The sequence below is a fragment of the Typopeltis vanoorti genome, chromosome 1 (assembly GCF_054136105.1).
Source record: "Typopeltis vanoorti isolate ZY-2024b chromosome 1, IOZ_Tvanoo_1.0, whole genome shotgun sequence".
NCBI lineage: Eukaryota > Metazoa > Arthropoda > Arachnida > Uropygi > Thelyphonidae > Typopeltis > Typopeltis vanoorti.
Window position 1 is genome coordinate 10,292,063 of NC_143549.1, and position 60,948 is coordinate 10,353,010.

A 60,948-nucleotide genomic window follows, 5' to 3' on the forward strand; every position below is an offset into this window, starting at 1 on the left:
GAAAGACACAAGACTCAAAACCAATCGAAATGAAATCCGTAGATGACCTCAACAGGCTGTCACATTGAAAGGAATATTGACAACTCGTAAAGAAGGACCAGCACCCCAACCAACATGAATCAACACCATCAAGCAGACGTAATCACTCCGGAACATGATAATTGCCACATTCTGAAATCAATATCAGAATGGAAACAACTGACAATCCCCCAAAAAGGACTATCTATTCTCCGCATCAACATTAGAAGCATTCAAAAATACTGGCTGACCCTGCAAGCTTATTTGAAGGAAGATATAGACGAAATAGACATTTTAATACTGACTGAAGTATCTACGACAAACGAAGAGGCATCCTCCTACCAAATGCCACACTTCCAACAACACGAACACTGCAGACAAACAAAACGAGGCGGTGGTATAATAATATTTACCAAACATAAACTAGTAGTAAGAGAAATAAACTATAAATTAGAATACGCAGAAAACATATGCATCGAAATTAAAAACATCAAACAAGAAAACTCCCTGATATTAAACGCAATATACAGACCACCCAACTTAAGCACCACAAAATTCCTAGAACTAAACAGATGGCTTTCAGCCACGAAAGTAGGCACCTCAAAATACTTGATAATAATAGGAGACATTAACATAAACATTAGGAACATAAATAACAACACAGAACAATACCTAGACCTATTATCGGCATACAACATAACCCCATCCATACAGTCGTATACGAAAAGAGATAGTCGGAAACACAACAACTTCAACCTGCATTGATCATATAAATATAAGGGCCCCTCCAAACAGCCACACAGCAGCCGTCATAACATGCAAACTAGCAGACCATTATTTCACAGCATTGCAGTTACACACTGAACCAGAACCCTTAAAAGTCACTGAGACTACAAAACAGTATCATAGCATTGTAAACGAAGCAAGAGTGAACGATGAAATCAGAAAAACAGACTGGATGCAGATAGCATCTTTAGACTCTGGTGAAGCTGTATATAATAATCTTAAACTTGCATTTAACAAAATATACAACAAAGCATTAACAAAAATAAAAATACGCCCCCAAACGAAACAAAATCCATGGATAACAGACAACATACTAACAGACATACCAAGAAAAGATGCCCTATGAAAACAACTTAAGAAGTCACCGAACAATATCGCTTTAAAAGCTGAATACAAATGAAAACGGAATCTCCTAACAACCCAGATTCGAACGGCAAAAAGAAACTATTACAGCAACAAATTAACAACAGCACAGAATGACATAAAGGAAACCTGACACCTGATTAATGAAATGCTGGACAATATACACAGAACCACTGCCACAGAAACAATAAAACACAGCTTTGCCTGCGACCCCAAATCCCTTAAAAAGTTGGCAAACAACTTTAATCAGCACTTCGTGAACTCTGTACAAAACGTACAAGAAACAACCTTTCCTCACACATACGAACATCCTCCACCAGGTCCATGAGCAACCGAGTCGATGTGGTTCCCCACAGTAATAAAAGAAGAACTATCACTGGCAATTCAACAAATTAATCCTAACAAAGGACCGGGGATAGACGGAATCAGACCAAAAGATATCAAGAAACACTCAACCGACCTACTTCCAGTTATACAAAAACTGTTAAATAAAATCTTCGAAACGGGACACATACCTGAAACACTGAAGACTGCATTAATCACACCCATACACAAACAGGGAAAAAGAAACATAATAAATAATTACAGACCTATCGCCACGCTGCCTGTAATCAACCAAATCATGGAGCGCATTGTACATCAGAAACTCTCCACATAGGTTGAAAAATTTCAAATCATACCCAAAACACAATATGGCTTTCAAAAAAATAAAGGAACAGCAACACTCCTGGAAGATTTCACAGATCTAATAAACGCTGCATTGGATAAAAACAGAATAACATTAGTGGTATTTTTTGACCTAACAAAAGCATTTGACACACTAACACATAAAACCTTGTTAACGAAACTTACCCATATCGGAATTGGAGGTCGTCTACTCCAGTGGTTTAAAGCATACACGAAAAACAGAAAGCACATCACACGTATAGGATCAGCACACAGCAAAGAGATACATGTAACCTGTGGAGTACCGCAAGGAGCTCTCCTATCTCACATTCTATTTAACATATACACACACGACATAAGCCAACTCCCCCTAAAAAGTAAAATCTTCCAGTATGTAGACGACACTGCCATAGTATCCATTCACAACACTGCAAAAATCGCTTACAAAAATATGCAACACGGCATCAATCAAATCACTAACTGGTTAACCGAAAACGGCATATATATAAACCCTGGAAAAACAAAGCTAATGATATTAAAAAACCCCAAACCCTGCCCATAGAAACTAAATATCTCACTATCAAACATTCATCCTCCTATACACAATGTGCAGAACCTAAAATCACAACCATCACACAGGTGAAAACAACACGCTACCTTGGACTTCACTTCGATGCAGATCAAAGTTGGAATAGCCATACAAACTACGTACATACCAAGCTTAGGATAATAGCAAGCAAACTATACAGATTAAAAGATATTGCCCCAACCCACATAAAAATACTAATCTATAAAGCATTATGTGAAAACATTTTAAGATATGCAATCACATCATACGCATTCTGCGCAGACTACAGACTTAACAGGCTACAATGGTTGCAAGATAAAATGATAAAACTGATATTCTGGGAACAACCCACTCTTATGCAGGAAGCATGGACAAAACACAAAATATTTAAGGTGAAACACTTACGCCACTACACAGTCATGTTAAAACACTACTACAGCCCAACCTATAGAGTAACCAGAACAACATATCAAATAACAAGACCACAGTCAACAAACTACATAACATATAAGTACAACAATCAGCACGGCAACGCCACCCGAAACTTCTACGTACCTGTCATGATAAACAAACTGCCGTTCGACAACAGAAACCTAGGAACATACAGAGAGCTGAAACAGGCACTATATAAATATTATAGCGAGAATGAAAATTAGAGCAATTCCTGTTTCTCTCTCCCCCACCACACACACACACACACACACACACACACACACACACACACACACACACACACACACACACACACACACAAACCACGACAATCCACCCTCTCAAAAAACCACCACTACAAGAACACAAAGAAACAAACACACCATGTCTAAATCCAACCCTATTTGCACAAAAAAAAAAAAGTGAAACTGTAATAGCAGTCGAAGTCTTTCAAGCACGTACCAACAAAAGTAAAATCAACACCTCGCTTGTGACCACTATAGGAACACAACCATGAAACCACCACCCTCTGTCATCTATTAACTTCCTCAGATAAGCTCTGCTAAGCTTCGAGGAAGGAAATTACTAACTTGCAAGTATCTGCTATACACACTTGTAATGCGTTATAAATATTATATACATATAATTACTACAGCAACTATGTATGCAATTCATCTGAGACATAAAAAAAAAAAATTAAAAAAATAAAAAAAAAAATTCTGTATAATCCTTATTGTAAATATTGTAAATATTATTATTGTATGTAACTTAAACTGAGACATAATAAAATGTAAAAAAAAAAAATTATTATTATTATTATTGATCTGTGTGTGTATGCTGCATTACTGCATTGTATCGTAAATTGTGTGTACATTGGTGCCAATCCATATTTAGCTAGTTTAAAAAAATGTATATTCATATTTATAAAATGTACTCTGCATTTTGTATATCGAATTTTCGTACTGTGCAGAAAAGATAATATGTTTTTCATTGTGTGTGTGCAGATACTCTGTGTGATAGTAAACATTATCATTTTCATTGTAAAAACAAATAAGTCGTTTATAAAAAAAAATTATTATTATTATTATTATTATTATTATTATTATTATTATTATTATTATTATTATTATATTCTAAATTCAAAAATTCTGTATCAACCTTATTGTAAATATTGTAAATATTATTGTTGTATGTAATTTATACTGAGACATAATAAAATGTTTAAAATAAAAAAAAATAAAAAATAATAATTATTATTATTATTATTATTATTATTATTATTATTATTATTATTATTATTTTATTCACGCAATTGTTACATAGACAAAACAAGATACCTTTCAAACAAAAATTTGAGTGATCACAGAGAGCAATTCAAATTCTGGAGAAGAATCAAAGAATAGTCTGTTAGGTAGCGTCGTAAAATATGGACTGTTCCTAGTAATGCTGTTTATTTGTAGATCACATGGGGTCACTTCGTTGATGTTTAATTCTTGTAAATAGCTGGATAGATTCTTTGAAGTTGCACGATATGCACCGATAACTATTTCGATGATTTTGGTGTGTTTAAACCACAGCCAGCAAGCAAACTTCGATTTCCAGATCTCTATATTTAGTAATTTTTTCCAGTTCTTAGTTCTTGCTGATGTTGTTATCGATGGGATTACAACGTCAGTAATTCAAACTTTTCTATGTTCAATAATTCTGATGTCAGGTCTATTGTGTTCCAAATGAATATCAGTTTGTATTCTAAAGTCACAGAAAACTTTTTCTGCTTCGTTTTTCAATGCAGTCTCTATTTTATGCTGCCACCAGTTATCAGATGTAGGAAGGCCATATTTTTTGCATACATGCCAATGAATTATTTTGGCCACTTGATCATGGAGGTATTTATAATCAGTTTTAACTATCTTGCTACAGGTACCTGTATCTCTAGTGCTGTAGGACATGTAATCTGCTAACTTGCTGATTAGATGTTCTACAGTCTCATCTTAATTATCGCACAATCTGCATTTGCTGTTATTATTGATATTCAAAATTTTTGCTTTGATTGCATTAGTTTATAATTCCTGTTCTTGAGCTGCTAGAATAAATCCTTCTATTTCTTTTTTTTTTAATATATCCATATTGTAGCCGTTGCCACGTCTTGGTCACTTCAGTGTTTTTTCTCAGTATCTCGATGAAACTGACCACGCAAGGGTTTATTTTTCCAGCGTCCGCATAAAGGTTAGTTTGCTTTTCCTTTTTGTGATCTGATTGGTTTCTTGTTGCTTTTAGAAGGTCCTCTTGAAGCGTTTGTTCAGAGCTATTGTTCATGTAACTTTTTAAAAAATTTCTTCTTCATGCACAGCCTTTCTTATTGCAGAGACCCCTTCCACCTATTCTCCTTGGTAGGTACAGTTCAACATCATTTAGTGGATGTAATGCATAATACATAGTTATTAATTTTCTGTGAATTGCCCTAGTTTGTACTACGTACTTGAACTACGTGCTTTCGCTTGCGCTAGTAGTCCCCGCTACTTTTATATAGTTACTATATTCGGCATGAAACTCTTTCATTCCGATCTTTGAGTTTCTTATTCGGTTTTAAAACAATGTGGGATTTAATATCCCCTTAATTTAAATAATGTTTACATCGCCGAAATGAAGCCTATTGGCTCTTTATTTTAAATAATTTATGGTGCACCTTTTTGACAACTCGTATAGCACAGTACATAAGTCTTTTCGCTATACCCTTAGATCAAAATACATGGATTTAAAGTCCTTTTTAGGACTCCAGAGTAACAAATGGCAATGCTGTAGCCAATGAAGGTTTAACTGAGGCTAGGCTATTGCCGTTACCCAGCCATGACTAGAGCTTTTTAGCTCAACAACACTCCATCCACACAGATTTTCTTCATTCAGATGACGGGATAAAGAGTCAAGGACTCAGTCCATCGCCCAGTTCTTTTAAGAACTTAAGAACTTAGTATTATATATTATATTTGGCCTAGCTACTCACTGATGAGATCGCAATAAAGATCGAAACCTGTCTGGGTAGTGACTCCCACCATAATGTATAACATCATACATCTCCTAGGAGATGAATTTTACATTATGGAAAATACTAAGAATAGCGATCAGAACTTTCCCCACCTTTGCTACGAGTTGCTCTATGTATTTATAATGTTCGTCAGTTGAAATTGCTTTTATATATTTCTGTTGATCAAAATTAAATTTGCTAGTTTTGTTCATTTTCCTCGTTTAAGAGATGAAATTGCGCATTTATCTAAACCAAATTCCGAAATCCGAATTCTAAAAATACGAACTGTGTTCAGCATCATCATCAAATTCCTTCCATGTACCCTCAAGGAGTGTACAGAATATGATAGTACTACATGAAAAAAATTACATCATTACTAACTTCCTATCTACAATTTTCCTCCAAATCAGTCTGCTACTTGTCAAGACTCCAACATTATCAGATCTTATATTTCTATCGTCTAAGGTACTTTGTACCGTATCAATCCACCTATATCTTGGTCTTCCTCTGGGTCGTTTACCTGCCAACCTGGCAGAGAACACTTGTTTTGCTAATCTTTCCTCTCCCATTCTATTTAAGTGACCATACCACCTGAGATTAGTTCTGCTAACGCATTCCTGGATGCTGACAATGTCAAGTTCTTTCATAATGGCCTCGTTTTTAATACGATATTGCCATTGATCCCATCTGTTCACGCCTCTAATCTTTCTCAGGACTCTCGTATCTGCGGTCTCTAGTCTTTGGTCAAGTGTTTTACTTCTGACCCAGCTCTCAGATCCATAAGTTAAAACTGGTTTGAACACTGTCTTGTATACAGCTAATTTAATGTTCCGAGTAATTTCTCTCTTATTCCATATGAATTTATGCAATTGACTTCCCACTAGACCAGCTTTGCTGATTCTATTTGTATATATGAAGCTTTGCTGATATATGAAGTTATATGGTCCGATTTTCCATATAACTTCAAATCTTCCTGATACAGCAGATGGGAAATTTTAATATTTAGGAATTTCATATCCAATTTTTTTTCTTAATCTTAAACAAAGTTGTCAAAGAGATGGTGATAAGGAATGACTTGCCGAGTGGTTAGAGTATCCGCTCTCCAGCCAAGAGGCTGCGGGTTCCAATTCCGCTTTGGGTATGGTTGTTTGTGATTGTCTGTGAAAAATACTTCTTCTTCTTCTTCTTCTTCTTCTTCTTCTTCTTCTTCTTCTTCTTCTGCAGCTTCTCCCACTTAAGTGGGGTCACTGTTTATAATGAGTCTCCTCCACACCTTACTGTCTTGAGCTGTCACCACATCTAAGTTCTTCATTCTCAAGTCCTCTTCTACCAGCTACCTCCATCTCTTCTTTGGCCGCCCACGCTTCCGCCTTCCTTGCACATCCATCTGCATGACCCTTCTTCCCACATATTCGTCCTCCATCCTCATCACATGACCAAACTATCTCAACCTTGGCTCCTGTATTTTCGCTCCTAAGTTCGTAACTTTCACTGTTCCCCTGACATAGTCATTTCTCAGACGATCCTTTCTGGTCACACCGCACATCCACCTAAGCATTCTCATCTCTGTTACTTCCATCCTGCTGATGTTATTTTTCCTCAGGGCCACAGTTTCTATAGCATATGTCATAGCTGGCCTCACTACTGCCCTATAGATTTTGCCTTTCAGATTGATCGGCACCCTCTTATCGCATAACACTCCAGCCATCTCCCTCCAGTTCCTCCAACCCGCTTGTATCCTGCATCCCACTTCCTTCTCAGCTCCTCCATCTTCTTCCACTGTTGAACCTAAGTATCTAAAGTCTCTCACCTTCCTGATGACATTTCCTTCAGCTCCAGATCTGTTTCCTGTCCGCCGCCCACTGTGCAACACATATACTCTGTCTTACTTCTGCTCAGTCTCATACCTCTCTCTTCCAGTACTTTTCTCCATCTTTCCAGTTTAGTTCCCGCTTCTTCTCTTGAATCTGCGCACAGAAAGATGTCATCTGCATACAACATTGTCCAAGGCGCATCTTCTCTCACCTCCTCTGTTACCACCTCCATCACAATATTAAACAGAAACGGACTTAATGCTGACCCTTGATGCAAGCCAACTGTTACTTGAAAACTTTCTGTCTGCCCCAGACAGGTCCGAACACTTGTCTTCACATTTATGTACATTTCCCGCAACAACCTGACATATTTTTCCGGCACCTTCTTCTCCCTCAAACACCTCCAGACTTCTTGCCCTTGCACTCTATCGTATTCTTTCTCCAGATCAATAAAAGCCAGATGTAGCTCCCTTTGTTTCTCTCAATACTTTTCCATCATCTGTTGTAACCCAAAGATAGCATCTGTTGTTGATCTACCAGGCCTGAAGCCAAATTGTTCCTTTGCAATCTCCACCTCCTCCCTCAATCTACCATCAAGAACCCTTTCTAGGATTTTCATTGTGTGGGACATCAACTTTATTCCTCTGTAATTTTTACAGTCTTGTGCATCCCCTTTACCCTTGTAGATGGGAACAAGAGTACTCTCCCGCCATTCCTCGGGTATATTTTCCTGTTGGCAAACTTTCATGAACAGGTCCCACAGCAGGTCAATTCTCTCTTCCCCCAGTGCCTTCCATGCCTCCACTGGAATTCTGTCGGGGCCCACTGATTTTCCATTCCTCATCCTCTTCATGGCCTCCGTCACTTCCACTCTACTGATGTTCTGCACCATCCCCTTAGAAGGCTGCCCATATCCTCTGTGAGTCCTTGCATTTTCCTCATTCAAAAGTCCCTCAAAGTATATCTTCCATCTGTTTCTTATGTCCACATCCCTCCATAATACTCTTCCTTCAGCGTCTTTGATCTGCCTCACATGTAAGATGTCCTTTGCTGCTTTATTTCTACATTTCGCTAGTTGGTAAATTTTTCTCTGTCCTTCCTTTGTTTCTAATTGATCATACAGATCTTGATATGCCATGGCCTTCGCTTGTGCCACAACTCTCTTGGTTTCTTGCTTTCTCTCTCTGTACACCTCTCTCGTCCTCTTCCACTCTTGATTCATCCCACTTCTGCTTTGCTTTCCTCTTAGCTGTCACTGCCACTTGTACATTATTATTCCACCACCAACCCTCCTTCTGCTCTCTAATCTTTCCAGATGTCTCACCAAGCACCTCGATTGCACAGCTCAGGATTACTTTTGAATTATGTTTCTACCAATCTTGTACACTTTCCAGTCCATCCGATATCCTCTCTAACACCCTCTCTCTAAAACGATTCCTCACACTCTCCTCTTTTAACCGAAACCACTTAATTGTCTTCATCCCATGGCATCCAGAGGTTCTTATCTTCGATCTTATTTTAAAGTCTGCGCACAGCAGTCGGTGTTGCTGTGCTACTTGATCTGTTGGAATTACTTTACAATTTTTCACAACCTTAAGATGTTTTCTTCTAGTCAAAATGTAGTCAATTTGTGAAGTGTTGTTACCACTCCTAAATGTTATCAAATGTTCTTCCCTCTTGTAGAAAAACGAGTTCACAATTGCCAGATCAAACGCTACTGCAAAGTCCACAACCCTCTCTCCTTCCTGGTTTATCATTCCCACTCCGTTGCCACCATGCACCCTTTCACAGTCTCTATTCTGTCTTCCTATGTGTCCGTTCAAGTCTCCTCCGACAATCACTATCTCATTTTCTTCCAATTCCCTCATTTCTTCATCTAACACGTTCCAGAGCTCATCTTTCTCCTCTGCTGTACAACCAATGATGATGGTAATTGCAGGTTGGTGGATTGAGTGGTTCAGACGGAGAGTTGTGCGGTGAGTGCCTTCTCTCGATGACTCTTTGGACTTCTTGGAGGTGCACATAATAATAATAATAAGGAATCACCTTGGAAAATTCCACTTTTAATGCTGATATCTTCGAATCGTTCATTAAAGTTGACTCTTAAAGTTTAATAGTCTCATTGAATAGTAAAGTTGCTTTCCATAATTTCAGAGCAGCAGCCAGAAACGAATATATGTTTTTTTTAATATGTTTCTTTCTAATTCCATATATTTTTAGAGATTTTAGGATCCAGGAGTGAGGGAGGGATCGAAAGCTTTCCGATAGTCTATACATGGCATGCTTAATTTAGTATTTCTTCTTTCTGAGTTTCTGGGGATAATTTTATCCTTAGTACATCCAGAAAGTGATGTTCAACGGCTGTATCTGCTAAGAATAAGGTCTGCTGCAAGTGAGACAGACAGTTGGAGAAGAAGAAATTAGTTCCAAAAAAGTTACATCAAAAAAAAAAAAAAAAAAAATATATATATATATATATATATATATATATATTATTTAAAACGAATGTAATCAGTAATTTATCTAGTAAATTTCTGTAGTAATAAAAAAATAAAAAAGTAACAATAATGTTTTTAAATATATATATGTAAATAAGCAGTATACTAATGTATTATATGCTGTATAATAAATTTCTAGAAAACCTTTATGATACTGAAAAAAAATTGTTATTATAATAAATATTGTGTCCGCGCAGTTAGCCTACTGGCTATGCATTTCGCAACCATATGGCTGGGAAAGGAATGTGTTGGGTTCGATTCCTGTCCCCAATGTGAGAAGCGTAAGGATCTTTCTCAACCATAGCCAAGTTAGCCGGTCTTCGGCGTGGACAGCAGGGTTTTTCCCCAGTTTGTCTGAGTTTTTTCTCCCGGAAGCAGGCAAACCGGCCACGTGGACATAGAGGCTACAGTAATAGGACATACCGGGAGGTATACTGGCTAGTCACCTTATCATCGAAACAGGTAAGACTTAGAATAGCTTAAGCTGACTCTGTAACAGATCAATAGGCCTAATACGTAGAAGGAAGAAGAAGAAGATATATTTTAATAATTTCAAAAGCGAGTCTGTGTAACACTTCCAACGTGCATGGCACTAGACCGCCCAAAGAAAGAGTGTCGTAAGTTTTGCTCTAATCAATGATTAGAGAAAATTTTATTAAGCCTTTTTTTTTTCGACCGGTTCCAGAGTGAATCCAACTCTGACATGGGAAAGCAGAGTTTTTTTTTCGGAAACTAGGGTGCTTCGTCCGGTAAATTCAAGAAAAAATCGACCGTAGAACCCACATTATTTTCAGATAGTAAAAGCAAAGCGTTAAGATTAGGGACACGAGATGGCGGCACTTTTCGTCAGCACCAGACACCATTATAATCAGTGATAGTCTTGAACCAGGTATCTCTGATTTAACTTCTCTCTCATTGTCCAAAATTTAGATAGGGCTAAAAGGGTCCTTATAAGGGAATAAAAGGTGTTATCTGATTTCTTTTCTAATAACTTCAGTAGCGGTATCTAAATTATGTTTCTACGGAACTGACCGTTCTCTTGATACAAGACAATGCACCAAGAGAACGGTCAGTTCTCTGGTGTCATAAGGCTGCTGCTGCTGCTGCTGCAACTGCGTGGTTTGTGGACATAAATATCATCATACTTGACTGGAATCTACAGATCCCTGTGGATTCCAGTCAAGTGTGAAGTTATATGTAATATCCACAGTTTATTACATATAACTTCGATAGTTATTTATTTTATGTAGAGAATTAATTAGAAAAGCATGCACATACTAGTAATATAAAATTATTTAAAAATTTTATGTTATGCGCCTTTGATTCCCTTACAGGGAATAGACGAGGCCGTTTAGTCCTATGTAACTTTTGGAGTGAGGGCAAAGTTCAGTCTCCACCGGAAACCAATTAGAGAAAGCAGCCTTGTCAGCCGTCTCTCTTCGGGTGAGGAGAGACGGCTGACAAGTGCCGCCATCTCGTGGTCCCTAAACTTAAACGTTTATTTTCTGAGATAGTGTGGGTTCTGTTGTCGATTTTCTTGAGTTTACTGGGAAAAAAAACTATTTTCCCTTGCCAGAGAGCGACTAACTCCGGAACTAGTCGAATAAAAAAAGTGTTAGAAAATGTACCTCTAGTCAGCGACTGATTTGAACCTGGGTCTCGGGCTGTCACGCACCGTGGAATGCAAACGTTACATCCAGTTAACTACACAGGCTTTTATAAAACTGCATACATAATTTATTTACGGATATAAAATTTTCTAGGTTTAGTTTAAGTTCTAGGTTTAATAATAATAATTAATTAACACATGCCACTTTTACATATTGGAGTGTCTAAAACTGCTGTGCGAAATAGTCATGCAAACTGAACTGATTCTTTAAAAAATTTCCTTCTTCTTCTTCTTATTATTATTATTACTTTATTTATACAATTAATACACAGTCGAAACAAGATATCTTTCAAACAATAATTTGACTTGTGATACAGAGCAATTTAGATTCCGCCTAAGAATTTGAGAATAGTCCGTCAGGTAGCGACGTAAAATATGGACTGTTCCAAGTAATGCTGTTTTTTTTTTCTTTGTTCATGTGGGGGTCACTTCATTGATGTTCAATTGATGTAAATAGTTGGATTGCTTCTTTGAAATTGCACGAAGTGCACCTATAACTATTGGAATGACTTTGCTCTACAGACAGCAGAAACTATACACGGACACCACAGTCTGAGGAACAAACAGCTTTGGGGCCCACCTTAATAAACGATAGGACTTCCTGTCTCTGCGATGACTGCAACAATCCTACGGAACGTACTTTCAAAAGCATATGAGAGCGATCAATGGAAATTTTGGAGCATTCTTCTTGTAGGCATGTAGTGAGGCGCTGGACTGCAGTGAAGCGAACGTCCCTTGACCTTAACCGATGATTCAGTTTATTCCACAGATGTTTCGTAAAGGTGAGATCAGGGATCTGTGGATTCCAGTCAAGTGTGGTGACATTCATGTCCACAAATCATGAAGTTGCAGCAGCAACCTTATGACACGGTGCATTGTCTTATATCAAGAGAATGGTCAGTCAGTCCCGTAGAAACACAGGATCATTGCATTGTCCAGAATATTCATATATCTCTCGGGGTTCAATATTCGTGCCACCACAAACAGTTGTTCACTGCGGATAACGCCGGCATGTGACTTCCTACTTTTCCATCTCAGTATGGCAATTTGCCGAATAGATAGGCCTGCAACACTGCATCCTCTCACAATCCCCTCTTTCAAATCCCGTCCGTTCCCTTCTCACAGCCATTCACTGCGCTGACTTCGGCGCATCGCATTACTCCAATTTATTCCACACACACACACACACACATGTATATTCCAGTCAAGTGTGGTGATATTCATGTCCACAATGACGAAGTATATATATATATGAGCTAGCATACGCATCTCACAAGGTCTATAAGTAGAAATGGAGTATGTTCTTAGGGATTATGTTCTACTGTAGTTTGTGAGGTTTCTTTATTCAGAAGGTAGTTTGTTTGGCATATGTAGATTATAGAGCTTCGAGTCGCCTTTTCGTGTTGATTATTATATTTATATGTGATTTGATTAGTTGGCAGAGGTCTTTTTACATGATATGTATTTCTGGTTTTCTTGTAGTATATATATGTATGTATGTGTGTGTGTGTGTGTGTGTGTGTGTGTGTGTGTGTGTGTGTGTGTGTGTGTGTGTGTGTGTGTGTGTGTGTGTGTGTATATATATATATATATATATATATATATATAATAAGCTAGGTTTTAATCCCTTTTTTTCCAAGTAAGCAAACAGACAAGCAAGTCAAATTTGCGCCTGCACGTAGTGCAAGTCTGAGGCAACTCGTGGTAAAGGTAGAGTAAGTTCCGATTACTTTCCTTATTTTCCTAATGCAAAGCACATCCCCTTGCGGAGATGTACGATGCTATGCATTAAAGGCAAGGGTCACTACCCAGACCGGTTTCGACCTTCATTGAGGTCTCAGAAGTGGGAGTCAGACCACAACAATGCCAAGGGTGAAGTAATGCAGAGCTTATAAATTTTACCTAAACAAGTTGCCACAAGCTGCTTTGACCTTATTAATAAAAATCTCCGGATGAGAGTAAGATATAGAAAGTTTTTTAACTTGGGTATACTATGTTGAGATACCAAACATTGGGGAAAAATACTAAGGAAAGTGATCGGTTCTTACTCCACCTTTACCACGGGTTGCCTCAGACTTACACTACTTGCAGGCGCAAACTTGAATTACTTGTCTGTTTGCTTATTTGAAAAAAAAGAGGATTAAAACCTAGCCTTATAAAATTGCTTGGTATCTTTAACATAGTATATCGAAGTTAAAAAACTTTCTCTCTCTCTCTCTCTCTCTCCCTATATATATATATATATTTTTTTTTTCTCTATTGTTTTTATGTAAGGAAGCTTATATTATGTCTATAAAATCTTCTAAAAGAGATGCTGTTTTCTTATTCTTCTGAAAACAGTATTGTGTTTTTGGGACCCCCCCCCCACCCCCCCCCCCCCCCACCCCCCCCCCCCCCCACCCCCCCCCCCCCCCACCCCCCCCCCCCCCCACCCCCCCCCCCCCCCACCCCCCCCCCCCCCCACCCCCCCCCCCCCCCACCCCCCCCCCCCCCCACCCCCCCCCCCCCCCACCCCCCCCCCCCCCCACCCCCCCCCCCCCCCACCCCCCCCCCCCCCCACCCCCCCCCCCCCCCACCCCCCCCCCCCCCCACCCCCCCCCCCCCCCACCCCCCCCCCCCCCCACCCCCCCCCCCCCCCACCCCCCCCCCCCCCCACCCCCCCCCCCCCCCACCCCCCCCCCCCCCCACCCCCCCCCCCCCCCACCCCCCCCCCCCCCCACCCCCCCCCCCCCCCACCCCCCCCCCCCCCCACCCCCCCCCCCCCCCACCCCCCCCCCCCCCCACCCCCCCCCCCCCCCACCCCCCCCCCCCCCCACCCCCCCCCCCCCCCACCCCCCCCCCCCCCCACCCCCCCCCAAACATATATAAGTACAACATAATATATAAGTACAACATAACATATAAGTACAACAATCATCACGGCAAAGCCACCCGAAACTTCTACGTACCTGACATGATAAACAAACTGCCGTTCGACAACAGAAACCTAGGAACATACAGAGAGCTGAAACAGGCACTATATAAATATTATAGCGAGAATGAAAATTAGAGCAATTCCTGTTTCTCTCTCCCCCACCACACATACACACACACACAAACCTACGACAACCCCCCCTCTCAAAAAACTATCACAACAAGAAAACAAAGAAACAAACACACCATGTCTAAATCCAACCCTATTTGCACAAAAAAAAAAAAAAACAGTTAAACTGTAATAGCAGTCGAAGTCTTTCAAGCACGTACCAACAAACAGTAAAATCAACACCTGGCTTGTGACCACTATAGGAACACAACCATGAAACCACCACCCTCTGTCATCTATTATCTTCCTCAGATAAGCTCTGCTAAGCTTCGAGGAAGAAAATTACTAACATGCAAGTATCTGTTATACACACTTGTAATGCGTTATAAATATTATATACATATAATTACTACAGCAACTATGTATGCAATTCATCTGAGACATAAAAAAAAAAAAAAAAAATTCTGTATAATCCTTATTGTAAATACTGTAAATATTATTATTGTATGTAACTTATACTGAGACATAATAAAATGTATAAAAAAAATTATTATTATTATTATTATTGAATTGTGTGTGTATGTTGCATTACTGCATTGTATCGTGAATTGTGTGCACATTGGTGCCAATCCATATTTAGCTAGTTTAAAAAAATGTATATTCATATTTATAAAATGTACTCTGCATTTTGTATATCGAATTTTCGTACTGTACAGAAAAGATAATATGTTTTTTATTGTGTGTGTGCAGATACTCTGTGAGATAGTAAACCTTATCATTTTCATTGTAAAAATAAATAAGTCGTTTATAAAAAAAAAAAAAAAAAAAAATTATTATTATTATTATTATTATTATATTCTAAATTCAAAAATTCTGTATAAACCTTATTGTAAATATTGTAAATATTATTATTGTATATAATTTATACTGAGACATAATAAAATGTTTAAAAAAAAAAATATTATTAAAAGCGCCTCCTAAAAAAATTATTATTATTATTATTAGATAGAGTGAGTCTTATAATTATAAATATAGAGTGAGTCTTATAATTATAAATATAGAGTGAGTCTTATAATTATAAATATAGAGTGAGTCTTATAATTTGAGTTCCGTTAATTTATTACTAGAAAAAGGTTTAGAAAATATAAAAACCAGCTTGGTAGATCTTGTCCAAGAACTATTTGATAAACAGAATAAAGATATAACAAAAAATTAGCGAATACGAAGAGTTTGTTAAATTTAATAATTCAAAAGTCGAAGAAGTCTTACAAACCGTAAAAGACATTAAAACCAGCATTAACGCATTAACTGAGAGGCAGCACAAATTGATAAAAGACACATCGGAACTCCGTCAAGAATTTAATTCCCTCAAACAACAATATGAAGTTTTAAACCTGCAAAACATAAAGAAGACCTTGTCATAAACGGCCTTCCAGAAACCGAATCCACAGAAAATCTCAGAGACGTAGGTTTTAGAGTTAGGCCATGCAATTGACATCCCCTTACAGCAGAATCATATTCAGACCATAAATCGGTTTTCCAGGAAGAACAGAAAACAAGGCTCGCCACGACCGGCACCAGTCATAGTTCGCCTGACAAGCAAGGCTACAACAGACAATCTCATAAAAGCCAGCAGACTGAAAAAACCAGTAGTCAAGGATTTAAATGCATCGCAAGACAATACGCCAATCTTTCTATCTGAATATTTAACACCTTTCAATCAGAATCTTTTGTACCAAGCAAGAAAGGAAAAAACAGAAAAAAAGTATAAATTTTTATGGATCAAAGATGGGAAAATATTCTTGAGAAATTCACAGACTTCAAAGTCTATACAAATAAAAAGCTCGGAAGATATAAACAGGTTGCCAGAGTGAAACAAAAGACTCTAACTTAGTTCAATAAGACGATCTCAACATAACAAAAATGAATGTAAACCATCAGATAGATGTAATTACACCAGAATACATCAGTAATTGTACTTTCGAATCTCTTGATGCATGGAAACAAAACACAATACAAGCGAGAGAACTCTCAATCTTGCATATTAACATCAGAAGCATCCGAAAACATTGGTTATTATTACAGGCTTATCTGAGGAATTACACTGATATTATTGATATATTAATTCTTACAGAAGTATCCATAACCAATGACGAAGTGACTGCTTTCCAAATTCCAGGCTTCCAACAACATAGATTATACCGCCAAACAAGAAGAGGGGGTGGAGTACTAATATTTATGAAACAAAAATTAATAGCAAAAGAAATGGCCTATCAGTTTGAGCATGCTGAAACCCTTAGCATCGAAATCACTAATACCACTAACACACAGCATCCCATAATACTAAATGCTATTTAAAGGCCACCAAACCTAAACATGATAAAATTCGTACACGAACTCAATTGCTGGCTTTCAAGCCAAGAAATATCCTCAACCGAACACCTAATGGTAATTGGCGACATAAACATAAATATTGCAAATGAAAACCAGAACAATACTGTACAATACCTAGACACGTCATCCATGTATAATCTAATACCAACAATAACATCATGTACTAGAGAAGAAATATTCGGAAATATTATCACTGCCTCCTGTCTAGATCATATAAACATCGGAGCACCCACCAAATAGTTAAACTGCATCAGTCATAAAGTGCAAAGTAGCAGACCATTACTTCACCGCTCTAAACCTGCACACCAAGACAATACCCATGCAATGTCCCACAGAAGAAAAACGACAGAAAACAATAATAGACGAAGAAATAGTCAACCACGAAATAAGAAAAACAGACCGGGAACACCTGGCATCAGGTTCAGCAGATATCTTATACAACAACATTAAACTCACACTGGAGGAAATATATAAGAAAGCTACAAAGAAAGTCCGAATTCGATCAAAAACAACACAAAATCCTTGGATAACACAAAACTTAATCCTAGAAATACACAGAAAGGACGCTTTATGGAAAGAATTAAAGCGAGATCCAAATAACACAGCTTTAAAAACTGAATATAAGATAACAAGGAATCGCCTTACAACACAAATTAGAAATGCAAAAAGAAGCTACTACAGAGACAAACTAACCTCCGCACAAAACAACATGAAACAAACCTGGCATCTGATTAATGAGATGCTAGATTCTGTTCCGAACACCACTGCCTCCGAAACCATAAAACACAGCTTCATGAAAGACGCAAAACCTATCCAACAACTAGCAAATGACTTTAACCAATACTTTGCAGACTCCATCCAAGAACTTCACAGAAATATTCTCCCAATCACAAAACGAGACCCTCCACTTGGACCACGATCAAAACAGACATTATGGTTCCCAACCATAAAAGAAGCAGAACTTCTCTCAGCAATACATCAAATCAAACCAAACAAAGGCCCAGGATTAGATGGTATCAGACCTAAAGATATAAAGCAACATGCAACTAGTTTAAGTCCAATCCTAGTAAAACTAATAAATAAAATATTTAAAACAGGACAGATACCAAGTATGCTAAAGACCGCGTAATTACACCCATATACAAACAAGGAAAAAGAAATTTAATCAGCAATTACAGACCCATAGCAACATTACCAAGTATCAATCAAATTATGGAGCGGATCGTACTGAAGAAACTCACACCATACACTGAGATATTTAATATTATCTACGAAACACAATATGGTTTTAAGAAAAATAAGGGAACAACATCTCTCTTGGAAGACTTTACAGACGTAATTAATACCGCCTTAGACAAAAACAAAATAGCCATGGTAGTCTTTATAGATCTCACCAAAGCATTCGATACACTTACACATCAAACCTTGTTAGAAAAGCTGAGGCATGTTGGAATAGACGGGCCTCTTCACAGGTGGTTTACAAACTACCTCCAAAATAGAAAGCATATCACACGTATAGGATCAAACCGAAGCAGAGAGCTACCAGTAACCTGTGGAGTGCCACAGGAAGTAGTACTCTCCCCAACTCTATTCAACATTTACACTCACGATATTAATCAGTTACCACTCAAAGGTAAGATATTCCAGTACGCAGACGATACAGCAATAATATCCATCCATAATAACGCAAGCATAGCCCAAACAAATATGCAACATGATATAAATCTGATCATAGACTGGCTCACGAAAAACTCCATACACCTAAACTCAGAAAAGACAAAATTAATGATATTCAGAAATCCACTGACTCGACCAGTTGATAACAAATATATAACTATCCAACATCCTCTTTCCAACACAAAAAACACACAGAACAGCAAAACCACTACAATCACTCAGGTTGAAACAATACGATACCTTGGAATTTACCTCGATGCAGATATAAACTGGAATAGCCATATAAAATATCTACACAACAAACTCCGAACAATAAGTGGCAAACTCTACAGATTAAAAGACATAGTTCCCATACGCCTAAAAACACTAATATACAAAGCACTATGCCAAAATATACTAAGATACGCTATAACACCGTATGCTTTCTGTGCACCGTACAAATTAAATAGATTAATGTCGCTACAGTACAAAATGACAAAACTGATCTTTTGGGAACAAAGAGAAAATCACGACCTTATAAACATTGCAATGGCAGAACACAAAATACTGACAGCAAAACATTTATGTCACTATGCAGCCTTGGTAAAACATTATTTCGATGCCATCTACAGGACAGTTAGAAATACATACCGTATAACAAGACCTCAGACTTCTAATTATATCACATATAAATTCAATAATCACTACGGAAAGGCCACGCGAAACTTCTACATCCCAGACATGATAAACAAATTACCTTTTGAATACAGAAACCTTACAAACTACAATAGCCTGAAAAGAGCTCTAAGGACATACTACGAACAAGAAACACGCACCCAAAATACCATACAAACTTAATGAAACACAATATATTCGCTAAAGCTTCCAGTTCAGCGACGCATCAGTACATTCCAATTTATTATGTGTGTGTGTGGGGGGGGAGGGGAGGCGTGTGTGTGAGCGTGCGTGCGTGTGCGTGTGAGTGCGCGCGCGCGAATTTCTCAATCATAGATTCCGTAGCATCCTAACACAGCAAAAAAAAACAACACATAATAACCAATTGGTGTCATCCTCAGATACGCTTACATTTAAGCTTCGAGGATGAAAGGAAAAAAAATTAGTTCTCATCCAAGATGTATCATATGTAACCAAATGCATGTAATGTACGTATCACAAGAAAACCAATGTATGTATTATATGTAAACCAATGTGTACGTATTGTAAATATCACATGTAAACAAATGTAATTAATGTATCATATGTAAATAAATGAATGTAATGTATATAATAACTTAACAAATGTATGCAATGTAAAAAAAATATATATATTTTAAAAGTAAATCATGAGTTTACACCGTATGTTTGTGAAAATAAGGGCACATAATATTCAGATTGCATATCTGTAAATACTGTTGTATAATCACACCTTCTCGAACTTGAAAAAAAAAAAAATAGTAAACCACAACATGTAATATTATACAACTTATGTAACTCTGAACAATATAATTGTAAATTATTATTATGATTGTTATATAAAAAAAAAAACTGTTATCATCATTACTATTTAAATTTCATTATATGTAGCACAAAGTGCTCAACCTTGTAAAATAATATACTGAATAGATGATCATTGTACATATGTAAATATTTGAAAGAACAATAAAAAAATAAAAAACAAAAAAAAATAAATAAATAAAATTACACACATTTGATTACATATGATACATTACTTACATTTGTTTACATATGATACTTACATTACATACATTTGTTTAGATATAATACATACATTACATAGTTTGGTCTACATGTGATACGTACATTACATGTATTTGGTTACATATGATACATCTTGGATGAGAAATAATTTCTCTGCTTTCCTCCTCGAAGCTTCTATGTAAGTTTATCTGAGATGACACCAGTTGGTTATTATGTATTGTTTTTTTTTTTTTTTTTTGCTGTGTTCGTAAGCTATGAAATCTATGATTGAGAAATTCGCGCACGCACGCACGCACGCACGCACGCACGCACACATACACACACACACACACACAATAACTTTGAATGTATTGATGCGAATAATAATAATAATAATAATAATAATAATAATCCCCCCGAAGGAACAACGGCCTTGTCGTGGCTTGCGTGCTTCAGTGATGTTGAGAGCTATTCTGGCGGTTGCATAGTTGCCAGCAGGGCCACCCTTGTCAAGAAGGTCTCAACTGAAGAGATAGACTAACGGTGTTCCATCTCCCATCTTAATGGTGAAAAGGAAGAAGAGATTCATAAGGGATCAGTCGACGCCCGGGTCATCAAGGACTGCGTCAGATCCTAGGCATCAGGAGATAAGTGGGCTACAGGACCCAGCTCTTCTTGCTGGGCAACCAGGGAAGGAAGTTGAAAAGCGACTGGAAGAAACCAAACGTAAAAAATGGACTGTAGAAGAAAACAGAGAAATTATGAAATGCTTTTAATGATCAACACCAGAAAAGCGCGGTTTCAGAAAGCGTATGCATTTAATTTGGAAACAAAAATTCCCAGAATCTCCAATAACAGAACAAAGACTTATGGACCAAAAGAATTTCATTTTCTTAAAAATATTTACTGAACTTGAGCTGCAAGAGTTACGTAATAAGCCAACAACTCCAGTAACAGAAAATCATCAGGAGGTAGCTATATCAAACTTTGGAATTCAACTCAGTAAATATCAAGCTGACGACATATTTTAACAGAAGTGCAGTGCAAAATAAAGTCAGGGATATTGGAACATAGGAACTCCATAAACAACCGTATACGACTACCACCATTAAAAACTTTGCAGCAATCTAAGCTAAAACAGCTCCTCTTAGACGCAAATGCTGTAATTGAAGCCACTACAACCAACAGTATAAAGGAAACACATCAGCTCCTATACAGCACAGCCTATATCATTTCAGTGAAGCTTGGTTGCAAACCGAAAGCCGAGAATGAAACAAACTGCACCATGGAGAATCCAGTTAGAACGAAAGGTCAACAGGCATCGAGCTGATCTAAGAAACTTAAAGAGTTTTAAAGAAGGACGGTTGAAAAATACTAAAATCAAAAACAAACTGATTATCACATATAATTTGGCCAACAAAACAATTACTGAAGTTACCGAAGAGCTAAAACAAAGAATTACAGCGACTGCACAGAAAATTAAAAGATATGAAGTAAGAATAAAACCAATATGCACAAAATATGCAATTTCGACAGAACCAAGGTCAGTTCTCCAAGTCTCTCCAGAGAAATGCAAATGCAAACCATCATTCACCCGGAAAAGATGAAACACTCAAATTTTGGAAGTCAATCTGGAATAATCCTATTGAACACAATAAAGATGCTTCATGGATTAAGGAAATAGAATCAGAAATGAAAAAAAAAACAAATGCAAATTAATTAATCACTAAAGAAATTGTCAGTTCTCAAGCTAGATAATTAAAAAACTAGAGTGCACCTGGCAAAGAAGAACTACATGGATTTTGGTTAAAACATCTTACCAGTCTACATGATCGAATGGCAGAACAATTTAATTATTTGTTGCAGTCTGGCTCAGTGGAAGACTGGATGATATCTGGGCGCACTTTTCTCTTAATGAAAGATAAGGATAACGATACAGACCCAAGTAACTATCGTCCAATAACTTGCCTACCAACTATGCCTAAGCTGTTCACTGCTATCATAGCAGATACCACATACCACTACTTATCAAATAATCAGATTTATTTGATTGAACAAAAAGGCAATTTTCAAAAATCCAGAGGAACAAAAGACCAGATGTTTATTAATAAAATGATTCTCAGAAAATCAAAAAGACGAAAAAGTAATTTAAACGTGGCATGGATAGTTTACAAGAAAGCATTCGATTCCCTCCCACACTCCTGGATCCTAAAATCACTAAAAATATTTGGAATTAGCAAAAACATATGTTCGTTTCTGGCTACTGCTATGAAATCATGGAAAACAACATTAATACTGAATAATGAAGGATTTGGAGATATCAGCATTAAACGTGGAATTTTCCAAGCTGATTCCTTGTCACCATTGCTCTTCAACATTTCTTTGATACCTTTGTCTATGATTCTGAAGAAAACAAAACTTGGATATGAAATTTCTAAATGTAATATTAAAATTTCCCATCTGTTGTATATGGATGACTTGAAATTATATGGAAAATCGGCCCAGCAAATAGATTCTTTATTGAACACAGTTCGTATTTTCAGTCAGGACATCAAATGGAATTTGGTTCAGATAAATGCTCAATTTTATCAATTAAACGAGGAAAACTTAATGACACTTGCAATTTTAATTTTGATCAAATAAAATATATAAAAGCAATTTCAGCTGACAAACACTACAAATATCTAGGAATATTAGAAGCCAATGATATTCTCCATTCGAAAGTTAAACAACAGGCAGCATCAGAATACATCAAAAGAGATTGAAATATTCTGAAAACAAAACTAACTGGATTAAACACAATTAGAGCTATGACTGCGTGGGCTACACCATTGATCCGATACACAGCTGGCATAATAAATTGGACAAAAGAAGACCTGGACAAACTAGACCGCAAAACTAGAAAACTAATGACTAATGACTAACACGAAGTGATGTTGACCGGTTGTACCTACCGAGGAGAATAGGTGGACGGGGGTCTGCTGCAAGTGAGACAGACTGCGGAAGAAGAAGAAATTAGTTTAAGAAGTTACATCGACAATAGCTCTGAGCCCATGCTTCAAGCAATTACACAAGAGGGCCTTCTAAAAGCAACAGGAAACAAATCCGATTACAAAAAGGAACAATAAAATATCCGATATATGCGCTGTAAAAATAAACCCTTGCATGGCCAATTTCTTAGAGATACTGAGAACAAAATTAACGTGAACAAGACATGGCAATGGCTACAACACGGATACATTAAAAAATAAACAGAAGGATTTATTATTCTAGCAGCTCAAGAACAGGCATTTCAAACTAATACAATCAAAGCAAAAATTTTCAACATCAATAATAACAGCAAATGCAGATTATGCGATCAGAAAGATGAGACTGTAGATCATCTAATCAGTGCCTGCAGCAAGATAGATCAAACTGAGTATAAATACTGCCATGATCAAGTAGCCAAAATAATTAATTGGCATTTATGCAAAAATATGGCTTTCCTACTTCTGATAACTGATGGCAGCATAAAATAGAGACACTATTGGATAACGAAACAGCAAAAATTCTGACTTTAGAATACAAACTGATCGGCATTTGGAACACAATAGATCTGACATCACAATTATCGAACATCGACAGGTTTGGATTATCGATATCGCAGCACCCAGTGATAACAACATCAAAAACAAAGAACTGGAAAAAATTACTAAATATCGAGATCTGGCAATCGAAGTTGGCCGACTGTGGCTTAAACACACCAAAGTCATCCCAATATTTATCGGTGCATTTGGTGTAACTATAAAGAAGCTATCCATCTATTTACAGCAATTAAAAATCAATGAAGTGACCCCGTATGACCTACAAAAAACAGCATTACTCAGAACAGTCCATATTTGACGACGCTACCAGACAGCCTATTCTTAGATTCTTGGGTAGAAACTGAATTGTTCTGAATCACCAGTCAAATTTTATTTATATGATATCTGGTTTTTATTGTGTATCAATTATGTAAATAAAATAACACCGATAATAATAATAATCAGTTCTAGGAATATTGAATCTTATATTTGTCTATAGGCAGTGAATCTGATAACAAGAAGCAACTAGATTTTCCCCCCCATAATGTCGATTGGTCTACACACATTTAATTTTTCTTGTGATTCCCAAGAAAAATATAAATCTGCGTATACAAAGATCTTTTATGTCTACCAGCCTGCTAGTTACGTACGATAAACGTCGCCAAAAACACGCGTATTATTTGAAATTTCCATTTTAGTAGCTAACCACTTTTAAATAGGTAACTCTGATTGTACTTTTGTTTAAATCTCTAACTTATCAGCAGATGTAGTAATTTCGAATAATGGTATCGATTTCTCGGTTTATTGGTTAAATCTTTATTTTATTTTAAATTTATACTCTTATGTAAAAGTTGAAATATTATACGGAAGATTTTTAAAGACACAAGCGTTTATACACAGAATTAAATTATATAAAAGTAAAAAATTGACATTGGATTTTGTTTTCCAAAATGTAATTCTTCGTGTTTGAACAATGGAGTGTGAACTGAGCTTGACAAGTGCGACTGTTATCCTGTATTCACCGGAAGTTATTGTGAAACTCCTTGTAAGTTTTATCATTATTATTATTTTTCTAAATTTTTTTTCCAATTCTGACAAAGTCTCATTATTTATTCATACCTGCGATAATGAATTATCCCTTATAGAAAATCTGTTAATTTAGTTCATAAATAGAGGTCGCTGCTTCCAGTGTACAATATGAAAAACATTCTCCATTATAATGAAAAAATTAATAAAACAAAAAATGTTACAATATTGTAATACGTTGTTTGCTAAAACGTAAATGTAATAATGCTCAAACTAGTAGAAAGCCGATGTGTTGGCAGTACATGTAAGTTTATTTCAAATGTATTGATTACAACACAGAATGGTAAGAAAATAACTGATATTTATTGACTTTGCTGATAACAACAAGTTGGTATAATAGTGGGACTGGTTTGAAAAATTGTAACGGAAAACAGAAGGAACTAAAGTCCTAATTTAGCGCCATCTATTGTTGGAAAGAGAGATAAAAAAAGTTTTAATTAGATCTTAAAACTACCATCTCCCAGATGTTTGGGATTTGTATACCATTCTCTGCTGTAATCAGTACCGTTAAAACAAACTAACATGACGTAAGTTTAATATCAGACATGTGGCGCCGCAGTGCTTATTTTTGTTTCCATATTTCCAACGATTATTTTAAAATCGAAGTAATTTTTCTTCATTAATGTGAGTAGATCCTCTTTACAGTCAACCTTCATTCATATATTTGAATTAAGATAGAGTGAAAAAATTAAATCACGGAAATAAATTTCATTGTAATTTAATAGTTTAAAATAATTAAGTAAGCGAATTGGGACAATAAACAAGTCTGTTTCTGATGAGTAAAGGAAACTAATGGACAAATATCAAGAAATAGATTTTGCGCAGAGGTTAAAATAATAAAATGGTAGAGCACTGAAATGAAATTTGAAATCTTAGTCTCCCATTGTGTGGGCGTGTGATAAATGTTGAGTATTTCACCGATATGATTACTTTTCCTAATGAAAGGTAAATTTTCTTTTTTCTCTCCAAAGTGTGCTACCCAGAGTGTCAAAACGGTGGGAAATGCGCTTTAACATCTCGAAATGTATACACGTGTGTATGCCAGAGCGAATTCAGAGGACCCCAGTGTCAACATTTGGGTGAGTTCTGTTTCTCTTTCAATTACGTTATTGTATACCATTCGTTGCAGGAATGCATGGGACAATTAAAGGTCATCTTCGACATGACCGGGATGAAGACCTTGCAATCAGTGTTGCTAAAACCACAGATGTTTTGAGTGCGAGTGTTACTCTGTCTTAATAACTGTCAGTTCCTGTGCGGAAGTTGTTTTTCCTCCTGCAATCATTCCTAAAGGGTGAAATCTCATGAATTCATATCAGAGTAGTACTTCTTTTCTAAAATTTGTTCCTCATTTCCTGAAACTATTCTGGGTTTGTTAAAACTCAGCTGGGTCATTTCGTTGGCAACCAAAACCGTAGAGAAAAATCAATAGAACTTCGCTGTTAATATCTCCAGGGTGATGTTAAGAAACTTTTGCGTAAGCTGTTCTATAAATTTAGCATGAAGATGGCGAATTATTTTTTTTAAGTATTTTTTTTTCTTCTCATCTAATGTGGTTTAGATGGGCGGGTTAAGGATTTTTATCTATTTTTATAAATTCTTGTTCATTTCTACTTGTACAGAAACCCCTGCTGTAGCCAAATAAGGAATAACTTTTTCAGACCTCCAATAAGCCGGGCGGTAGTCTCACACCGAGCGATGAAAGTCATCTACCACCTAAAATGGTTTTCGGTAGATGCTTTGAAATTTTTCTAAAATCGAAAACTTCTCAGCATTTCCTTTAAACTATGTATAATATGATTTCCACTACTTCCTGCACAAAAGAAAAATAATAATACAAAGTAATAGTGTTTATCAAGGGAATAGAAGTCTCGGAGACAATCGATATTCTTCAGTCGCGTCCATGGGTAGGTTTCAATACACATCAATATTTATAGCAGCTAATGAAACACATCATAGTGGTCATATTCTTTAGCATTAGCCCCGCTCTCCATTATGCATAGTGAGAAATGCTTGTACAGCCATGCAGAAAGGGGGTTTACTCCCATAACCCTAGATCTCTAGAAGAAACACTATTCTAGGAGTTATATTCTTAATCAACATTGATAGTCTTTGATCACTTTCACTCATTAGTGATAGCTGAGGATATTATGCGGCGCTGCCAACTGGTCTTCTAAATGATACAGCTAAATATTATTTCGACATCTTGTGGTTTCGTTTATTTCATTTTGCTGTTCGCCCGGCTAGAACTACTCTACACTCACGCAACCCTTTTAATTATAAACTGTTCCTTATAAATGGCTAAAGTCTGCACAGTCAGGGCTCCCATTTCTATTTATTTGTTTATTTATTTATTTTAAATCAAACACATAAATGTCAGGTTGTTAAATCTATGGCTTACTAGTCCAGAGTGTGCTGTGAGGAAATGGCCACAAAAGAAAGAAGAAGCATCTTTTTAGGATTTTGAATAAATTCCTGAGGGAAATTAGTATAGAGAAGACAAAGAACAGACGGGAGCTGTAATGAGGGATAAGTTCAGTGTGTTTGTAGCTGTACTGTAAAAGGATGCTGATAAGCAAGTATGCGTGTTTGGTAGAAGAAAGCTGTAGAGAAAATCAGAACGCCAGCTCCAATGAAAATACGGTAGAAAAGACATTAGACCGGAACAGAAATTTATGAGATGTGACTGGAGTAAGGTTGTGAGGCAGAAATCACATATACCTTGATATTAGTCTTATGGACCAATATTAGAGAAGTTCACGATTCTGAATCAGGACGAATTTGGGATATATACGCTATTAAGAGGAGTGCAGGTGAGAAATAATGTCTTGAGCTGAAACGAATACAAACATTTTTTGGTGACTGACGAGGCTATGGATGTGATGCGCTTATGACAGGAAAGACTTCACGTTTGAGCCAGTCGGAGAGTAGTAACGTGATCTCGAGCAAATATTATCAAGGAGTGGATAGTCATGTGTAGACTTTTTTTCATGAAATAAGACAGAATTCTCTTTTTGCAATATTGAAGGTGATAAATTGGCCTACATACAGTACAAATATGTGACCAAGAAAGTGAGTCAGTGGCATTTATGGTGACTCAATTCTTTTACCTTTATGAGCAATGCGAGTTTTCCAAATGAAAAAGAGGAACGGAGAACATTGTCATATACAAAATTATAGACAGAATTGGTGTTAATGATAAAAAAAAATCTATTTTGAATAGAAGCAACGCAGACGATAAAGAGTCCATGGGACCTCCAATAGCGATGGAGAAAGTTGAAGATGGAATTCGTCATCATGAATACAAAGAATGACGAAAAGAACATTGGCACTATAACTGCAAAGAATGAATAATAGAAAAATAATATGGTAATGAGATTAGCATGATTTTGTGCAAAACCCGAACAAATGTACTGAAAATTTACAGTGCTACATCAGGTTCATTAAATCTCTCCATTGCTTGTATCCAATAATGGATAATCCACAAGGACATCCGCTGCGTATCGAGAGTGACGGAACCCCCACTGGTATTCACCGATTAGATTAAGTGGGAGGCAAGCAGATGGTGAATTTAAACGTGGTTGACTTTCTCCACTCCCTTTAACAGAACTGAGGTGAGTGAATTATTTTGTCACCTTGCAGAAATTATTAAAAATTAATACTCAAGGCGATAGTTTTATGGCTGGCTTTGGTCTCATTTCTCTGAGAAGGATCCGATGCAGATTTGTTTCAATGTTGTAGACAGGTCAGAAAAACGGGAAGATAAATGGGAATTCTGAAGCAGTTTTTTGGAAATTCGCTCAAGAGCAGAAGACGTACTGTTCAGATATCTTCCGATATCTGATATAAGATGGAAGAAGCATGCAACGAACACTTTTTGTCGAAGTAAGCAGCTAGTTTGATCATCAATAACACAGTCCAACACAATTTTTGCTGACTTTTATATGAGAATTGTTTTTTACTAACTTAGGTGCGCTGATTTCAAATATCAAACCCATTTTTCTCTATCACGTCAGGATTTTCCTCTATGGCATTTTCGTTTTGCTAATTTGTAAGTTTTTGATAGTTTTAAGGAGGCAGTACTATTTAGAGGATCAAACAAAAATCGATATTTTAATATTATTTTCTGAAAGTATGTACTTTTAAAAACCTGTGCCTAATTTTTTATCAAGAAATTCGAAAATTTCCCGAAGATATAGCCTATTATTCAAAGCGGTGCGGAGATCAGAATCGGAGCGCTCACCGCTCTCGCTTGTTAGTAAACGAATAAATTCGTAAGAACCTGCACGTACTGGCGCTTTGAATGCGAGAGAGGCCGATAATTAGATACATAACTACTTAACAATATTCATTAAAAATTACAAGAATATTAATTAAAAAATAACAATTTTACTTACACATGAGTTTCAGAGAATAAATTTTTGTTTGTAGCAATTTCTGCTGTGTGTTCTGTTTTGTCAATCCCTTTGAATACTCCAACAGTAGTCGGCCATCATGTGAGAATCCCATCTTCCTTGGTACCGATCTTCCATAGTTTTTAAGTCTTGATGAAATCTTTCGCCTTGTTCATCGCTTACAGCACCTAAATTCTCGGGAAATCTATCAAGATGAATGTATTGGAAATGAAGCTTTATGCTTATGTTGCAACCTAGGCGGTGGAAATTTTCAAGCATTGTTTCCACTAGATCTTTGTAATTGCACGCTTTTTTGTTTCGAAGAAAATTCGCAACCATCGTAAATGAAGTCCAGCTCTCTTTCTCAATTTGGTTCATAGAGTTGATGAAATTTGGGTCTCTCATTAAAGTTCTAATTTGCGGTCCATCAAATACATCGGCTTTAATTTTTTCATAACTAAGTCGTGGAAATTTTTCACATATGTATTGGAAACAGTCACCTTGTAAATGTAAAGCTTTAACATACTGTCATAAGACCTAGTTTGATGTGTAGAGGTGGAAAAATGATTTTTTTCTCTGTCGATTAAAGGTTGATTTATAACGTTCTGTTCTCCAACATTTAAGGATATTCTAAGAGGCCAATGTTTCTGACTCCAGTGTAGGTTTCTAGCTCGACTATCCCAGAAGCATAGAAAACACAGAAACTTTGTATATCCTCTTTGAAAGCCAAGTTAAAAGTTCACCATTTTAAGATCCACACAGGTGATCCAGTTATGGTCTGTATATTTTAATAACTTCAGAACCTTTTTAATGTCCTCATATGTTTCCTTTAAGTGGACTGAATAGCCAATAGGAATTGAGCCATATACATTCCCATTGTGTAGTAAGACACACTTTAGACTTCTGCTTGAACTGTCGATAAATAAACGCCACTCATTTGGGTGATATTGTACAACACTCATTTCAGTTAATAAACCTGACACATTGTTACAGTAAACAAACCCACACTCGTATTTAAAATATTGTACAAGATTACTTTCCCTGCTACGATAAAAAGTTATCTTCGTATCTTGCTCCAGTAAGTTTTTTTCATTTAATCTTGAAGCTAACAATTCCGATGATTCCTTTGATAAGCCCAAATCTCTTACTGTCATTCAATTCCGCTTGAGTAAAGCGTTGCAGTCCAAAACTAGAAATTAAATTTTCATTGTCTAAATCAACATCCGGGTCTTGCTCCTCAAGAACATCTGGCATATCCCGATCATGCTCGTTCTCAAGTAAAGGAAGTCCTTTATAAATTGGCACGGCTATTTCATTGGAATGAGCAACTGGCCGAATTGCTGAGTCGAGATTTGGATATACAAATGTTTTCTTATTCTTCTTATTATAACCAGAAGTCTGAACTAAACAAAAATAGCAATCATCTACGTGATTTTTCGGTTCACGCCAAATCCTTGGAATGCCAAAAGCTAATTTTTGGCGTTTTCCCTTGCTCCACTGTCGTAAATTTTCTACACATGACTTACACACTTTATTTGGAGCCCGTGACTTGTCTTCATCTGCAATTTTTATGTCAAAGTATGCAAAGTACACTTTCTTAACGAAATCGGTGATATTTGTCCTTTGACTGGGAACAGTAAAGCTGCCACAAATGTAGCAGAAGGAATCTACACTATTGACACAATTTCGAGTAGTAGACATGATGTATTTTCTTCACTGCCGACTAACATGCAATTAACAAGACAAAAAAAAAAAAAACCAGAGACTTTATTGAAACGTTATAAGCGCTCATCATACTTTCATGATCGATTAACGATTGACTGATTTCGATCGTTCTTTGTCCGCTATGACGCATATAGCATTTTTGTTTTAGGCAGTTGTCATTGCCTACTTTTCATTACCTAAATGTATTAGGTCGGTTATCGGCCTCTCTCGCATTCAAAGCGCCAGTACGAGCCGTTGCGGGTTCTTACGCATTTATTCGTTTACTAACAAGCGAGAGCGGTGAGCGCTCCGATTCTGATCTGCGCACCGCTTTGAATAATAGGCTATATCTTCGGGAATTTTTCGAATTTGCTGATAAAAAGTTAGGAACAGATTTTTAAAAGTACATCCTTTCAGAAACTAATATTAAAAAATCGATTTTTTTGATCCTCTAAATAGTACTGCCTACTAAAAACTATCAAAAACTTACAAATTAGCAAAAAGAAAATGCCATAGAGGAAAATCCTAACGTGATAGAGAAAAATGGGTTTTATATTTGAAACAGGGCACCCAAATTAGCAAAAAACAAGTGTCAGATCATAATCAGCAGAAAAAAAAATTTTGTTGTTGGCCACTGTAATCAATTGAATTGGAAGGTTAGATTCGTGCACTTCATGTTAAACTCGATGTGCATAAAATCATCTAATTTAAGTGCTCTAGATTTTAATAGTGTTTCAACATTTCCTTGAGAATTATTAATAAACGAAGTAAATTTATTGCATTTTCAGATTCGTCACAGGAAGCCACCTTTTGTAATAGGTCCTTGAATTCAATAAAATTCAAGTTTACTTTCAAATTTTAACTGCTTCAATGCTTTTCTAATTATGAATATTTAATTGTTTTTGTTTAAGGAGAGTTAATTGATTTTCATTGTAAACAAGAACACAAACTACTCATTGCTTCGGGAGACTTGGTGAAGGTTTTTGTCCGATATGTTTTGAAAGTCGAGTTTGTTTGACGAACAACTCATTAAACTTTACTCTCTAATAGTGTGTGTTACACCACTTAAAAAGGATGAATAAAAACAAATGGTTACGCTAACGGGAAACTGTAACAAACTATTTGAAATCAGCTTCTCGTTGTAGTATTGGGATGACTAACGTTGTGATGTGAGAGATCTGATTGAGTCTGTTTTTCAGATGAGAGACGACCGTGATGGGGATAATATACCAGGTTTCTTATTACATTGATGAGAGATATTTTATATTTCCAAGGAATCTTAAATGCTCTGAAGAAGAAATTTTATTCCGTTCAGGTTATTTCTACAGGTTGCAATAGTACTTAAGGATTCTTCTCAGTTGTGTACACTGCTGGTCCTCATATAGGCTCCCTTTACTTCTTCCGCTTCATTAGTGTGTTTGAACTTTCGATTCTCACCTTAATGGTCCGTTTGTCCCGCATGCTGAACTCCACATGAGCAGATTGAATGATGAGTGCGAAGGTTTTAGAGGACGAAGGCGACTCAGAGCTTATTTTCCTTCACGAAAGCCACCTTTATGTGATTCTTTGTTTTCATTTTTCTTTTCTTTAATTTTTAAGATATACAGACGATCATTTGTTCAACACACATAAAATACTTCTTACAGTCTGATCATTTGATGCATTTCAAAGAATTAAATCCATTAGCAGAGAAATCTTTGCTTACTGTTCAAATCTTTACATTTTCAAAAACTGAAAAAACTGTGACAAGTGATGGAATATGCTAAAACAGAGTGATACATTTCTCCAGGGAATGATGCAACAATTTTTTTAAGATATGGAAAGAATATTTTTACCTTTCTTCAATCGATTACAAAGTTAGATAAGTGGCGTTTAGGTTAAGTTCCATGAGATGGCGGTAGTTGTCTCATATTCTCTCCTCCACAGATTCCTTTTAAAAATTCTTAATAGTCGTGGACCAACAAAGAGTGGAAATTGGCTGTCCCTCATTTCATAAAAGTTACTTAGATTAAAAAACGAACGGAGTAGCCGGTTTTGGCTACTCCCACTATCTTTAGAAAATAGATGTTAGTGGTTTTTTCTTATTTTTATTAAAGGTTACGTAATCCAGAGACCCTGATTTACTGACCAAACACGAACTATTCTAAGCTATTTTAGATTTCCTATAAAGCAGGATCATGGTCACACACCTGACGATGAAATTCACATTCCATCCCGGAAAGACGCTCACCAAAACAATGGGATTTCAGCTCATGATCTATTCATGGGAAATCCAAAACGTTATCCGCTTTTCACAAAGTAATAACATTTCATCATCTTCATGTACCGAGTCTATCAAATGTCTCATCTTAAAATGGAATCTGAGAAGGAATCCTTAAAGCTGAATTTGTACTCTCAGTTGTATTTGGCCGTTAGATCTTTTGATATTGATAGGTCGCTTTAATATGCTTCGGCATTAATAAGCAGTTTATAATTAAATAAAAGGAACTTTTCTAGTGATAAACACTTACAGTATCGAATTAAAAACAAAGTTCATTAAAGGATTAACTATATAATATCAACCACAACACGACAAATAACGAAAATGACCAGAATTAGTATAACCTGGTTAAATGCTTACACATATCCGAAGAAACAAATTGATGTCTTAACTGTCTCTGTCGTCTTGCAGGGGTGGAAAATGTAATTTCTCCACCTTACAATGTGTAATTTGTCTTTGAGAGTTATTTCTGCGAGTTGTAATTTCAGACTTTTCTATTAGGGAGGGGGAGGGTATCAGCAGTCAAAATTGCTGAAATCCGTGTTTTCTTAGGAAAGAATACAGGAAAAACTTTACTTATTGTAAGAATGTGCAAACTCACTCCATTCAAATAGAAATGCGATTGTTTGGGACCTGACATCTCGCTGTAAGCAAACATAAGTTTGATACGATGTTATGTTTTGAACTTAACAGATTAAGTACTTATTAAGTGTTTTTTTTTTTTAATTTGTAGGAATATATCTGACGAAGTGCCAAATACTGAAATTAACGCTACTGTTAAAGCGACATCCAGTTGGCAGACCCACTTCGCGGAAGAACTTTTAAAACGTAAGTGATTTATTATATATGTGTTACTCCTCTGCTATTCGGCTATGGTAGTCTCGAGACCACGTCCTCGTGCACAAACAACGCAGCTAGTCCGCGAATTCATTCTAATGTGAGGAATCCATTCATAATTTAGAACTTTGGTGATGTTCTCAAGGAATGTTTTTGTGTATCTTTTTTTTCTCCTAATTTAACAATTTGTCGTATAGTCATATAAGTGATTTTCCTTAATATAGGAGCAGTAATTAAAGTATTTTTAACCGCCCTTCACGGGCCGTACTGCAGCGAACAAGATCGGGGCTCAAAACAGTGGCCAGATCTTGTTATATTTTTAGATATTGTTAATTTCTATTGTTAGATATTATGATATTGAATTCTTTCGTTATTACTAGATATTGTTGAATTCTATCATTAAGTTTTTTCGTTATTATTTGTCACCAGATATTGTTAATATTTAGCAATTGTTAAATTCTATTATTAGATATTATGATATTGAGTTCTTTCGTTATTACTATATTTTCCAATATCTCACGACGAAGAGCAAGTTCTGTAAGTCGCTCGACTCCTCCGGCAAGGTATACAGAGTGAAATTATTGACTTTTTTGGTAATAATAAGGAATGGTCTGCTTTCTTTTACAATTGTAATAATATATTATTGCACTGATCTAATAGTTCTGATCGGTACTGTGACTGTGGTATGTCAGCACGAAAAAGCGTTTAAATACAGACACGAATCTCCTGGAATGTGTTGTTTGAATGGAAAGGTGAAACTAAATGAAATCACAGCTCCTCGTGAACCCTTATTATCACTCATTACAATGCAACATCCACATCACATCAAGTTATTGAAACTATTCGAGTTTACAATTCCGCATTTCAAATGACATCATTTAGTGCAAATGAAATAGTCGAAAGGGGGGTTCGTGCTTGCTTTCAAGGTGAAAAGTCAAGTGTACCGTTTGGCTAGAAGTGTGTTGTCATTCGAGCCAAATGATCGTAATTTTTTTCAAATTTATTTCGTTTGAGACCTGCAACGAACAAGCAGCTTTCCGTTGTAGACAGAAGGTTGAACGCAGAAATCGTATGTGATTAGCAAGAAATGTTACATCAGCATAACATACACATACAAATTTTTAAGTCGGCTATAGGGAATGCTAACAATCCGCAATCACTAAGACACCGGCTATACATGCAAATCGAGTATTGACAAAGTATCACGCAGACAGATTCAATGTGTCCACAGCTAACAAAGTGGCGATTGTCATTACAGGACAAGAAATTAACCGCAGAGACGACATAATATAACATGGTCTTGACCATAGACTGAAACAAATATGCGAGACCAGTAGTGTACTCAGGATTTAATTTTTTTTTGGGGGGGGACAACTTGAGTAGACGATTTGAAAATACCCACTACGCATCGCATACGACCTATCACTGAGCATCTGAATGATCGCTAATTCATAAGCAGTATAGAAATAGAAGACACGACACAACATAAATTTAAAAAATAAATTTTAATTAGGAAAAGATTTTTGAAAAAGTTTCTAGTGTTTTTCCTTTTTCTTTGAGGAGGGTCAGGGCCATTGGCCCCTCCTCTGGGTGCGCCACTGTGCGAGACGCATAGAGCTTATGATGTACTCCAATATCCACATTTATTTTGCAGAGAAGAGGATGGATATTGCATTAATTTACCATAAATGAATCCAGAAAGTGGAGAACCTACAAGTAGAAAAACTGTTTCAGCAATGAATTTTTACTAGTATCGAGTGATGGTACGGATGAAAAATTTAAATCCACCACTACTTATATTTTAAACTGACCAAACAATATCGGGTTGGCATGCATGCTAAAACTGAGTCAGAGTGTCACACATGCATACGTTTAAACCAAAGTAAACTTCGGTTTACTTTGGTTTAAACGTATAAAATTATATACATCTCCGCGATTCATTGCGCGCTTATGAAAATGCTCTGAACATTGGCCAAATTCAAATATTGCCTTCTTCTTTAGTGGAAAGCCCCCCATTATTTCAACGAAAAGACTCAGGATGCAATGGTCTTTGTTAAAGCGTGTGGTGGTAGTGCTGACCTTTTCATTACCTCCACGTGCAACAGTAAGTGGACAGAGATTTTGGAAAATATGCCACCCGTATGACAAGCACGACATATTTGCGAGAGGGTTTCACCGCAAGGGGAGGAAATTGATGAATGTCATCACAAAAGACAAGATTTTTGGAGCGAAGAGGTGCTATATGTATTCAGCAGAATGGCAAAAAAGGGATTGCCACACGCTCGCATATTGATTTGGCTTGAAGATAAAATCAGGAGTCATGAAATCGATTCCATTATAAGTGCCCAGATGCTTTCTCCTCAGTGTGACAAAGAACTGTTCGATACCATAACAAAACATACGGCGCACGGTCCATGCGGACCTGTTAATCCAAACTCACCGCGCGTGAAGTTAGGAAAGTGCACGACCAGATATCCATGATCCTTTATCGATGAGAGACTCAAACCGGTGAGCATGGTTATCCACGATGTCATCGACGTGCTCCTTCAGACGGTAGCCGAATTTCTACCATACATAATAGCAAAGGAACTTTTGAAACTGATAATCGCCATATAAATGTTAAAATTTGTGGTTCGTGAAATCCATTCAAATGCGTATGCAAATATATAAACAAGAGCTCAGATCAGTTTTGTTTGCACAATGAACGTGGCGAAGTATATCTATATCAAACCGGGCGATACATCAGCACCTCTGAAACCGTTTGGCGGGTTTTTATCTTTTGATATTCATGAACACCATCCAACCGTAGTTCATCTCACAGTTCGTCTCGAAAATGGTCAAAGAGTATACTTCATAGAAAATAACGCACTCAGCATAGTGGAGTCACCAAGGAGCACAACATTAACAGCCTTTTTTAAGCTATGCAACGAAGATAATTTTGGCCAAACACTGACCTATAAAGAGGAACCAACATACGCGTACTACACCTGGCATCAAAACAAATTTCAACGAAGAAGACAGGGTGCCAACGTGGACTGTTATCCTGGTGTGAAAAATAGTGATTCTCGAGGTCGTGTTTTTAGTGTCCCTCCCAATAATGGTGAATGTTTTTATTTATGAATGCTCTTGATGCGTGGGAAAAGACCAAAATCATTTAGCGACCTTAGATCAATAAATGGTGTAATACGTCCGACATACCGGGGTGCACGTAAGACTTTGAATTTGATAGAAGATAAATCTCAGTGGATCGATTTTCTCGGCGATGCAATAATTTCACACTCACCGTTATCTTTGCTTCTTTTCGTCGCTGTAATATTGGTTCACTGCAATATGACTGATCCTCTATAGCTATGGTCAATTCACAAAACTCGTTTCGGAAGATATCTTACACCAAGAATGTTGTACTCATTCTCATTCTCAGTTTAATGAGGCATTAATGAGACCTGAATCAATTGTTAAGTTAATAAGTGACAAAAGTGTTAACGATTTCGGTATTCCAGTAGCGAACAATCCTTTGCTTCTAGATATAAATGTAATCCTGGAAATCTCGCACAATTTCGATGAACTTCGGGATTTATTAAGTCTGCACGAACAATCACTAAATTTAGATCAAACGAAAGTTTTTTACAACGTTTAAGCAAGCTATGAAAATCAATGAGAGAAACTTTTTTTCTTGGATGCTCCAGGTGATTCTGGGAAAACATTTTACTAAATTTGTTATTAGCTAAGTTGAGAAGACAAGATAAAATCGCTCTGGCTGTGATATTCTTAGATACAGCAACTACTCTATTGCTAGGTGGTCATTCCGCCTCCAAATTATCAACTGACGAATGTGACTAATAATACGCCTATGGGCAATATATCAAAACGAAGTATTTTGTAGAAATTATTACAAAATGTTGTTTTGATTGTTCGCGATGAATGTACAATGTCCGATAAGACTGTTGAAGGATCAATAGAACACTGAGGGATATCAGATCAGACGATCGAAGAATTAATTGGTGAAGAGATCTTCAAAAGCGATCAATTTGTTCTCTTTGTTAAATTTATTGTAATAATGAAGCTCGCTGTGATTACAGATAAAAGCACTGGTTCCTAATAAAATTTATCAGCATTTTATTCAATTGGTCTCAACAATGAATTTTAAGGTCTTCCATCCTTTCTAATATTTTTAGTCATTCGATATTTTCTCCATTATAGGAAAGCCCTGTGACCTGGATTCATTTCTTGGTCCAGTTCTGTTCAAATGTTCCACATTCACGTAAGACAACGTTACTTGGTGCAAAGTCAGCTGTTCTGCTTGTCAAACCACTAACTGCACCACCACGCTTCTCTACACCTGCTCGGATGGCAAGTGGTTACCAAACACTCCTCCGATCTGTGTGCCACTCAGTAAAGCAAACCATTCAACGATCTCTGAATTGGAAATATGCTACAAAGCGCACGTTTGATGAGTGAACATGGAATGGATCATTACTTTAAGGGCTTCCTTTAACGAATGTGTATTCTTGCAGTTTCTGAATAAAATTTATTTCAAAGTTTTTTCAAGGAATTCTGTATGTGTGTTTTGTAATTATTATTCCTCCCTCAAACTGTGTTTCATCTTGGGCACGATTCCATACTAATCCCTTTGCAGATTCTGCTGTATGGATGATATAAATTAAGAAATTGATAATTAAATTTTGAAGATGTGACAAAATAAATGTAGAGATTACTAATTAAAATATTAAAACAACTGACACGTGATCTCGAATCGAAAGCAAACGATTACACAAATACTATACATCAAACGACAATCGAATAACGACTATCAGATGAAACTAAAAATTAGAAACAATATACAAATAACATAGCGAATAAGCTACTCTCATTTCTTGGGGATGCAAAGAACTATAGCATATAATTACAGAATAGCGTTCAGCATGAAAACAGGGATTATCCATTGTTAATCAATTGCTCATCAATGGTGCCGAAAGGAAATGAATGGGAGTGCAAAGAAAATGAAAGATTACAAAGAGACAATTACCAAAACTTTTAAAATCAGTGCCGGTATATATAAATGATCAGTTTAACAAAATCTAGTAAACGATTGCTTCACTTGAGTAAACAAAGAAGATAAGGTGAGTGAGGTTGTACAAAATAGGGAGAAAATTCTCAGCCCACTCACCGTACAAAATGTACTATAAGTTTGCAAATAACCTTCCTTCGGTGGGAGCTACATAAAAATAAAATAAAATAAATTGGGCCGACCTGTGCATAACTGTTAGCAGTATTATAAAAACTTACCGTCCTCAGATGGTTCCTGTTTATATAAACGACACCAGGAGAGAAGTGAACAACTATGTAAGCTGTACAGATATCATATATTCGCAAGAAACAGGCTTTTGATATATATCCTCTACAATCTGTTTTAGCAACGTCTCAGATCATCATTCTGTAGTACTGACCCTCTCGTTGTCACACAGTACCGATTATAACTGCTCTAATAAAAAATAATAGACCCAAATGGGATTCAGTTATAATAGGTTTCATGAGTGTGTAACAAATTCCACTGAATTAATTTTCAGTTAACCGGTTACAGAAGTTAGACAGGACAAAGTACATGAGTTATCTGCCCTGTGTAGGAAACTTCACCTATATAAGAGCAATCAAAGAAAAAGAAACAAAGAAAGGGGAAAAAACGTGAAAAAGAAAGTGAAAAGAAATAAAATGAAAAATATGATATGAAAGTCAAAAATCGTTTAAAAAAATTGAAAATGGGAAAGGTAGTGAACACGGAATCTTTTGCAACTCAATCGGTTGAACCAGTCAATGGTTTTAGACCTAATCGAAACACGGAAAGAAAAGAGTTCGATTTCTGAGTGAACACATAAACTGTGAGAAGTGTATGGTAGAAATTTTTCTTGGTGGTTTGTGTTTATCGCGACCTGCCCATACAACGAAGGCGTCTTTGTGTGGGTAGAAGAAGCAGAATAAATCATATTCTGCTAGCAGAATAAAACAGTGAAATTCAAAATATAATACATGCCTTACCTCAATGATCAGAATTACGACTTTATTTATTTATTATTTTTATTTTATTAATGAATTATGTGGATAATTTTGTTAAATACAAAATTTTATTAATGAATTATGCGGATAATTTTGTTAAATATCACCTTCGATAATGGATGGCACAGTTCTGATGTGTAACAAAGTTAATATCGACTCATTACAGGACCAATCAGGATATGACAAAAATAAACAGATGGATCAGAAATAACCTCAAAATAAATTTAATCAACTGAAATGCACGGACTTCAGCTTGACAAACGAATACGCTCGTCGTTCTGTGTGAATAAAATAACATTACTGACTTAAATTCTGAGGGCAAGAAAACATGCCTTTGAGGATAATAAAAATAAATGATAAGATTCTTGTCTGTATGCAGACACAACCTAAAGTAGAATTCATGTGTTACTACTTTTTGTCAAATAAATAATGTACATCATTAGCAGATAGTTTCGCAGCTTAGCAGGGTTTCGACAAAGAACCGGGTTCGAATCCAGGATGAAGGACGCCAAGAATCATTATAAGGGATTTTAAGCTGAATGTTAATTAGTCGGTCTTATACGGAGATAGCAGTGCTTTCCCTGCAGCAAGGAGAACAATTCACACTCAAGAATATATATATTTAGGCATCCTGCTAACCATCTTATCTTAAAAGTAATAGACCCAAATGGTGACTGTTAATAATACATCATGAACAGAATCTACTATGTTTAAAGGTGTCAATATAGAATTCTTCAGATGCTGATACCACTCGTAGATAATTCCTCACTTCAGTACGGCATCACTTACTGGGGAAGACTATTACAATGATTTTCCGCACCTGAAATAATGGAAATCAAAACGATAAAAGCAACGCTCACTTCCTAACGAGATCCTAACCAGCTGTTAGTATGTGTATACAGAGATATTCCAGAAATCATTTCAGTATATACACACCCTGACAGTCGAACCAAGTACCTGAGAGAGGGTCGGTATCTTCAGATGATATATTTAAAAAATAAATGAATATAAAAAAGGAGCTATGTCGTGAAACTAAATGATGTCTTAGTGTATGACAAACATACAATATAAGAGTGATAGCAGATATAAAACATTAATTACACTATAATTTATGTAACACAGATGATCGTGGTTATCGCTAAGTGAAATATCGTCTAGATTGTATATATCCTGAATATTATGACCTTTCTCTTGTAACCAGAATGGCAATTATTCTTGGTTGCACAATCGTATTTATCTTTATACTGGTTTACACTTGTATATTACTGACGTGCTTTCAGAAGTGTATTCAAATAAACAAAAAAAAAAGGGGAGAGGAAACCGAAATACTAGGAAATCAAGAAACATCTCCTTAGAAGCACGAAACGATTTGTAAGTGCGATGGAGAGAACAAAAATGCAACCAGATAAGAATAGGTTGAATTTCTCTTGAAGGACAGAAACACCAGATAGTATATGTTCACTGGGGTCCAAAATCTAAGGACGAACTATATTTTTACCTGTACATGAAAAAGCTTTCATGACTACAGACAAATGTGGGCATAAATTCATTACCAGCATATTTATAAACAAAAAATGTGTTATAAATTTTGTATAAATTAAATTTCAATATCTTTTTGACAAAAGCTACAAATTTTCAATGATGGTGAAGTCTATTTTGCAATGCTGATGAATCGGGGCTATTTTATAGTTTCAGGCGTTATAAACATGCTACACTGTTTGGATCAAAGAAAGTAATGATTCGTGTAACAGTGTTATGCTGTTCAAATATATAAAGAACTTGTAAACGAAAGAGGACAGTTATCCGAAAAAAAGAGCCACGTCTGTTTGCTTTAAAGGTGTTAGTATGGTGCATTTAACAGTTTGGTACCATCCCAAGAAAAATTAAGATCGGCTGATGAGATGGGACCAGGAATTAGAAGAAATATAAAGAAAAAATACTAAATGGTCAATAGTTGGCAAGGAATAAGCAACAACACTATTCAAAACTGTGTTGCTCACTGTGATTTAAATATTCAAATCATGGATGTGCCAGATATAGTCGACAGAAAAAATGGTGTCCATTAAGCGTGAATCACATCAGAAAATGCAACGAGTTTGCCTCCAGACGCTAGAAATTTTTTCCTGGATTACAACTCTGATTCATGCAGGAAGCATTGAAGGCAAAATCCTCTATCTGCACTAGATACATGCGCTGATTTTCTTCAATTTCAGTCAATGAAATAAAAAATAAGATTAAAATGGACAGGACTACATTCGTTCAATTCTTAGAACGTCAAGTGTTAAGAACTACATGCAAGTTTAATATATGCATATAAATGCCATGATTTTACTTTAATTAAATCAGTTATTCACTCAATAAACTGAAGACTAAACTTGCATTTTGTCTGATGTATTTACATCTTTCAGAAATATTTACATGCAACTTCGTGTAGTGTCAAATTAGACTAATCCCAATTTTTCTGATACTCCATTTGGTAAAGGTTTATGGCTGGCCAAACTGAAAGGCCTTGTGTCCCAAATAAGCGAAGCAATTTTTTTAAGTTATCTAGAAGTCATAATAAAATGGCTTTCCCGATTAATCGATGTGCCAATTGTTGTATAATTGGTATAAAGATCTTGTATAAATATCTTTATCTATTTTTGATATTTCCTTGCTGCGTAGCTTTGTTAAAATTGATTAAACGTTCGACAGAGTTTTGAACTAAAAGCATAGCGGGTAATGAAGGAGCAACCACCCAGTTGCAAAAGTTTAAAGACAGACCATGGGATATCAGTTTGCTTGAGGGATCTGCCACACCTCATTAAATGCCTTGAAAATGTATATAGCGATCACCTGATTTTTCCAAATTTCTCCGTCTAGAGTCTAGAGTATGTAGACTGAGAATGACAGATTCCATATTGCTGACTACTAATTAGCTAGCGGTCCATCAGGTGGAACGGAGGTTATCTGTTGATGACCTTCTCCATAAGTTTGAAGAGAACGGGATTGAACAGTTTATCTGTTCTGTGTTGGCTGGATTTTATCAACTTTCTTTGTAACGGATTGAATATAGGCTTGTTCCCATGCTGCAGGGTGGATTCCCCGAAGTAGGAAATATTGGTGAGTTGATACAGGATGGTTCATTCCAGATTACAAATTAACGCATAGGTGGTTTGCCATCAAGACAAGATGTCTTATTCCTGTTCCAGTTATTCAGGATTCTTCTGATTTCATTTTGGTGGAAACTTGGAGTCATTAATTCTCGGAAAATTGGCGAGTACTTGCGATGGTCATCAATGAAGACATTGTGAGAAGAATGATGCTAACAAGTGAAACATGTGTGAAGTCTCGGTAAAACAGTACCGTATGGATATGAAGCGACAGAAACCACGTTAGACAGAAGATGCTGCTGATGGCCAGGGAAAAGAAAGCTAGGCTATAAGAGGCAAATTGGTGACATCTGGCTTTTTCCAAATTAGATTTAAATTTTTTGATGGAGTCTCCACAGCTGTTAGAGCGATGTTCAGAATATGTATCAAGGGTATTTAGAAAAATGGTGAGCGTTGTCCTGCATTCGGGTGCTATCATCTGCATTAGGTCATTGCTAATGGCGAATATCCCTGCATCCCTGCCTGCTTACTTGATCAGCGTAACAACAGAACATTGAAATAAATCTGAGTACCACGTAGAAGTTCCTTACGAGGGTAATTTCACTATTTGAATATTTTAAATACAAAAAAATCAAGCTTTAGGTGAAGGTTATATGAAAGGCTAGAATGGTTATCAAAATCTGGGGGAAGGATAGCAACGATAAAGAATGCAACATGAGTTGGTAGAGAAGGTTTGAGCCAAATCAAATCGAACAGGAAAGATTCCAAGTTTTGTATTATTTTACAGGAAAAGTCAGATCTGGTGAATACACAAGTGCCAGGACCTCCCTTGCGGAAGTTGGAATTGTGGAATGCCTGTGGTCTGGATAACTGAGATGGGAGGGTATTGGTTGCGGTGGCTAGCTGAGCTTCGTTAGGAATAATGAATCCCATTTGGATGAAAGCGATGTGTACCAATTATATATATACGTGGTACACATCGCTTATAATGCTACCGAGGCCGTGATTTGTAAGACTTGTTTATGCGCATAATCGCTGATATTTTGTTTTGCGATAACAAACATCCCTTTGCAATTATTCGCATAAACCAAACTGACTTTTTGGTTTTTAAAATATCTTTAAAGCTCCAGAATTTTCTCTTCCCGTTTTTGCAGTTCCAAGATAATTGCATAAACGGTTTAATTAAAAGGAAATCGAAACTTCCTGCAAGTACGAGTGCAGGAAGTTTTCCGTACCAATAGAAAAAGGGTTAATATATGTTATCTGGTATTCTGCTGAAACATTATAGCTTATAAATTAAAAACTAAATGAATAAATAAAATAAAAAATACATAGAGAATGCTTCTTACAATTAGAACGCCCCCAAGCAGCGATTGTTAGAAGCATAACCACATTCTCAAAGTTGTAAGAGATTATTTGCACGCAGATGTTACAGATGGCGTCACTCAACGAGTTGATCGGTTTGATTTTACTGTGTTTTCATCTGGAACTTTCTCAACCTGAAGATGTTCCGTAAGTATTGTTTAGTGCCTATGTGAAAATAGTTAGTGAATTTGCTAAAAAGTATCATTTAAAAACGAAATATCAAAGGAGCCGAGATATTGAGCTGTTTGTTGATCATGCTACATTAGGAACGGCAATGTCAGAAAGTTCTGACGTGATGTTACAAGATTTGAATAGGTCAGTGCTTTGAGGATGTCATTTCAGTGTTGCTAAGTGTAAATTTATGCAGTCTGACCACAAAATATGGAATAAGATTTATCATGCTGGAAAACCTTTGCACTGCATTGCAGGAGTGGGTGGTGAGTGCTCCAATACGGAAGGCATTCAAGACAAGGTGAGAGGGTTGTCATGGTCTCCGCGCTTGCAACCATCTGCGATGAGTTTTCACATTCCACGAAAGCTTTGAAATAAAATTCCCATACCAATATTAAAAGTAAAACAGCTTAATTCTTCCTCGCGCGCCCGTGCTTTAATTGTTCTGAATAGAACTTTCAGTGTTTAAAAGAAAGCACAATATCCGTTTTTTACAACATGAATTTTCTATCTTTTTTGTTTGTTTGTTTACAACTATTAATCCACAGAATGGCATGACGATGTATATTTCATAGCATATTTCTTTACTATGTACAAGTTTGGTTCTTTAAATATTTTGTGGTGATGTCCATAAATGTTGTTGTGTATGCAATGGACTAAACTCGTGTTCAACGACATTACCATCATAAGGATCGCACCACAAGGATATATATATATATATATATATATATATATATATATATATATGTGTGTGTGTGTGTGTGTGTGTGTGTGTGTGTGTGTGTGTGTGTGTGTGTGTGTGTGTGTGTGTGTGTGTGTGTGTAATAGGAATTTGCATTTCTAGCTAGAGGATGATGAGTATTGGTCAATCGTTTAGAAGTTAATAAAATATTAAAGTTGACCTCTAGTTAAAAAAAAAAAAAACAGAAAAAACAAACCATGTCCGGAAGGAATTTTATTAGTTTCCATTTCGTGTGACCTTGAAAGAGGAGACCGATATAAAAACGATAATCGACCAGTCAAAATGAATGGTTGGTTTTTAGTTTATTCGCACACAAACAGCAAAGGTCACACTGCGCCATAGCAAAATGAATGAACTGCACGAAACATTTCTGTTCTGTACGCTATAATAACCTGTTCAAGCTTTAGAGTTATTTCCTTAATAAATAATCGAATTCTTTAATTAGATGTACAAGATGCAAAGTCTTCTTCCCTGGCAATGAGTTTATAAAAAGAGTGATTTAGATGATTATGGGTTTGATGCACGTTTGGATTGCATTGCTTAAACCCAGTTCGCCAAGTGGTGCATCACGTAATCAACAAGCTGGGTGTATTCGTATCCTACCGTGTAAATGGATGTTTGTGAATGTCTTGAGGTGGAAATGAGTTTCATCCGACGAGATGAGATCACCATTACGCTTATTGAGCATCTACTATTAAGTAGCTTCCTCTCTGGAAACCACTTCTTGTTTACAAACCAGAATTCCCAGCTCATCTAATCCACGTCGAAGATGAGCTAAACATTTCTTTTCTCAACGTTTTTTTTTGGGGGGGGGATGTTTGAAAATAAGGCAGCAATAGCAAAGAGTATATCCTACAAATACCATCACTGCGCGTGCGTTTTTTTTCGTATCCACCACAGATTTTCATACCTAAGCTGTCTTTTTAAATATTTCTCGTATAATTAAAATAACTGCAGGTTATTTTAAATGTAAAGCTTCTTGGCCAAGCAATCGAAGACCTCGCTATTTTCTCTTCCTTGTGTAAAAAGAACATTTTTCAACTTTTACTGCTTTTTCTCAATCGCAAACAATCAAACTGAAATGAGATGGAAAGCAATTAAGAGACTCAACAAATGCCTGATAGCCTGGACGATATAAAAACAAGTATAGCAAAAAGAAAAATCGTCTAAACTTTCATTCAGATGGTTGCTGTAACAAATATATTTCTTAAGATGTTCAGCATTAGCGTTTTCTAGCAGTCTTCCTTGGTCGCCCGTGCTTTAATTATCCTGAATAGGCTACCTTGAAAAAAAATCAGTGATCATGGAAGTGCTAACGTTTCTGTCCCTCATGGCCAACTTGTCCCGAGAACCGAATTTTGCAATTTTTCTAATTCTCTTTAGGACAGACAAAGACTGTTTTATTACGAAAAGATTATTTATCTTAGTATTTTAGTCTCATTATTCTTCGAATAATGAGAATAAAAATAAAATAATAATGCGGAAGAAACACAAATGAAGAATATGAAAGGAATAGAACTAAGCCTGGATTGCTCACAAATACTCCACCATTCTTAGTCCGTTTATTATTGTATTTGAATGTAAATAAGTTCATGTAATTTGAAGAAATTTATCTCTAAACCAGATGTGACACAATATAGAATTCATGGCACGTTCCTTAAAATCTTATTTGGATGTCTATTAATGCGCTTAATCCTATCTCAGCTAGTTATTAGCTTTTGGTAAATAATTCTTCTCAGCATACCTTCCCGATATTTTGATTACAGACTTATACCTAATTCGAAGTTCGACAACCTTCAGTTAGGCATAACTCGTGACTAATAAAATTACTGGTATAAAGTTAAAATACACGTATCATGAGAATAATTAAAAAATCTATCTGTACCTATTATTTTATAATTACCTGACTTTTAAAAAATTTCTTTTCAGGCCTTGGAGGATACCAGACCGCTCCTCTGGTCCTCACAGTAAGTAATTATACTTGTTATTTCCATTCAATTCAAGAATGTACACTGGACATTAAACAGTGAAACATTTTCTAAAGAAAGCATATAATTTCTGTTATGTTTTTATTTTTTTATTTACTAGTTCTTAATTGTGAAAAAATACGATCACTTGATGAGAAATCTGAATTCGGTCTCATTTAGATTGTACTTTCAGGTTGTTCCTACGCATGTCTTAACGGAGGAACCTGCACCGACTATGACATATGCGACTGTCCATCGGGATTCACTGGTCCTCGATGTCAAACACCTAGTAAGTACTTTTTCCCCCACAGTAAATTGCTGTTTAGTGGAAGATTGCAGATCAGATTCATTTGATGGACAATAAAATTTCAAGTTGAACGGATGGTTAATGAAATCAGCGGATTCTCGTTCTCATCGCTAGCAGCAGCAGAAGTGAAAACCCCACAGGTCTTCACACCAAGCACCGCCAATGCTTGGAATCAGTTTACTTGGTTTACCTTGATTGGCAGAAATCTGTGAGATTATTCCAGTTGAGTCTCTAACTTCTACCAAAAAGTAAAACTAAAATTACTTTTCATATCTATTATTTCGGTAGCTTTTTTCGACAAACTTTATTTCTCTTTTGTTTTTTGACAGTCTGCCACCCGGAGTGTCAAAATGGAGGACTCTGCTACGGAAAACACAAATGTCGATGCTTGCCCGGATTTAAAGGTCACAGATGTCAAGTAAGAAGTGAGTTTCTTATTGTAGTCATAGTCATGAGAGAGCTATATCAAAGTTTATTTGTTCTGATTTGAATACTGCTACACACGAGGTCCTTTTAATTTCACAATGTTGTATTAGTCTCGTATTAAAGAAAACAATGCTAGTATCAACTTAGCATAGTCATTCAGCTGAAATCATTATTCATATCCTCAGAATTAAAAATTATATATGCATATGTCAATTTTGTGAAATAAATCTTCAGCTCTCAGAAATTATGTCGTTACAGTCATAAAATTTCTAAAATGTACCTTGAAGCGACGTTAAGGATATTATGACAGTGTGATAGTACTGTCATACACTATCCGAAAAAAAATATGTTTATTTATATTTACAGTGAACATAAGTATATTTTGTAGTTATAAGAACTGAAACTGGCCTTTATATTGCGTATATGTTAGTCAAAAATTATTTTATGAACTCATCTGAGTCATCCAATATCCTGTCTCCAAGACTACTTCTCAGCCCACCAACGTACTTTTTTCCACTGCCTACCATAAAACAATATTACTAAATTGTCAACTAAACGCGATTTGCAGCCACTATGATACAAGAACAATTTCTCATATTCGCATCAGGTTTCATGGCGATTTTATCATTCCGACATTAATGGTGTGTTGGTGGCGGGTTCGTTAGCATGAAGATATCCCTCATATTTTGGAAGCTGATTGCAAATATACGCTGCACCATTTCATCAGGCTCAGATATGTTAGTGAAGTCAAACGTCTTTGTCTTAACTTTCTGTCGGAGTTTTAACCCTTCCCAACGATATCGCACAGAGTTACGGTCGGGTGATCAGCCTAAGCTAGAATTTCCATTTCTTCAATCCCTGTCGCAAGAGTCCTTATAATATAGTGCATTATCATACCAACACTCAATTGGGTTATTCGACTACAATAACAACACTGCAGGCAAACGTTCGTTTTGGCTGGAAAAAAGAACAAAAATGTGTTTTGACAAAAAAAAAATAAAGCTTTGACCAAGATTTACAGATGTACATACATTAACCCTTATTTGAACTGAATTCACGGGTATAGGATGGAAGAGGACGCCCAGCCTATATTATCACTTTATATGTGTTGTATTTCTAACGTTTTGTTTTACAGTCTCGATGTTTAACGACACAATTTGCAGTTGCTAAATTGTTTGCGTAATGATTTGACATATTAGCATAGTCTTGATTACTTGAATTTTGTTGCCCGGTCTCTGATGAGAATTAGCAGTTCTAAACAGTTCACTTTTAAGTTCAGCACAACTCAATGCAGCTCCAGTTACAAAGGAACGTACACACGGGTCTTTTGAATAGTACAAGATTGATTAAATATGAATTTCTAAGTCCACCGACTGTGCTTTGTCCAACAGTAAATTTTGGAAAGGAATTCAAGGATTTCGGTAAACCTAACACACACACACACACACACACACACACAGAAATAAGTTTCTTTTATATATATATTTCATTTATTTCTTTTCAAATAGTCTGACTGACTGATTTAATTCACTTTTTTCGTTTCTAGCCTGCTATCCTAAGTGCCGCAATGGAGGGAAATGCACCGAACAGCTGACCTGCAAATGTCCACCAAATTACACTGGACCCTCTTGTGAATCCTATGGTAAGTTAATGAGAAATATACGGGGTCTACTCAATGTTTTGATCTTAATCAACATTTTATTGATCAATTGTAATTAATCTTGATTTTGAATGAAGAATTCCACTTCGAGGTGAAAGAGCAGGATGAAGCACAGGAAGAAAATGTACATTTCCGAAAGTCCCAAAAGCTAGTATTTGTTTCAGTTGGATGAAGATACTGAAGAATTGCATGGCATTTGGACATTAAATACTAACATATGTAATCCATGAGTCAGATACTCTTGTTAACTACATTGGTAATAATTTTAATAATAAACGACTTTTCACCCAATGTTGATAAATTTGGCCATATATAATTCTATAAAGGAAACGTGTTTTCCTCATTACAGTTAACTCTCTCTCTCTCTCTTCTTCTTCTTCTGTTAGATGTTATGCATCTAACAAAGATCCATAACAGCCAATACAGCTTTCCGTATTATTTTCTATTTATCTCGGAAATCTTGACTCAACAAGACAAGTAATTACATTCTTACTTCCCTCCAAGAAATGAGAAGCAACATCTTTCGCAGTCACTCCGAGCAGTTTTGTCATTTGCAAGCGAGTAGGCTCTCAGTAGACTATCCCTCCTGTGTCTACTTTCAGTTGGTGGATGAAAGTTCTCCTTGGGTGTCCTCTCGTGATCCCTTTAGGTGAAGGATTAAAGAATATTGAAGGATTGAAGAATATTGAAAAAAAAACCTTTAGGTTTTTTTTTCAATATTCTTCAAGAACAGCAGCAGTCATATCATAATCACCCAACATCTTCTCATTTTAGTATTGTTGAGAAATTCTCATCTAAATATCGTTGAGAATGTTTCATTTTTTCCCCAAAACGTACCTATTTTCTTATTATTTTGTGTCCAACTCCTCTTTTTGGATCACCGCCAGCACCACATTTTGAAAACTTTCAACCTGGCCCTGTCTTCGAAGTTTGTTCAGCCGTTAGGCTTTCTCATTTTAATTCCCTATACTGAAAAAAGAAAGGTGATTCTTGAGCAATAAAATAGTCCGAAAATTTCTCACTGCTTTCCGAATTATTTGAAAAACGCATCTGGATGTTATAAACAGTCTTTAGAATTGCACTCAGAAACAAGTCCATCTTAGTTATAATTATTCCTTCAGATGATCTGAAAGACATTCCCCGTGTTGACTGCTACTATTCGTCGCCTTTCCACTACCCGTCGATCGCGTTGGGTGGCTCTGCCACGAGGCAGTGATTCCCCAATTGCAGATTCGAGCTCTGCCAACTCCATTGGAATTACAAGTCGATATTACAAGTCGGGATGGAAGGTTAGTTTCTGTTACTTGCTATTTTTCGAAGATACATTCGTTCCTATACACAATCATTATTTTTCTCCTTTTTTTTCTCACCACATCCATTAAGACACTCTGTTTGCTTGGAACTGCTTATTTTTATATTTCTCTACAGTTGTAAGGAACGATTTGATTCGATGAATAGATTAAGAAGACTACTTAAACGAAGAGAGTGAGTTTTGGTATTATGAGAGTGAATTTAGGACATTAAATGAAGATGTATTTTAGTTAGTTTTTACTCCATTGGGAGAAAAAGATTATCGACTTGCTTGTGATCAAATATTTTGATTGAAATAATTTTCTGTTTTCAGTTCATCTACAGTTCGCTAACAAGTTAACGATCTTTTCTTGTATCCCTAGTCTGCTCTCCTGAGTGCGAGAATGAAGGAGTTTGCGACTTTGGAAACGTATGTCACTGCGTAGGAGAGTGGATCGGCAGTCGATGTGAAGTATCAGGTGAGTCTCTCTCTCTCTCTCTCTCTCTCTCTCTCTCTCTCTCTCTCTCTCTCTCTCTCTCTCTCTCTCTCTCTCTCTCTCTCTCTCTCTCTCACACACACACACACACGTGCATATACACAAATATGCGTGAATGTTTGCATGCACATTACCTACTTCGTCAAGCTAAGAATGTGAAAATATGCACTGACTATCGTTCTTGTTAATAAATCGTATCGCAATAAAACTATATTTCGTAGGTTGTCCGCATCAATGTTATAATGGAGGGACGTGTGCTGCGTTAATTCGCATTCGGGGAGATTACGAATACATAAATGGTACATCTTGGACATGCAGATGCGCTCCAGGTTATCATGGAAGTAGGTGCACAGAACCTGGTAAGTGAATAATTATATTATGAAGCTTAACCTATGAAGATCAATGCTCTTATTGTAGAACATAAAGAAGAAAACATTTTAAATCTGTCTGTATGAGTCTAATCGTAATGTTAACCCTGAAATTGTAAATGAAATTAATTTCTAACAGAAGTTAAATGCTTTTTTCCCTCTCTCTCTTTGTTTTCAATTACTATTTATTTCTATTCAATCCCACACCACTGCTGAATTTCAGATTTCAGGTTTGTCTCATAGAATTTCTTAATGAAGAAGTTGTTTCATAAACGCATTGGATTTTTTATCATCTCTATAAAAAAAAATTAAAGACATCTCGAAGAGTAACAAGAGGAGAGTATACATGGACCTTTCGAATTCATATTACCACCATTTTGAGTTTGAACAGATAAACAGCTTACAAAAAAGTATTCAGCAATGATGTCTGAACATCCTAAAGTGTAACGCATGGACACACAAACACATACGCGAGGTAGGCTGAAAATTTCTGATAAACACCTACAACAAAAATGTTATTAAAGCGATATAACCACAAGAAAGAACATACGAGGATATAAGAACAGAAGTTACCTCCATAACTCTGCTACTGTTATGTTCATTCTTGTGGTTATACCAGTTGCTTTAATATCTTTTTTGTTCTCGATGTTTATCAGAACTTTTCAGCACTCCCTGGTATAACAGAAAATAATAATTCAATAGACTGATATGGTGTTTGAAAAGGGCATGATGTCAAGTAGGCCTGAAAGATTAAGAAGGCAAATTTCATTACGATGAGTTTCGAATTTTAGGGTTCTGTATGTTCTTTTATTTAACAATGAGAGCGACTATTAACGATACTTTAAATTTTAAATGTCCTCCTAAAGCTGCTTAAATCAAGTTATGTAAGAATTTTTTTTTTCAAATTCCTTAAATGAAATAAATAATATTTCATTATTTCAATATTTTGACCATATTGTATTGTAGGTCTTTAAATACAAGTTATATTCTGAGTTTATTTATTATTATTTTTTTATTTTATAGATTGCTGGTGTATGAATAACGGAGTGTGCAGTGAAAGCGGCACATGCGATTGCTATCCCCCGTTTACAGGAAGTCGTTGCGACATTCCTTGTAAGTGTTTGGTTTCAGTTCTCAGGGTTTTATGAATCGGCTCAATTTTTCGCTCAGGAAAATTCTGATGAATGATAAGAGGTACAAAATATGTGAATTCAGTTCCTCCTCCCTCCCTCCCTCCCTCCCCCACACATCTCATTTTGTTCGATCTGCTCGGGAGTTGCAGATTGCTGTTGAATTGAGTGCGCCCAAAACATATCTTAATAATGTGTAGTTTGTTACTTCCTCATTTCGAGATGATAATTTTCATCTGATCCGTCAAATAGCAAAAACAGACGTCAGCGTCAGTCAAGACAAAAGTAATATGGCATGATTCAAGGAGAGGAATTGTTATCTTAAATCACTTAGCAATTGATCAGGTTCGAAGTTGAAGTTATTAAGCTTCCCCTTAATAAAAACGGTGTGCATCAGGGTTAATTAATATCAGTTTTGATCATTTTCAATGAAGCTTTGGAAATGGGAATAGTTCTTTCCTCTGAAAGGAAGTTTTCTAGCGTTGTTCGAGTTTTTCAGAGTCAGATAAAACGGATAATTTATATGGATGATTTAGTTATATTTTTTTCTTACCAGTTCTAAATTTCATGTATAATTTAAAGAAATATTCAACAGTTTAATAGAAAAGGGTATTAATCTTCTGTTTTTCAAATATATGAAAGAAGAAATATATATTCTGATAATGCAAGTCTTCATAAATCAAACAATTCAACCCTATTAATAAGTTTTGATCTGTGTTTGTTTTTCTATACACAGAAATTAAGCTTCTTTAACTTGATGGTAATACTGAAATAAATTATCAGTTCAAATAGGATGGTACTTGCACTAATAATTTATGAGCTGTATAGCATTTAGTTAAGCGATGTTAACTACTGAAAGTCGAACACGAAATGTTCTCAACTTATCGATAAGATTGCACTAAACTCATTCTGTACATCATCGAAGTAAGCATAAACTTGGAAAGACCTATTTACCAAATGGTACGTGTGTGTGTGTGTGTGTGTGTGTGTGTGTGTGTGTGTGTGTGTGTGTGTGTGTGTGTGTGTGTGTGTGTGTGTGTGTGTGTGTGTGTGTGTGTGTGTGTGTGTGTGTGTGTGTGTGTGTGTGTGTGTGTGTGTGTGTGTGTGTGTAGAGGGAGGGTCAACAATCGCATAGAATAGTATATCTTTATCATTTTATTCATTTTTTTCCCTCTTATGATAAACTTCTGTTTATGATCGACTAACAATGTAATCAAAACTGTCTTCTAGTATGTGACCCTGAATGCGAAAACGGAGGAAAATGCATCCTAACATACAGGAATTTACACAGGTGCCAGTGCAAGAGTGGATTCAGAGGACCTCAGTGTCAGTACATTGGTGAGTAAATCACCCACGGAACTTTATATCGTATTTAGTCTACTTAGTAAACTTCAAGGATTCGTTTATTAATCTCCAAATTTTAGTAACTATCTCATAACAAAGTTGATATCAGAATTGCTTGTACGGACAGACTAACAGACAGATGGACAAATCGCTGTAATAAATGTGTATGTTTCATAAGTTGACATCTTATGCACCCATAAGCCCAAACGATAGTTTGGGCTTATACGCAGGAAAATGCTTTAGTGAAAATGTTTTATTCTAAACTGTAAAAGTTTAGAATAAACTTTCGAAACTACATATCTTAAACAAACGGAAAGAGTTTTTGGAAAATTTAATTCATCTTTTACTAGCGGTTATGGTGAATTTTAATCAGATTATTGGTGTATTAAAGATATTTTAATCTTCAAGAGTCAGTATGTCTGCTCTGACATTGTATTTTAAGAGCAGGCGAGAAGAATGAAGTTTGAAGACAACGAAGTTTCATTGATGCCTTCATACCTTTGTAATATAACCAAGAAATTGCTGTGTTAGTAATATTACAGCGGTGCCATTTGAAGAAAAGAGAGAGAATATTATTATACCTGTAAGGCATTCCATAGATGGCAGTGCCACATAGGTGAGTTTTCTGCGTTTGACCTTTTAAAATTCAGAGAGAAATAGCCTAGCAGCTTTTCTAGAAAATGGGCTTCTGGAATTGTATTTTTAGCGATTTTATTCTACCTGAGCATAACAAATTACTGTAGCAAATCTTCGACAGCGTCTTCTCTTGCACAGTGTGCTAGTTGGGCGGATTATCTCCTGATGTGCAACCGACATTGGTGAGCTCAAATGAAAGCCTCTTTGGTATTCACTGGTTTTCAGCAATGCCGTGGATGAGAATAAATATATAAAACATGTAAGATTGAGACAAAAGCTGGAATCCTTGCTCTTGAGATTAAACATGATATTAATCCTTAGCACTGTTTTCCAGAAAAAGACTATCTCATTTATTGCAAGGTTATCAAGTTAACATATTCTAGAACTATATAATGTCACTTTTGTGTTAGAAATTCGGATTTAATATCCGCCATCGCACGCTCTGAAACCTATTCTTTTAGAAGAAAATATTATAAGAAATAAGGACGTTATTTTTTTTCTGAGAATATTTTCCAATCAGGGGCAAAACCTACCCTGACACTGAGCCTCGATAAGAGCTTAGAAAAGGATCTATTGCTCTCAACATGACCACTGAAACTTTCTGCGCGAAGCACCAAAATGTAAATGTACTACTCCTTTCTTAATATCATCCCTACACTTCAACTGCTTATTGTTATTACAAAGATCGTTATAAGATAACATCTTTTTATAGATTGCATCCCTGAATGCGAAAATGGAGGAACTTGCACAGAACAAGGAACATGTGCGTGCCCGCCGAAATACACAGGTTCGAAATGCGAAAGATATGGTAAGCAGCATTTTTATTTCATTTAAACTGATCTCCCAAATAATATCGTGAATGTAAAATGTAATAAAGCATTAACTTACTTGCAAAGGATTTATGCTCTCTGATCCAATTCCTCTGTCTCACCTCGACGTTTTCGATAGATGCAGATTTTACATTTTCACAGAATCCCACACACAGTCAACACACACGCACGAACTTTTTTAAACATCACTCCCACACGTGGCCTTTAACCAATAAATGTCGCGTGTGGGCTTCTGTAATTTGCATATTCTTTTCAATGCATATGTTTTTTAGGATTTTTTACATGGTGTCAAAGAAATTTCGAAAACTGCTTGGTTTTTGTTTTCTTTTCAGATCCCTCTCAAGAATCCATAACTCCTGGGAGGTGAGTTATTAAATATGTTAATAAATGAATATAATTTATTTAAAAGAAGTACGATTAATTATCCAGAATGATTTTGTGACCCTTCTTTATTGCTCAAATCCCATTTCATATTTTAGATTTCTTTCGTTTTTTTTTTTCGTTTAAAAATCTCATAGAACACAATCGTTTAAAGCTCCAAGATCCTCCCTAATCTCTGCCTTAAACTTTGATTGCCTTCAGTCAAACGCAGTCTTGTCTTACGTCTTGTAATAAAAATGTCAATTCACTTTCGTCTCCCAACACAATCCTAACTAGCAGCTCACACATCTGGAACGATACTCTTAAAACTACCCTAAGAATGTTTGATGCTAACCTGAAGATAAAAATCCAGTTTATCACATATTTACTCCAATCACGTCTCACAGCGGTTCTTTTTCTGTAACTCTCTCTTTCTTCAGTGGATATTTTCGGAGAAATTGTCCTGCTGAAATGCTGCCATCATTCCACTTTCATTTGAAGTTTAACCAGCAGCTTGTGGTCATTCTCTTATCCCTTTACTGTTCAGATTCAAATTTATCGAACTATGTTTAACTCCTGTTTCGTATATTTACTCTGTCATTATTCTTCTATTCTCTAAAAACTACAATATTCAGGTTTTCAAACCACGTCGATGAATTCCCAATCTTTTCTTTTACGCATTATGGCAGTAATGAGAAACAGCGATTAGGAGAGTAGCAATATATATATATATATATATATATATATATATATATATGCTCTATTTTTTGATACTATAATATAATATCTGCATGCATTGACTAAACCTCATTTTTTTAGCAAATTTGTGTACGAAGTGCCAAGCGAAGAAATAGAAGACACGGGGGAAGTTAGTGATTTTCTCACCATAGAATACTTGACAGGTAAGTAATCCAAATATCATGTTCAGCTTATACTAAGTGCAATTTTCTATCTTTATGTAGATAATTTTTCCTTATAACGGATTTTTCTTATAACAGCTCTCTCTCTCTCTCTCTCTCTCTCTCTTTTAAAGGGGAGAATATTATGTGTTCGAATAACCTTAATTGCATAAATGTTATTAATGATCTGTAATATTAGTTGCTAAGACTATTGATAGAATGTATTAAACCAGCGGTGACATTTTTATGTCTTTCAAATTTGTGAATATTTTGGGCCCGTCTTGTAGTTTGGCAGGAGCAAAATCAAATCCATCCACTTCTGCACGAGACTGTTACCTTCAGTTGAAAAGTCGTCATAAAGATTCCCGGTTAGAAGATCCCCATTTCTGACAAGAACTTTTTTTTATTCTAGCTGAAAAGTATTATTTTTACAAAGACCAATTTTCGTTGAGAAACAGAAGAAATATTTTAGTTAATATTCATGTACATTTCTGATCAACGAACAGTAACTACTTTCAAATATTTGTTGTTAGCAATGAAATAGATAAAAAACAAGAAAAGAAAGTCACATTTAAGTCATCGTCTATTACAATGGATTCATTCTGGAATAATATTAAATATATTTTCGATTTGAAGCAAATATTTAATTATAATTGATGATAAAAAAACCGTAAAAGGGAAGACACATGTACATTAGGTTTCAGCAGTAAATTTATTTCGTAATAAACAATTAAGGGAAAAAACTACCTGCAACGAGAATAAAAATAAATAATTTACTAATTCGAATAATTTAACTCTGACGTTTCTCCAGATCAGATTAACATTAGCAAAGCCACTTTAAACACACACACACACACACACACACACACACACACACACACACACACACACACACACACACACACACACACACACACACACACACACACACACACACACACACACACACACACACACACACACACACACACACACACACACACACACACACACACATTCCCAGCGAAAACTGAAAGTGAAATGACCTTCAGAATAATGTCAAAATCCATCCATTGTCATCCTCCCGTATACGTTGCTGTCCATTTTTTTTTTTTTTGGATCATTTCATTCTCAGTTTTCGCTGTGTGTATACATGTGAGAGTGTTCTTATAGTGCCTTTAATAATAGTATTTTCGGATGGCTAAACGTGCAAATGAATACTTTACTTGGTAAGTTTTTTACTTTAACTCCAGTTCCCGTGCTTTTGTTCTTAGAAAAAACTTCAGTCTGAATAAAAGCAGTTTTAACAACGTAGTTAACACACTCCATTTAAAAGTCGTAATCCTTACAGAAACAATGACTTCGATAAGTGGGAATTCAATTTCAATTCAATTTTTTTCATTCGATTGCTAGTGTGCAATAAGACCTCGCTGAACTACCTGTATAGAAATCATACAAAACGTTCGGGATATAGTTCGAACAGATATTAAGTTGTTCCATCCTAAGAAATGTCGACTTTAGTACAGCGATCACTCCATTATTAACGATATCACTGAATTGATACTTCTTTCTGCAGCTGAATGATTTACATGTCACAAATCTAACTGTGGTAGATGTCCTGCGGAAACAGTTTCATTACGTTTTTCCCTCCCTTCTCGATTTAATATGTTTTCTTAAGTAAATTTGATAACCATCGTTAATTTATGTAAGCAGCATTACTAAATGTATGTGCTTTTTTGCAGACAATTGTGACATTAAATTTCTTCGTGGTCCTTCGTTCATTGGAATAAGCTGCTCCACATCTACTTTCGATAACATTACCTGGTGTCAGTTGAAATGCAACGGATGTTCAACCATGCGTAGTTCCGATTATCTTTACTACTGCTACGAAGGCAAGTGGAATCCTAATACTCCTCCCGCCTGTGTGCCCTTCCACGAAGCCCTCCATCCACCAAAGCCATCTGAATTGAAAACTTGCTATTAATCAGTTTGCTATTAAAACGTCACATTTATTAAAACGCACATTTCACTGATATTATCAGTGAAATGTGCGCAGGCGCCTCAGTCAGGAATTTGATTCGCTGAAACTGCATTTGTAGTTTTCAAATAAAGTAAATTTAAAAGTGAATAATCTTTGTAGTTATGATTGCGATACTGATAGAACGAAATTATGAAAAAAAAAAGCTAAACACACAGAGAAACACAGATGGACAGACATACTTTGTATATAATCTGAAATGCGTACTAAAACCGGATAGATTTTAAATACCTTGATACAAAATAGCAGTTCCCCAACAAGGAATTCTCTGAATTCGTTTTGATAGACTGTCATTAGAAAGAATCACAGAAATATTTGCACAGAGGCAAAACCATAAGGGATCTTCTCTGTTAGAGTCCTTAATGTAATACGAAGTTACTACTGAATACTCAAAAATCCTTCCGGAATGCTACACCATACATTATTGCCAGTAAGACTGCGACATTAAACAGCGACAAAATCAAAATCACACATCTGAGGAATATTCCTTCAACCTCCTTCCGTTAAGATCTCAAGTTGTTACGTCTCACTGCAATCTCAACTAGTAAAACTCGATCCTCCCTTGATAAGGCTGCAAACAACAGCACAATGGATGATTAATTGATTTTACACGTCGTTCAGTTCACAAACGCGCAGTACAAAATTAAAACAATAATTATACGATGAGTAATGCATGTAATTACAGATAATATACGCCATATACTAATATTTGTCCGTATACACCCCTGTTATATGAAGTTATGGAACATTCCAGGTTTGTTAATAACATAAAAACCGGTGTACAGATAGTAGAAAGCAACATTTCATCGTAGCAGTTGAATTCAGGTGGTATGGCAAAACGACGGAACCTAGTGACTTCGAGAAAGGTGTCATCGTGGACTGTCACATCGGTGGCATGTCCATACGTGCCATTGCCCCTCAACGGTAGCATCGAAAATCAACGGTTGGCAATGTGATCAACAAATGGAGACGTTCTGCATCACTACTGAGGACGGAGTAGCATCACTAGTGACAGAGACAGGAGGGTGTTAAATGGGTGGCATGCAAAAACCGGCTACAATCGGCACAGACCATCTGAGATGAGTTCTAGAGCGTCAATAACACAATGGTTAGCACTAATGCTCTACAAAAAGAACTCTATCCATTTATTGGGTTTCCAGGGTAGAGCAGCCGTACACAAGCCGAACATCACAACAGCGAACAAGGCGGCTCGTCTGGCCTGGTGCAAAGAGCTTGTGAATTGGACAATTGACCAGTGGAAAACGATAATCTGTTGCGATGAATCAAGGTTCACCTGTTTCCAGTTTAATGGCAGGGTGTGGAGGCAGCATCGTGAACGCTTGTTA

At 36.2% G+C, this 60,948-nt stretch overlaps 1 protein-coding gene across 1 annotated transcript; it reads left to right on the forward strand.

The window, feature by feature from the left end:
- The first annotated feature begins 44,968 nt into the window (after positions 1 to 44,968).
- On the forward strand, positions 44,969 to 59,695 carry LOC150109781 (uncharacterized). Its single transcript, XM_090410276.1, has 13 exons — positions 44,969 to 45,105; positions 47,801 to 47,838; positions 48,032 to 48,127; positions 48,475 to 48,570; positions 50,118 to 50,213; positions 51,905 to 52,000; positions 52,240 to 52,377; positions 53,410 to 53,499; positions 54,747 to 54,854; positions 56,209 to 56,304; positions 56,659 to 56,689; positions 57,506 to 57,588; positions 59,307 to 59,695. Exons 1-13 carry the CDS (start codon positions 45,020 to 45,022, stop codon positions 59,546 to 59,548), a joined length of 1,296 nt encoding a protein of 431 aa, XP_090266402.1. The 5' UTR covers positions 44,969 to 45,019; the 3' UTR covers positions 59,549 to 59,695.
- The last annotated feature ends 1,253 nt before the right edge of the window (positions 59,696 to 60,948 follow it).

Coding starts and splice junctions, on each gene's coding strand:
- LOC150109781 (XM_090410276.1), top strand. CDS start 45,020: ATGTTACAGATGGCGTCACTCAACGAGTTGATCGGTTTGATTTTACTG. Junction 56,690..57,505: donor GAATCCATAACTCCTGGGAG/GTGAGTTATTAA, acceptor TCATTTTTTTAG/CAAATTTGTGTACGAAGTGC. Junction 57,589..59,306: donor CACCATAGAATACTTGACAG/GTAAGTAATCCA, acceptor GCTTTTTTGCAG/ACAATTGTGACATTAAATTT.